General features: G+C 41.4%; 3 protein-coding genes across 6 annotated transcripts in view; 2 read left to right on the top strand and 1 right to left on the bottom strand.

The window, feature by feature from the left end:
* The window catches only part of LOC311065305 (cytoplasmic polyadenylation element-binding protein 4-like), a 13,091-nt gene extending 11,008 nt beyond the window's left edge, over positions 1–2,083 (top strand). For all 4 annotated transcript variants that reach the window (XM_084085564.1, XM_084085567.1, XM_084085566.1 and 1 more), the window contains one exon: positions 1,850–2,083. In XM_084085564.1, coding sequence (XP_083941690.1) covers positions 1,850–2,077 — 228 coding nt within the window. In that variant the 3' untranslated portion in view covers positions 2,078–2,083. The remainder of the gene's footprint in view (positions 1–1,849) is intronic.
* A 28,970-nt stretch (positions 2,084–31,053) lies between these two features.
* Positions 31,054–34,000, top strand: LOC311065549 (homeobox protein MSX-2-like). Its single transcript, XM_084085938.1, has 2 exons — positions 31,054–31,506; positions 32,373–34,000. The coding sequence occupies exons 1-2, from the start codon at positions 31,134–31,136 to the stop codon at positions 32,825–32,827; spliced, it is 828 nt and encodes a 275-aa protein (XP_083942064.1). The 5' UTR covers positions 31,054–31,133; the 3' UTR covers positions 32,828–34,000.
* A 22,944-nt stretch (positions 34,001–56,944) lies between these two features.
* Positions 56,945–59,709, bottom strand: drd1a (dopamine receptor D1a). The gene is made up of 2 exons (XM_084041175.1): positions 59,384–59,709; positions 56,945–58,539 (listed from the first exon to the last, which is right to left on the bottom strand). The coding sequence occupies exon 2, from the start codon at positions 58,204–58,206 to the stop codon at positions 57,097–57,099; it is 1,110 nt and encodes a 369-aa protein (XP_083897301.1). The 5' UTR covers positions 58,207–58,539; positions 59,384–59,709; the 3' UTR covers positions 56,945–57,096.
* Between the last annotated feature and the right edge of the window lie 12,380 nt (positions 59,710–72,089).

Raw genomic sequence — 72,089 nt, forward strand, 5'->3', positions numbered from 1 at the left:
CGTGTTATTTATTTAGTCAGTCATTTATTTGGGGTTGGGGTGACGTCATGCCATTAGAGGTAAACTTATGTCGTTACATGACGTGGGCTGCTTCTGTGGACATATTGGGTCTGACGGAGAAGTCCATTTCCTTGATGATATAAATAGTTGACTGTACAGAGTCTGAGACATTTCCATCGTCATAATCGTAATTTGTTAATGTCTGCTTCTCCGTCTCAATGTAGCTGCCCTTTCGTTGGCAATACTGCTAGCGATGCTATGCTAGCGTCACTTTTGATCTGTGTTAAATCTCTGTCGATAGTTTGACTTTGAGTTAATAATCTGAACTCCTTCGTTTGAATCTGCCAACCACTCCTGGATGTAATCCCTGAACAATAAACTTAAACTCACGCCACCAGGCTTCCCGCAGTAGCTGTGGAAAGCCTGTACTCAGATCCAGTCTAGAGCCCACCTACTGTATCCATTGATTACAAACACGCACGCACAGACTGTTTCCCTAGCCTCTCTAAGCCCGATGGGTAGCAAATTACAGACTGAGTGACCCATAGTCGTGAGCCATGAATAAATAAGCGAACTTCTAAACCTTTTAATTGAGATCCGAACCTTTGGACATTTGGGGTCAGCCCTAAATGGCCGGCACTTATTCATCCTCACCGGGACTCCATAAAAAACTGTTTTTTGCCTTTTACGTGTTGTGTGCCTGATGCGTGTTCTCATAGTGTCGCATTGGGTTGTCTTCTCAAACTAAGAAAAGCTAGCTAGGTTGCATAGACACTTCTAAACCAAAAACAAGTTTCATTCAAGTAACTGTAATAACTGATTCCGATGCTATCGGTATGATACTCGGACAGTGTGCTTGTCGATGCGCGAGGCCAACGGCTGCCCTGTGTGGCACTCGCTCGCTTAGCAGCTTGCTCACCTGGGGGCACGTCATGAGCCTCAAGGCCTCACTGTCGCCACGCCTGCCTTAATGTTCAGAAGCGTGCACTGCTACCTCCTGCTAAACGGGGTGGCAGTGGCTCAGGGGTAGAGTGGCCGGTAGAGCGGCCGGATGGCAACAGTTCGATCCCGGGCTCCCCCAGAGTTAGTATTGAAGTGTCCTTGACGCTGAACCCGCGTTGCTCCCGATGAGCAGGTTGGTGCCTTGCATGGTTTCCGCTGCCATCGGTGTATGAATGTGTGTGACTGGGTGAATGTAATGCACTGCACAATCTATGTAAAGCGCTTTGGATAAAAGCGCTCTATAAATGCAATATTTACCATAAACCACGTCCATCTGGGTAAACACAATTTATTTTTGTGAGACCCCTTACCCACCCCTACCGTTTTAACCACGTTCAACCTGGCATCCCTATTTTGGGCATGTGATGGGTGAAAATTCTGAAGAAGCCTAGGCCTATATGCTTAATTTATAGTCTTATTATCATACGCTGGTGTTGTGTGGTGGAAATGGCAGACCTACAAGCATCACGACTCGTTGTTGTGACCTTGTAGATTGCCTATTGCATCACTACGCGTTGTGACCTTGTAGGTTGCCTCTTTTCGCCAGGCAAACGCCATCGTATGACAACGTATAATTCAGACGTAAGGTTGTTACACACCGGGGCGACACGGCGAAAATAGCGAATATACGCAAAATTCGGACTCGTTCCGAATAATTAAAAGACGCTTATTCGCTTCGCTTTTTCGCTCCATGTACGGAGCCATTGACTTTATAAGGTTTAAAAAAAAAACGCATTATTCGCACGAAAAAATCGCCCCGGTGTGTAACAACCTTAAGGGGTCGATACTTCCTGTGTACCGCGCTATATCCTCTCATCTCTTCCTTGTCTTGGCCCCTCCCTCCCAGGTGGAAGTGAAGCCATATGTCCTGGACGACCAGCTCTGTGACGAATGCCAGGGCACCCGCTGTGGGGGGAAGTTTGCTCCGTTCTTCTGCGCCAACGTGACCTGCCTGCAGTACTACTGTGAATACTGCTGGGCCGCCATCCACTCCCGCGCCGGCCGTGAGTTCCACAAACCCCTGGTGAAAGAGGGAGGCGACCGGCCCAGACACATCTCCTTCCGCTGGAACTAAAGGAGAGAGGGGGAGGGGGATGGGAGGGAGAGAATGTGGGAAGGGGGGGTGGGGGTTACTTAGGATAGGGCTATGATATAGAAAATAAATGCACTTTTTCTTTTTGCTGGTTCCTTTAAGTTAAAAAAAAATCTTTAAAGCTTAATTTTATTTTTATTTAATTATTTTTAAATTGGGCCTTCTAAAGAAAAAAGTAAACGCTAAGAAAAATAGTGAAATCCCATTTATGTTTTGGATTTTTTAAGTTAAAGTATGCATGAATATATGGATGCATTAGATTTGGAATTAGATGTTTTCTGACTTGACTGTACTTTGTTTTCTTGCATTATTAGCTGGTAAAGCTGCTTACATTTGTTGTCAAGAGTAACATAAAATTTGAGTGAGGTTTGTCGTACCTGAACCAGTATAATGACTTAAGGAAGTTGCGTTAGGGAGGAAAAGAGTGCATTTTGTTGCTTTTCGCATGCAGGTTTAGAGAACAACTGTATCGCTAACCAAAGGTTGAGTGCAACTGGTTGAATTGATAGAGAGTGGGGAAACACTATTACAGATGGTTGGACATATTAAATTTTTCAGGCCGTTCAGAGTATATCATCACGCTGCGTGGCAAAACAAAATCTCTCCTCTGTCTGGCATGCGTTTATAGATTGCTGGCATGACTTTGTAGGTCTTGGTTTAAAACAAAATTGACACTTTGTAACCAGAAAGGGCAAAACCAAAGACTGGCCTAAAAAAAAAAGCAAGTGATCAAACGCAAATGTTGATCTGAGGGATGCCGGGATGATGGTGTGTCCTCTTGTCAGATGGAGGCGGAAGAATGGCTGGCGTTGTTTTTGAGTTTGGATTGTAGGTTTCAGATGATTTAAGGCATGGCCCTCAGGGCTCAGGTATTGGCAGTAGTATTTGCTCACTTTATAATGTCAGGGATATTAGCACTGGAAGCTAAAATGCTAATGTAGTACAAACGAATGGGAATGCACAGTCCAGTCGCCCTGAGCTGTCCTCATTTTGTACCACTGCACTCTTCTATGACTGGAGCGTCTGTCACAGGTGTGGTGTGGTTGGTGATGGTAGTAGCTGGACACTCTTTGAAGAATTTGCTGTCACAGAGATAAAGATATTATTTTATACATGGCCTGCTGATTTTTGTACAGTGTTTTATAGCTGATTATTTTGTCATGAACATATATACATTTATTATGCACTACTTTTCTAAATATTTTTTTCAATAGTCATTTTAGGCACATTTTTCACAGATGGGAGAACTCCTTTTGCAATACCTCATTTTTTTCACTTGGTGAAAAATAATTTTGTACCTTTGTTACTAAGAGATCTGCATTTATGGTAAACTTAATTTAAAAATAAAAATGAATGATATTAATATAATTTTCAATTTAGCTTTTATATATTTAAGTGCTGGTAAATCTCAATCTGTCCGGTTCATTGACGTGATTCTGTAGAAAAAAAAAGGAAAAAAGAAAAAAAAAGATTTAAAAAAAAAGGCTAGCGTTAGCCAGTCGTATACAGATTCTCTTCTGTCCTAATAAACATAATTGCAGGACCCTAAGGCATGACAAGACCTTTCTAAACTGATTTTGATAGTCTTGAAAATGTATTCTGATATTCCGCTTCTAGATGTAGTCAATAAGAATCTTATAGGGTAAATGTTTTGGCTTCGGTCCATTGTGGAATCTTCCCTTGTATCACCAGAATGAATGACAGCTGGTTAAATATTTAGATTCACTTTCTTCTGGGACTGCTAAGTTCTAGTTATTCTTGGCATGCATGATATATTACAAAATAACCTGGCTAGTGTTAATGCAGGACCTAATGTAATGCACTAGATCTCCTTTTTTCTTTTTCGACTTTTTTTTCTTTCAATTTCCTTCTCGTTAAGATCCACCTCTTTTGTACTGTAGCCTCTTTACATTATTGTCTGCCTTCCTCACATACGGTCATATTAATGTACAGGACACACTCAGTAGGACATCACTTGACCCCCCCCCCCCCTCTCCTTGTGATGTGGCATGCTTTGGGACATAGACCTGAATGTGATTAATGTTGCAAGTAACTTCGAGCCATTATGTGCAATACTTATTCTTTCCAGAAACGAGACTCTGCAGTGTAACTCATTTTAATCCATGAAAGAAGAAAAAAAAATCATACAATCATGTAAACATAGTTTGTTTTCCTATAATTCATGCTGGTGTCTGCAAGATAAAAACAACAGATCTTTCTACTAATTTATAACTGAATTTTATTTTTAAACATTAGTTTTGTGCTTAATTTACTTATTTTGCTACTACCATGCTACTGTGATTGAAAACATTGTAAATATTAGGTTGATAATTTAGCATTTGCTATATTTTCAATTGAAATATGTATAACTATCATTTTGATCAGATTTCTGTTATATTTTTGGGGTGATGTGTTAAACTTGTTGATGTGTCTAGTTTTTCTAATTGATGTATTGTGCTTCACATTTTCAGATGAAAAGAATATTGAATATGTCTGTTAGTATTACTTGATTGCAAAATTTCAATAGTTTTTAATTGTATGCTGGGAAGGTTGTATTTATTAACTTTTTTTTACCTATCATTTTGATTTTTATTAAGTCATTTCACATTTATAAGTTCAATTTCTTTTTATATTTTCTTCCTGATTTGAGTTACGCTATAATACAGACGTCAGTTTTTATAGTTGGTTTGTAGTATTGAAGTAAAACAAAGATCTAATGTCATATATTCATTTGCAGCCAACTATTTATAACTGTATGCATACATTTGAAGTATTTGTAATGTGAGATGTTGAACGAATAAAACAACTGTGAGGAAGAATTCATGGCCTAATGCACTTGAGCTTCATTGCTTGCGTGTTGATCACTGATACCCACCGCTGTCTCAAGGCTTTAACAAACTGTACATAGTCTTATATGTTATACTGTATTTTGCCGTGCATCATTAGTGTGAGAGGGTAGTACTTTTCTGATGCATGTAGGTGGTTAAAAATCAGGTCGGACGGGATAAAATAATTAACCGCTTTCAACCTTGAATCCCTATTTTTGGTAACATTTTCAAAAATAGGTGATCTGCAATCTGCATGTCTCATTACAATGCGCTAAAGTACATAAATGTTTAAGCCAGTTTATTTCAGTGCTAACTTCATTCATGAGATCTTTCTGAAGTAACCCTGTGCTTAAATCTCAATGTCTCAATACAAGGTGTTTAATTTTTTAATAGCTAGTCTCAGTTTGTTTATAATCAAGTCATTGGAGATTGTGCCTGTGATTAAGAACCTTACTGATCACTTGAAAATACTGTATAGTATTTTGTGAATCACTGACTTTTTATCTAATTCAATATTGAAGCCATGTTGGTGAATAGAGTAGCTTTTAAAGTTTATAGCAATTGTCTTTAGTGCCACCTGCTGGCTATAGGAATAATTATTTACCTTATTTATAAATATATACTATATATAACGCACACACTCAGATGGTGGTATAAGTACACTTTATTTAATGAAGCCTTCATAAGACACTTTTAAATACACTTATAACCAGTTTACAAAACAGAACAGCTCTGTTTTTCTCTAACACCAACCATTATCTTGTATACATATATCAGTCTTCAGAGATGCTTACTATTAAGAGATGTTTACTGAGAAGAGGTTGCCTGGGGACAGCTTCAATATATTCAAGGTGGTTAATACAGCAGAATTATAGGCAGTGAAATATTTATACTTCAAGCTTCTCAACAGTGCATCACAAAATTAGAAAAAATAAGCCATAATAAACAAAATACCCATACAAGTAAACGATAACAATCCTGTACATTATTATTTCACACTTGACAACATAAACATTCTAAATGGTTCCAAATTGATGAATATATCAGTACTGAGGAAATAACTTGGACCTAAGGCTAACCTAAACTGATCCCTAGCAATGGATCAAACGACGGTCGTCTGGATTAACTTCAACCTGGTGTTTGTTTTTTCTCCCTTTTTGGCCCGTACATCTACATAAACGTTCAGATTTCAAATATAAAGTGCTTACCCCATGGCCAAGGATGTTACAATTATGTACGGGTCCTCAAAAGTACCTGTATCTTTCGTATTGTTCAATAAAAAGCATTTTAATCCGATTGGTGGCCATTTTCTCATAGTTATGTCGTATCAGAGTGCAATACACCTCCCAACTGATAGGGTCGCGTAGTTGAAAGCATATGGAGAAAATGGCCACCAATTGGGTTAAAATGCTTTTAATTGAACAATACGGAAGATACGGGTACTTCTGTGGGCCCGTTCATAATTCTAACATAACATCCGTTGCCATGGTGTAAGCACTTTATATTTGAAATCTGAACGTTTATGTAGATGTACGGGCCAAAAAGGGGAAAAGTGCAAACACCAGGTTGAAGTTCATCCATGACTGGATATGACAGCGTGTCAGGACTAGCTGTTCCCTAGCGACGCAAGGTCACTAATCAGGTGTCATCGGTGTCAAACCACAAATCACTGCGCGCGTGGTTGTCCCTCTAGACGATGGGATCTGCCTTCTTTTGCATCTAACCAACTCAAGACGCAGGAGCAGGTGAATGAGAAAGAAGTAGCAGGTACTGAGATTGGAAACAAAACTAAAGGCCACCAGTGAAATAAAAGACCATCAGTACAACAACAACTGGAAGAAAAATGTCCAAACTCAAGCTCAGAGCTGTGTTTGTGCCACGGTTTGGGTCCCAGAGTTTCAATACACCTGTCAAAGAGTATGTCATCGAGCTGCCACCATCAACCAGTAATGGCAAGAAGGTCGCAGTGAGGGAGAAGGAGGTTCAGAGTGGTGGAAGTAAAGTTAAAAAAGGCTTGTCACTCAACTCAAACAAAAGGGTCAAAACGACACAACATAATAACCACCAGACACCGTCCAAGAAACGGAAAAATGACGACAAAAGCCACAATAAACAAACAAGTCCGGTGCTGGCAGTGACAACAAGGAAGAAGAGGTCTGTCTTTCCAGAAGGAGAGGGATTTCCGCCCATCTCACAGACCAGCTGCAGCCAGGGTGAGTGATGATGATTGATTGTACAAGTTTATGGCCTGGCAGTGGTGGAAAGTAATTAAGTACTCAGGTCTTAATGAAAATAACTAAGTACCAGTGGTGGAAAGTAACTAAGTTCCAGTGGTAGACAGTAACTAAGTACATATACTCAAGTACTGTACTTAAGTACACGTTTGAGGTATTTTTTTTTTTACTTTCAGTAATTTTACTTCTACTCCATTACATCTCAGAGGCAAATATTTTACTTTTTACTCCACTACAATTATTTGACAACTTTAGTTACTAGTTACTTTGGTAAACATGCATTAACCACTTCAGACCTATATAATATATATATTTTGATGCCTATACATTTGTACTTTTACTAAAGTACATTTGATAGTACAAAATGTGAGTACTTTTACCACCACTGCAGCCTGGTGTTCCACCAAAATTGATGACCTTTGGAGCTGCTATGTGTCTAACTGTTTGCAGAGGTCGCTGTTTGTTACCGTATAAATCTTCTCTTTGTTTCAGTCAATATGATATCAGTCATTCAATGATTAAAAAAAAAAACCGGGAGATTCATAATTTAATGTGACACATTAACACCATGTTAAAAACTGCATGTACTGTAGATGTAGTTGACCTCCCCACAAGAGCCTTTTATAACCTGGCCGAAATAGGAAAACATGCCCATTTCAGTCACAACCAGTGCCATAGGTAAATGTGACCAGCCCCTACTATAGATATATACTTATGTATTAAAGTCTATACTTCTGTTCTGGCTATAACTATAATAACATAATCACCTGCAGTCACATCATTTGATTGGTCACCAATTTTGCCTGGTGCTAAGCAAGCTAAAGGAGCTGTCATCAAACTTGTACCTAATTTGCCTAATTACGTTTATCAGGAAATTTAATTTTGGGTGATGCACTTAAAGTTGCCCATGAATGGCAATTGGTTTTGTAGCATATAGTGCGACATAAGCAAATATGTGAAAGAAATTGTGCAGTGTCAAGCCGGCAACAACATAAACAGAAATGAACATAAACATCGTCCTACAAGTAGGCCTACTCGTGATGGACACCTCCCTTTCCCTGCATTGAGGAGGAGTCACTGTTTGTCTTGACTGTTGAAGAGGGTAGGGATTGAACCTCCTGATGAAGAGGGTAGGGATTGAACCTCCTGATGAAGAGGGTAGGGATTGAACCTCCTGATGAAGAGGGTAGGGATTGAACCTCCTGCGGGCAGGGATTGAACATAGTCCTGATGACAGGGCAGGATTTGAAACTCCTGATGAAGAGGTTGGGTGCAGTCAAACCACCGGACTGCTATAGAGCATCGCAGTTGCGCAGAATCCGGGTGCCGGAAGTAAATACTCAATGCATTTTTCCCATTGACTTTTCCAAAAATATTTATATCAATGAATTTAAGCCTAGAATCAAGCCATCCAGGATTCTGGTGAATCATGACCATAAAACCTTTTTTTCTGTGATTTTTTACATTTTATATTTAATGATATGATATACTATGTTTAATAAATACCCTTTGTTTTGCCGTTTTCAAAAAAGTTTTTTCACAGAATCAAACGTTTTATGGTCATGATTCACCAGAATCCTGGATAGCTTGATTCTAGGCTTAAATTAATTTATATAAATATTTTCGGAAAAGTCAATGGGAAAAATGCATTGAGTATTTACTTCCGGCAACTGGAAGTGGGCGGGAACTGCGACGCTCTATACAGAACAGACAGGCTACTCTGCTGGACATTTGCTTCACTATTTTAGCTAGTGGTGCATTCTTGGATTTGACGTTTAGATCACCATACCGACCGATGAGAGAAAATTGAGAAATGTATTCTTTTTTAAAGACTTATTTCTGGCATTTCCATGCTTTAGTCAAATGGTTAACAGTGAGGGAAAGACAGGGAACAAGGAGAGAGAGATGGAGAAGTACATGCAGCAAAGAGCTTGGGTTGGAATCGAACCCAGTCTAGCTGTGCAAGAACTGAGCCTTAATATTATGCGATCTACTAGTGGAGCTACCAGGACACCTGATAAATTTGATTCTATGTAGGATTTGTAAAAGATGCGTTGAGTTTAAGGAATGAGTTTTTGCACCTCCAAATAATCAACCACAGGGCTATGACTTTATTCATCATGGAGGAGACTGACAAATGAGTCAACTGCAAACTTCAGGATATATCTGTTCTGACTCTGACAGTCATCTGGATACAGAATATAGAGGAGTTGTGAGAGAACACAACCCCTGGGGTGCACCTGCTGTCGAGCAGAAGACAGCTCACCAGACATGGCCTCGTTCACCCTCACCCTCTGGGTTCTGTTGAAAGGTGGTGTTGAAAGCTGATGAAAAATCAACAAACAACAGCATGATTTGTACTGCTCTTTAATGCAGGGTGGCAGTTGCACCCTGTACAGTACACCCTGCACGGAGTGAAACGCCATTAAGAAGGTGTTGAATCTTGTCCAGAAGTTATTGTTTTCTCAAAGGGACATGATGACAAGGGAGGTCAGGAAAACTGTCCTGTAGTCATTCTGGACCTTTGGGGTGTTCTTCTTGGAAGGAATCAGAGTTGACTATTTCTGTAATTTTGGAATCCTCTGGTGGCTGAGTGACGACATACATTTAAGATGAAATGAATGCCCTAAGGATTTGTACGACAAATAGCGAGAAGAGCCATGTAGATTGCTGTTTTTACAATTCTACAATTTTGAAAATGTGCCCAAAATAGTGCATGAGCAGGCCGGCTCCCGATGTTATCTGGGCCAGGGCTTGGCTTGTGTTTTGCACCACTTAAAGTGTCAATCACAGTACGTTCATCAAATGTAGAGAAATCGCTAACATCAAATCTGAGTTAAAACGTTTTGGGCTCAACATCTCAAAACGTTTTGTCTCAGATTTGATGTTAACGTGTCAGAGTTAAAACCATCTAATGCGCTCTTTTCCTACGTATTCTGCAGACCATAGTTTTCATCTCATCCCAGTTAGAGCCAAGATTATTGCTACCAAGAATGTCTCCTGTTTTGTCAATTTAGCTCTCCTCATTTCACGGTTGAAGTCTTTTATTTTTATTATTTAGTTTTTGTACTACTTATATGTTTTTTTTTTGTGAACTGACCCAGGGCTTAAATTTGAAATATTAAAAGAATTACACAATCACTTGTGGAAACGATAACCTGTGAACATTAGGTCTATATGGATTTATGATGTCTATAGACACTAAATATGAATGTATTTTGTCTGTTGGTGACCAGTTCAGATTTCATGGAGCAAACATTTTCATGTGGTGTAACTCTGTGACAGGTGAGCAGGTGTCACAGAAAATAATAATCATTCATAATGTATTACATAATTTAATAATTCATTAATTATAAGCTCCACAAAGGTAATAGGTTTTGTCTCTGGTGATGTTATGCCATCATGTAACTTGCAATAGCAGACTAAAATAGCAGCAATGTAACGTGGCCATGGTTGGGGGGCGTCCACTGATAGGGACACAAATGCAACATTGTCCAGATCTCTCTTCACCTTATTATCAGCCCAGGGCGCCAACACGTTTTGTCACAATCATGTCACATTTAGTTTTGAACTTGGGCTCGTACATTTTCCAACTCTGCGTTGCTGACCCAGTTCATCTGAAGCTCTGATGGTGTCAGATGGTATGAAAGGTGAAAATGCCAAAGAGGTGGAGCTGGCATGGGCCATCAGAACAGCTTTCTAAGGCTCTTGAGGCAGTTGACTAGGCTGGTCAGTCCTGTCTACTGCCTAATATGAGTTACCTCCACAAATTCATGTTCTAGTGTTGAAACCGCTTGTCATACAAGCGTCGCATCAATCCTCTTCTGTATTTCCAGGTTCCAGTTCGACCTCCTTGGTTGGAGATGTCTACACTTTCTCCCAGGGAAGCAGTGACACGCCATCAAACGATAAGGAAAAGGTACACATTAACACACACACACACACACACACACACACACACACACACACACACACACACACACACACACACACACACACACACACACACACACACACGCATGTGCACAATCATACATTATGTTTGCTTTATTGCTTGCTTTTGTTTTGTTGAAGGCCCTTTATGTAGTTTAGATGTTGAAATTCTGTGGTTCATTCTTATTTTTGAGCCGAAGGCAACCACTCCTATACGTGGCTTTGTCTGTGTGTCCGTATGTCTGTATGTCCGTGTGTCCACCAAGCTAACATTGGTCAAGCATCACGTGACACGTGACAATATGTTGAAAGGGTGTGCTTTGATTGGCTAGCGAGATGCATGACGAAATAGAGCCGTATAAATAGGTGTGTCACTTTGAAACATTGTTTAATGTTTCAAAGTGACATCAGTGCCATCAGCCAAACTAACATTGGACATGTTAGCTTGGCTGATTGAACATGTTAGCCAAGCTAAGCAAGGCACCACTCACTTCACACAGGGTGTGATTTTTATTTTACATTGCACTTTTTGCTCACATTGTCACATTTCTTTTTATGTAAAGCATCCTATCCTATTTTAAAATTGGCTTAACCCATTAAGACCGGTAACGCATGTCATTTTAAGATTTCTTTGGCTATTCAAAAATAGCAGATATACAAGCTCATAGCGTGGCACAGAATGCCGCGCTATGAGCTTGTAGATCTGCTATTTTTGAAAAATCTTGTTTTGTTTTTTTTTGCAAATCTTTGAATATATATATATTTTTAAAGCGTTGGGATTTAGAAAACATTTTTTGAATCGGCCTCAGGTCTTAATAGGTTAAGGGAGGACCGGCCGACGGCCGGGCGGGCGGGCGGACTTCTGACACTATGACTATGTGTCCTCGTGGCATCAGGCGCAAACAAACCAGTTAGCTCCATATATGGGCACAAAAGAGGGCATGCCCATATATGGGCATATACTGATGACATGAGCAATCTCTCCGTATATGGGCATAAAAGGGACAAGGACTGATAGATAAAGAGATCCGGTTGTCCAGAGCCACAAATTCCGACGTGTGCTCTGTAAATAAATCTTAATATAATAATTAATATTGCTCTTATTATATTTTGACTGATGACCTATGAATTCACCAACCGTACCTGTCTCTCTCCATCTCATGTCTTGGACAGGCCAAGCTTGACGTTCGTCAAACCATCTCTAAGATGCTACGGGAGAACAAGTGTATCAGGGCGCGACTGACCGCGCTGAAGCAGGCCAGTTGTAACCTGACTTAATAATGCCTGACTTTCTGGGATAACGTGTCCTCATTTCTACCTGTCCTTATGAGGATGAAGGAAGTTACTGAGTAGATTATTAAACATTAGTGCTTGGGTTAAGTTTATTCTTGTTTTGGTTTGCCCAGCACGCACAGCTTGGACCTCACAATAACTTGCTTGATTGAAGTAGGCTGTGTGTCTGTTCACTATAAATATGTTAACTACAGGAGAAAGAAAAGCAGTGATTGTTGTGATGTTGTTAGGACCAGAGCCCACATATATATTTTGGTTGTTCTTCAACATAGTCAATGTTATTAAATTGACGTGATGGCCAGAAATGAAGATTTGCAGTGTTTGTGTACTCTGGTAAAAAATAACCTCCCATCTTTGTCCATCAGAGGGCACCATCTCTTTTGTTATCCACACTTCCTGTGGTGATGGTTGACTTTTGGTTACACTCTAGATAGACTGTATTTCTTTCTAGCTAGATGATGACATCTTCTAGATAGATGGTCATGTCTCCTCTCTCTGCTTCTGTGACTACCTTAATGAAGAATCAGAATATTCTTTACTGCATATTAGGTACAGTATGTTTGCCTATGCATGGAATTTGTATTGGTGAGGTTGGTGCAGTACACTGAAGCAACAGTTTAGAAACATTTCAGTTATTTACAACCAGACTCGTTGAAAGAGAGAGTTAGGATATTTTGCGCATTCTTCATCAATACCCATTATGAGGATTCAATGTTTGGAACTCTAGAATAGAGTGTTTGGAACCCAATGGCAAGCATTACTTCCTCATTGTTCCTGTTCCTGTTCTTGTTGTTATGTTGAGCACACCGAAACCTTTCTGAATCAACTGTAAGTTGGGTCTGGCAATAAATGACTTTATAAATTCATATATTTGGTAACTCTCAATATTTCTGTTTACAACAATTCAATCAAAATGTAAAGCAAAAATGACTAGATAGTATAGATACAGTGTACACTATGGACTGTAGAGTCTGGAATAGCTGTATATGTAGGTAGATACATATTTATATATTCATTACTGCACACATTAGAAGTGTGCTGAGGGTAGTACCATAGTGTAAATAACACAATATTGCCATATAATGGAAGTAACTTCATTTAGCCAAAACTCAGTTCCAATGTGAAATACAGTATGTGTTGCCCACAGATAATCCTTGATGTGTCGAGGTCTCCTTAATCTACAGTATATTACATAGCAGTTATTTTCACGTTTAGATTTCATAGTAACAATAAAAAACTGGAACAAAACCAAGTTGAGAGGAATTAAGTTATTGCCTTTGGGCATTGTGCTAAAGATAAAATATGAACTTAAGATGCTAAAGACATATTAAAGTTAATATATATAAACATAATATAATGTGTGGCGGCCTAAAGGTTCACTAAGGTTCTCCAGAGGTTTGAAGCTTCCTGCTCTTATCAAGGTTTTTTTGTATTAGTAAATTAACTTGGGTACAACATGTGGCTATAGTTAATGTAACTGTAAAATAATTGCTGTTATACCATGGACAATTTAGTTTGTTAATTATTGTGCAGTTTCATGCTGTTTTGATTGATTGGCCTCATTGCCTTTGGTTTTGGAGGCCGGTTGCTTTACCCTTGATACCCTGTGTCTCACTGAACAAAACACAACTGTTGCTTAATCAGAGTTCTGTCTCAACCCTGACACAACGCACGCTGAGAACGTGCTTGCAGTGTTAAGGCTAGTCTAGTAGAAAGCCACACTAGACCCCATACAAGAATAGAAGATATTTATTTAACCACAAAATATGACTTGCCATATCCTTATGGGTATTGAGTGTTCTAACAGGTCAGCTCTATATGTTGAAAGCGGTGATGTTTTTGCCTTGCCCTAGCCTCGGTCAACTAGGTGATTATTTTCCTGATTAGGTGTGAGCCGCCTCACCTAGCACATACTAACATACCTATAATCATACCTGTTTCACCTGTACCTGCAGCCTGTCATTTTGGACAAGTTTGATGACAAGGTGCGCTCTCAAACTAATTGCTTTCTTAAGGTTCATGAACAACAGAAACTGCACAGCTGGGTTTTCCCAGCCTGTTGCTTTTAAAACATAAATTGGTCACCTTTCCCATTTTCTTTTATGTAAGAAATTGTATCTATGATGTACAATGAAATGAAATCATAGTCGGTCACATTACCACTACTGGATTCAGGTTGTTGTTGTCAAATAATATAAGTTACGGTTGGCCGTAGCTTCTTCGTTAGGCTGTCTGGTTTTGATTGATTGATTGATTTGATTGATTGATTGAATACTTTATTAATAGTTTGCAAAGACAAGCACAGGGAAGTACAATTTAATACAAGGTCTGTTAAGAGGATTTTAAACCCAAGAAAGCACAATGGCTTGTTTCCATTGGGGTCCTTTGTACTCAATTCATCGAAGTTTCATCTCAATTTATCGACCTTCTGGTAATCAGAAGGTCACCGGTTTGCTTCCCGACCCAGGTCTGTGTCTTTGAGCAAGACACTTAGGCCCCATTTAGACTGCAGTCACATCCAGCCAAATCAAATTTCTCAAATCTGATCTTTTGGCCCGACTGTTCAGACTGCATTTGCAAGTGACCAGATCTGATCTGTCACAGATCTAAGTGTTCAGACTGATTTAAACAACGTCAACCCAAAGCCTCCTTTGTAGAAACCTTGTATCTCCATATTTCAACTTGCAACTTGTCACAATGCAACATGTTGTGAACTTGTAGATCGGATATTTTCACCAATTTAAAATGTTATAAAAGTACGAATAAAAAAGGAACGGTTCTGGACATTTAAGGTTTCCGCCTGACAGCAACGATATATATTATTAGCGTTAGAATTTCAGCATTACTACAAATATTACAGGAGGAGAGGCAGAGGATGCGGTACAACGCAGGTCACCAGTCCTGTTAGGTCATTAGATCTGTACATGCGTTGAAGTACGTACAGAACAGTACTATCTGGCTCAGTCGCCATGACGCCCCAGTATATATAGTACAAAGTATATAATATTGTGAAATCCCACTGCCATGTTTTTTTTTAACCAGTAAACAGGCGGTTTAATGAGAGTTGTTTTTACAGTGTTGTAGATGAATGGCTCTTCAGGAGGTGATTAGCAGCTAAACAGGCCTTTTAATCAGAGCTGTGGTCTGAGAGGGAGCCTGGCAGACTGTGGCAGCTCTCTACCTCCCGAACCACACTGCCAAGCCTGTTGACCTGCGGTTCAATGCATTGTTTACACGGAGGGGCCCCAGGATATTGTGCATGGCGACACTTTCTGAAACAAGTCGGTTTTGCTTTATAGGGCTTGTTCTGAAAACGCTGTTGTCAGCAAAAAAAAATGAAAGAGGTATACGGCACAAGAGACTGGAAAGAACCCAAAACCGGCACAGATCTGATGTAAATCACTGTAAGATTAAGAAACATGGCGCTTCTGTGTAGGCACACTGTACAACATGCTTGCTTTTGACCACTTCTATGTAGGGGAAAGAAGACATGATTAAGTAGTATGGTCATTCTGTTGTTGCAACGAAATGGCATGCAGAATTACTGACGAGTCATGGTCTATTGTGGGCTACAAAGTGCCCTTGAATGATAAATACTCAGGCTTCATCAAGTATATTAACACTGGTTTTGCACTCCATTTCAATCAGTGCAAACAGGATGTGAATCAAAGCATACAGAAAATGCCCCAGTCACAGACTCACACAGTACTCAAATCCAATCATTACAATGCGATGTGACGCGTTGAGAGCTTGTAGATCAAGTTGTTTGTTTTGTTTTGTTTTGTTGTAAAGTGACTTTGGGTACTATGAAAAGCGCTATATAAATTTGATGTATTATTATTATTATTATTAATATTATAGATCAGCTTGAAACGTCAGGTTGAAATCCTCTGTTTTTCTAGATTTTCACACATTTTCAAAAACAGAAAAATTGAAAGTATAAAATGGGCTTGTGGTTAATATATGCCACTCCAAATTGCATTTGATTTCATGAATCATGATGTCAACATGTTAAAGAACGCGATATTCTTTAGTAATAATGAACACAAATCTGCATCCCAGAAATTGGCTCTTATAGCCTGAGGAATTCTTGATACTTTTTTAAATTTTTATTTCGAACTATCAGTATACCCTTAAATGAACCTATATTAGGTAGGCCAACTCGAATGCATATGTTGTGTGTGTTTGTGTGTTGATTACTGGACTGAGCTGGGTTGGGCTGTGTACAGTATACAGCATATATGTTTACATACAGTCAGGTACTACAATTACAACCCTAAAATGCTATACCTTGGTCCTACTCCTAACTGGAATTGATTGCTAGGTTAAAATTGCCCAAGTTGTGATTAAAATGCTGACATCTCTGGCAGTAGAATGCTGATGAATTATGATTAATGGCTCATTAAGCTTAAATGCCTGTGTATTGTTGTTGGAGTGGTGTGAAAAACAGGGCCTGCTTAGCATCTTGTGATCTCTGTGGGACAATTTGATGAACATTTGTGGGCTGTTTAGTGTGCACTCATGAATACTCCAGTAAACCAATTTTTAATTGAGCACAACAACAACCACCTGTTCGGTCAGAGCAGGAATGAGTGAGTTTTCAACTCTTCAACTGATTGAGTCATTAAAATTCAGTCATAATGAGAAGTGATATTTCATTGCGTGCACACACACGCGCACACCTCCATAGAGAACAGTCAGCTCTGAGGGTCCATATTCATCATGAGCAATGAGCATACAGGCCTTTTTTCCTCCAGTTTTCAGTTGCAGAAAGAAACTATGATCCAATGCACACAATAAAGCAGTATTATAAGGATAGCAGTCTCTTTGACTGTAGATTGTAAAAATCTTACAATCTTACAATAAATGCAGGGAATCGCTGTACGTCTGTAATCCACGTATCTCGAGAACCATTCGACCGTCCGATTTCAAATTCGCCACACACGTCGCAGACGACCCGAGGGAGTGCAGTGCCCGGCATCGAGTCGGTCGGATAAACTGCCGACCCCTCCCCATAACCCATATATACCCATACAGGGATCTCCATATATCATACTATAATTCTAGTAACCGTCTTGAGTAGGTAGGTGAGTAGGTGAAGCTACCCGGTTCTCCTCAGTGGCTGGACCAATTGCTCTGATTTTGCACACAGCCATTGACCATTACCATCTGAACTTAACTGTGAAGCCCGTTTTTCAATTTCATCAAATCTCAGCTTCTTATTAGCGTTTATGTGTCAAACAATGTCGCCTCCCGGGTTGCCAGATCATGTGCGCATATCCCCCCACGGATGCGTCGACCGGGTATGGTCTAGTTGGCATAAAAGGGATAAGGACGGACATATAGAGAGATCTCCATATATGGGCATAAAAGGGAAACAGGAAGGCAGATGTATACAGAGATCTTCATATATGGGCTCAAAAAAGACAGACAGACGGGTACTATGACAACGGGTATAACAGGTATTGCATAACAGGGTGGGGCATGCATTCCCTATTTTCATCGTTTCCAACTTGCAGCGACGGGCACAGGTCTAGTACAATAAATGCAGGGAATCTCTGTACGTATGTACGTATGTCTGTAATCCACGTATCTCAAGAACTGTTCAACCGACCGACTTCAAATTCGCCACACGTCGCAGGCGACCCGAGGGAGTGCAGTGACCGGGGTCGAGACGGTCGGATTGGCGGTTTTCCAGAACCACCAGAAAAGGCTATGCCACGGCCCAAATAAGCCAATTGACTGCCATGGCAACCTCAGCCTAAGCTTGATTTGGCAAATTCCCCACACCTGCCATTTGATTACGTTCCACAGTCAAAGTGAAAGTAATGCGTGGCATGGTGACGCATTGTGAGTTTGTAGTTCGGCTAAATGGCTGAAATTTATATAGGGCTGACGTGGTTAATGTATGTTTTGTAATTATAATCTAAATCTACAAAGTAACTAAAGTTTTCAAATAAAGTAAAGTAAAAGTACAATATTTGCCTCTGAGATGTAGTGGAGTAGAAGTGAAAGTACTGGAAATTGGAAATACTCCACTAAAGTAAAAAAAATACATCAGAATTGTACTTTAGTACAGTACTTGAATAAATGTACTTACCGGTAGTTACTTTACACCACTGTATAACAGGTATTGCATAACAGGGTGGGGCCTGCATTCCCTATTTGCATGGTTCCCGAGTAGGCCTAGTTATTTTTAAACAAAGAAGATCAGTGTGGTCAGGTGCTTGACCATCCATGACCATGGCTATCACTTTCTACTGCATTGTCTCCAGGTACTTGAAAAGGGGCTCTGAGCATTGCTATACAGTACAACTTTTTAGTTTCAAGTTTGATATGCATTGGGCCAGGGACCCCTATTTTTTATTCTCCAATCTACGTTGTAAAATGTAACTCTGAGAGTTTAAAAATGGAACCAAATGGATGCCCATAAGGGTAATCTTTGTTCCTATTTCCTAACTATCAATCATTTAGCTGGGGACCCCATGGAACCCCCTCAAGGACCGTTGGGGGGTCCACGGACCCTAGGTTGAGAACCAGGTTCTCAAAGTGGGGTCCAGCAAAATGAGTTAATATAGCGTCACAATCATTTTAAACACTTTAACCATATTCTATACTTTGGCTATTAAAAAATAGCAGATATACAAGCTCATAGCCCTATGAGCTTGTAGATCTGCTATTTTTGAAAAATCCCTGGCACACAATATTTTTGAGATGGGGGGTCTCAGCCAAATACATAAACGTTTGAGGTCCTTGACATGAAAAGGTTTGAGAACCACTGCCCTAGAGGTTCTTTGATTGTGTCTATCTACGTACAGCAGGGGTTGAGAGATGAAGCAAGGACTCCCGCTACATATTGTATGAAATTGTGTGGAAGATTTTTTTCTATCGCATACAGCTTCATAGACTTGTTTTACAGCACTGTTGTTTACACGGGTTTGTTTACACATTATCTTTTCTATTAATATGTCAACTCAAACCCTCAATACTTAGTAAACTTGACCTTTGGCTCCGTAATTGGCCTGCTCTTTTTTCCCACTACGCCAAACCTCTTCGCCAAGAATAGCAACGCATCGCAGTGTGACGCATTGTGAGCTTGTAGATCTGCTATTTTTGGCAAATGTTCCCCCCAGAATAGGGATGCTATAGGGTTATGTGGTTAATGTAAAAAAAGGAAACAATGTGGGGTTCCTCTCACAGAGATTTTTCGGCCCCTCTGTAGTAACTGTGAGGACCCCCTAGGGGTCCCGGACCCCCTGTTGAAGACCCATGGTCTATTATAGCAAGCTGTGTTTGGAATGTGTCATGGATTCAGATGAAGGTGAGGTAAAGTTTAAAGGGCCAGGGTCGTTTTACGTCTAATAAGCTTAACCCATTTGATACTAATCTGCTTATTGGAGTACACTGTTCCATTTCATATCACTGATTGACAGGGGGTTAATTTAGCTGAGAAACGTTAAAATGCGAAGAACACAATAAGAATTAAAGGGCCGTACCGGCTCTGGTGTGTGTAGTCCATTGACTATGACTCATTGGGCTAAAAACGGGACATTACTGCTGACTATTTTCCAGGGGTTTGTTAGATCAGGGGTTACCAAACTTTTCCATGCCCCCTATTGTGAAATGGCAAAAAAGAAAAGAAAGAAAGAAATAAAAGAAAATAGCCGATCTACAAGCTGACACTCCTCTTGTTTTCCCTTTCCCCCCCCTTTTTACATTTATGACGTCCGTAAAATAGGCATGCCAGGTTGAAAGTGGTTAGAGTGGCACAATAGTCTTATGAATTTAGTTTGTATTCATTTAGTTTTTAATAGGATTTTTCTTTTATGTTCCTCTCCTTTCCAATCGATCCCCTGTCGGCCCCCATTTTGAAAACCTGTGTGTTTAGAGTCTTCACTATCTTGTTTAATGTAACACAATGGACTTTGCCTTTTATATATTTAAATTGTATTCAGATAGTAGAATGTAGAGAGACAGGACATGGTAAATGGACTGCATTTATATAGCGTCTTTATCCAAAGCTCTTTACAATGTATTTCACATACACCCATTCACACATTGATGCCGGAGGAAACCATGCAAGGCACCACACAGGAGCAGTGTGGGGCTCAGTGCCTTGCTTGAGGACACTCGAACCGGGAACCTTCCGATTCCAAGATGGCTGTTAGACCTCCACTGCCATCCTTAAGTGCCTCCTGAAGGCAGACAGAGAGGGGAGACACGCAAGACATGATGCTGAGAGTTATATTTGAACCTGGGTCCTCACAAGGAGCATACTAACTGTTTGAGGTACCTGGCACCCTGTGCCTTTATTCTTTTGGTCAGTTATGTTATCCTTGTATTTAAATACATTTTAAAGTGCAGACTTATCGGTTTGTACAGGACTGTCCCGGTTTCAAGCTGGGTGTCCCGAGTTCCGACACATATCTGTTAAGCACTGAAATATCCCAGTTTTCAACATTCACTACCAAAATTTCCCGCTTTTCAACACAATTTAAATACTTGCTTTCAGCTCTTACATACAGTTGACTTTTATCATGTTCTGTTCTGTTGAAACATGCTGTCACAGGTGTGTATAAAGTGAAAATAATAGTCCCCCATCCTGTTGAAAATGCCTACAGTGTGGTGCCCAGTAAATGCATGAATGTGTGTGTACATGAATGTGCATGCATGATCGTGCACCTGCATTAACGTTCACATTCATTTAAGGGCCCTGGTTTGGGTGTTTGAAAATATGGTCACCCTGGACAGCACAAATTTACCAAATGATTTAAGTATTATGATTAGGTATGTTAGGTAATGTTTTAAAAATATTAACATGGGCCAAATAACTGTTTATGATATTTAGCAGAGGCTACGAATAGACAATGACATGTATTGATGGTGGTATTGCTACAACTTTCATAACATGTATATTAGATCATCCTCAGATACATTACATAGTTTTCATTTGTTGAACCATTGATGTTCTGATGTGATCTGGAAACACATGCTACTTCTCTGTTGGTTACGGTGACTAATAGTGTTCTTTTTAAGTACCACTATAATTATCAGTACTTAACCAGTATAAATGATCCAAGTTTCATAATGTCTGTTTAATAACGTGTCTAGTATTTAGTGAAGCCACAAGCAGGTCTATTAAAAACGAAGCACTTCATAAAAGTCTATCTTCAAAATGTCATGAACAAAACCACCGCCAACCTTGGAGTCCCCATTTTGGTCATTATAGGTGGAATTGTTCAAAAATATAGTTATAGTGGGGTTTTTTTAATTAAAAATAATATATATATTTGAAAATAATTTCCCAAAATTCCAATATAGTGAAAATATTGTGATGCGATCTACTGAGCTAGTAGATCGTATATTCTCACCACACAACACTGTCCTACAAGGAAGTATAAAAAAAGGTCTTAAGTGCTTAAGACACATTTCAAATGGAAGGAATTTTTTAATCACCAGACTGACTAATAGTAGTCATGATTCCACCAGCTGCTTACACACAATAATACTGTGCAGCCCCCTTCCTCATTATTGCTTATCCAAACACATCTGTATTTGTTTCCCCACCCTCTGAACCAGTGTCATTACATAAAGTGACATTAAGTAGGCTATACATAGTTGTGGCATTGTCTTGTGTCCTTGCTGGAACAAGCACGGTACTACGTTTCTTTTAGATCTCATTAAAATAATGTGGTTTGACAGAGCAACCTTTTACCCCTACATTTATTTTTTTCCATTAGAGAATTAGAGAGAGATATGAGAAATAGACAAGCACACTCTGGATCTCTTAACCGCAGCACAGTAATGACGCCTAGTGCGTGTTTGATAACGGTGCCAACTCCAAATGAGCCTGTAATTATTCTCACGGCCTGGCAGAGTTCAGGGTCTCCGGGGTGTTGAGACTTGCAGGAAAACAAATGCTGTCTCACACCTTCATTGGCCCTAATTGAGTCAATATAGGCAGCAATCCTTTCTCAAACCACAAGCAAACTGCTCCGAAGTGTTCGGCTAATCGGCCTCTCTCTTTACAAATGGTGTCAAGTGCACAAAAACACAGGAAATACAATGTGATGGTATGTCACGCTCTGGACTAGTTACTCAATTATAGACGCCCCTAAACGGTTTCACTTCAGTGAGACGTGAACTTGATTATTTTCATCAATATACGTGGGGTGTGTGTGTGTGTGTGTGTGTGTGTGTGTGTGTTGCAATAACCTTTAAGTAAACGTGATTTCTTCATATAGGCACCACATATTTTTGTATTTTATTTTCATTACAAATGGGCTCCATCACCATTGTACATATGTCATTCACATACATTTGTTTTAATTCAAACTTCAGCTTAATAAGACGGGTAATTATAATTTAGCATAATTACAGTTTTGTAGCTGAAATGCCCCTGAGCACAAATTATACATTTCTGTAAATCATTTTAAAATAGTGTATCCTCATTCATTTAACATGCCATAAAATGAACCTCAACTTTATTATGCCTATTTCAACTTCTTACATTAATCTTTTTCTTATTTGTTTTGATGAGTGGAGCTAGGAGAAGGGAGTGGCACTCCAGTGTGTGGCTGTAGACCTAAATAAAAACAAGTAAGAAAGTCAGCCATCCTGATAAACACAGCACGTCTCTCACCTGTGCCAATGTTAATTACTGTATGACCCTACTGGGTGGGTAACAATTTGACTAGGAAGTCCCCGGGCTTTCTGTCATTTGTCAACTCATCTCACATGACACATAAGGGGAGCGCGGATGGTGTTTTACCTCTGGTTCACCTGGATGCAGCTACGCTACAGTATAATCACCCTGCCTGGAGGAGCCGGCACAGCCGTGCGGAAGGCGCCGGTCTCACTCCGATGCAGATGGTGCTCGTGTTTGTGTGTCTGCGTGGGTGAAAGAGGGAGAGAGTGAGACAGAGAGAGAATGTAAAAGAGCGAGAGGCTTCTTTTTCTTTGGGAGAAGAAATCTTCTGTAAGGGTGAATGTTACTGTTGGCAATGTTTAAGATCATCTTATTCCACGTTTAGCATATTGGAATATTTGTTTGTTTGTGTTGTATGTTACTCTGTTTCTGTGTGCAAGCTGCTCGAAACTACAGTAATTGCCTAGTGGGATTATCTGAATTTGAAGTAGGCAGTAAGGTTATAGTTTACTTAGTGTCTGTTGCTTTAACGGACCACACGTTATAGCACGCTCATTTCCTGAGCAATAAGCGACAATAGTCTAGTCTTTAAACCGCTTTCACCCTGCTGGCATTCCTATTTTGGGCATGTTGTTATAGGCAAAATGTGTCAAAAATAGCCAATCTACAAGCTCACAACACACCATGTGACTTGTAGATCAGACATTTTTTTAAAGTCTTCAATAGGGCTAATCCTCAAGTTAAATGAGAGACGTATATCTGTAGACAAACTAGCCTGCATTTGTCTCCTCTATATGCTTTTATATTGATTGATTGACCTTTTTATTGACAAAAATGCATACTATGAACATATCTGTCAAAAGGATAAAACACAAAAAAGCTCTAGAGCTTATTTCCATTGTGGTCCTTTGAGTGCAAATATGTGTGTGTAAACTGATAGACAATAAATAGATAATAAGCTAAAGTGAAATACTAATTGTAATAATACTAATAACAAAGTTTGACTGTATGGTCGTTTATTTTTATCTGCGAGTGGGCGGATTTGTCCCGTTGTTGAATCACAAACCCTTTTCAGTTAGTGAAGAGCTCATTGGTGGAAACTTAGTCTCTATGGCTCTGTGAGTGAAAGATCTGACATGCCACCACAGCCAGACACATCACATGCACACTGCACAGCCACAAAACTGCAATTTGGTGCGGTGAGATGGGGATTTAACTGTAATGCTTTCATCAATCAAGGGATTTGTTTTGTTTGGGTTTTTAACATTATGAATTGACTCGGCGCGGCAAATAACAGCATGTGAAAATAAGTCAGAGCAGCGGGAAGATCCATTAACTAACCATGAATGCTGTGACCAAAGGGCCTGAAGGCCCAATAAAGAGAAAACAAATCTGAATTATACCTCCCGTCTTCCATGAGATAATTACCCTCTCACATTAAAGCTCGACTTCCTCTCAAGTTGCATTCAAAGCATTTTGTGGACCTAACATACGACCGGGTATGTTGATTTTATTTGTGTTGCATGGCCATTACCTAGATTCAGCGTTTCTGTTGAATGTCAGTTATTTTTGGTGAACGTTCCTCATCGTGCAAAGCTTTAACCCGACACAGTCATGAAGCCACTTGGATCACTCTCTGGTTTTCTTACTTTCAAGTCCTTTATTTGAGTTTTGGTCTGATTTGGTTGCAAGTGCTTATGCATGGCTATGGTTATACCCTCCTCCCAGCCCTGCGGTTCCATTTCCAGTATGGGAAAGGCTGGAAAATGCAAAAGCGTGATCTGTTCCCAAAACTCTGAATGGGACATTTACAGTACTAAACTTTGAATCAGCTTCAGGGGACATGAGGAACTGTGGCCAATGACCATGTTCTTTGATGCAGATGAGGGACTAATTATCTCTGAGAATACAGAGCATGTTAATATGTATGAGTAGTACTTTTGTGAAGAAAGTGCTTTCACCACATATTATGTGTTTAATGATTGTGGTCCAGCGAGCACATTGTCTGTTGGGAATCTTATAACAGAGACATCATCTGAGAAGAACACACATGGTGCCGAGCCCCACATTTAGACGTCTTGTTTCCCCAGCGAGCTTGGCCTTAAAGAAAGAGCTCTTTTCAGAACTTGTTTCACTTTTAGCTCTAATCCATGCTAGCCTATACTTAGAACAGCATTAAACATCGGTTATCTTGACGCTGTCGTCTGCTGTGCCTTTTTTTGGTTCGTTTATTTTGACTTCCTCCAATTTAAATATATCAAGTTGAAGCAGCTCTGTGTTGTTGATTGGTCCATTATAACCACATTGAAAAAGTTGTCTTGTGTGCAAGTGTGTGCGTGCGTGCATGTGTGTGCGCGTGTGCGTGACGTCCGTCTGCATGTGTACTTGTGTGTGCATGCGCGTGTGTGTTTATGCATAATGCCCACCCGTGTTGCCAGCAGAACTACTGCAACTGAAGCGAGGCGGAAACCAGAGCAGTGCTAATTGGTGTTTAGGGTAATCAACGTGGGCTGAGGATCTGTGCTCTCAGGTCTGTGGCGTCTGCTGCCTCTCCTCTCCTCTCCCCTCCGCCCCACGCTGGGATCCTGACACTGGAACCGCTGGTCGGAAGCTCAGGGCACCCCCAGAGCTGTCACCAATGTCTCCTGTGACTGTCAACATACTGACAGACAGACAGACAGACAGACTAGGCCTGTCAGCACAATTATTACATAGTTGCCTGCTCACAATTATTTGGGATACAATTATTTGGGACTATTTTTTGCAGAATCCTTGCGATCGTCATAATTTTAGTATTCAACAATGATTTGATTATTGGTACCAGTCATTGTCAGTCATTTATTTATACTCTGTTTAAGTTATTTGTCATATTTGCCTCGTGCAATTTTTGTTTACAAGGTCCTAAAAGGCAAACAGAAATATTTTTTTCATGTTCCAATGTCCAATGAAAAATGATGTTAATTGCAATTATTTGAATGACAATTAATCATAAAATAAAATGTCTTGATCGGGACAGCCCTAAGACAGACAGAGACAGGTGCACAGACAGACAGACAGACAGACAGACCCCGTGACCATTCCAGCAGGGCTACCTACAGCAGTGGTTTTCAAACGTTTTGTGGTCAAAATATTTATATATAAAAAATATGTTTTTAGGGTATAGAATTTGCCACTGTAATGCGAAATGAATGTGCTCAAAGTACTGATATTGTACATTAAAAACATAATAAATAACGTTTTGTATAGTGTATACAGTATTGCAATAATATTGTGTGGTTGTCACACCTGGGCATGTCTCGCGGCACACCGCTTGGGACCACCAGGCTAGAACAACTCTCTGCTTTCAGACCAGAGGACAGGACAAACCCAGAGCTAATTGGGCAGAGGTAAACCAGACAGACAGATTGCAGTGGTCCACTGTGCTCTTATTGCCCACTTTACTGGATCCTTCTGAGATTATTTCAATCTGTGGCTCAAGAGGTAGAGCGGCCATCTGGAAATCGGAGCGGTTCGATCCCGGCTCCTCCTGGCATTGCGTCACAGTTTCCAAAGCTGCCTCTGATGTCAATGTGTGAATGTGAGGCATATACTTTGTAAAGCACTTTGAGCTCTCAGAAGACTAGAAGTGCTGCAGTATATTATAATGCTGTCATTTACTGTACCATTTGGGTGACTGTTGTGAATTTAGTTGACCCTCCATGTGGTCCTAACCCTCCATGTGGAGTCTCCCTCTAACTAAGGGTGGCGAGTGATGGTTCAGTTGAGTGACGAGCTGTAGGAGAACAAGGTGACACCAGGCAGTTTCACATGAAGTGTATTACACACACTGACACACATAGATAATATATACAGTGTTGGACACATGACGTGACCGGAAGATATGAGAGATGGTATTAAGAACAGAATGAGTAGGAATAGAACATGCATCTGCTGTCATTGTGAACAGACGTCAGTCTATATGATAACCCATTCAATCCGGGAATCTGTGTCACTTTTGATTTCTTTGGCTATTCAAAAATAGCAGATCTACAAGCTCATACAAGCTTGTAGATCTGCTATATTTCAAAAATTGTTAATACATCTATACATTTTTAACTCAAATATTTGCTTCTGGGTGGGTCCCTGGAACAAAATATGTTAAGTTGGGGGGGTCCGCGGACACATACATATAATTATGGGGGTCCTTGACTTGAAAAAGGTTTGAGAACCGCTGATATTATAGCGACATAGGAGGATAGTTAGGATTTAGAAGACATTTGTAGAATCCCCAGAGAACGGAGAAGCAAAGATTTGAGTTAAAAATATTCGCTTTAAAAAACATATTCAAAGATTTGCTCAAATGTTCACGATTGTTCCAAAAACAATTTGCAGATCTGAGTGCTGCGCTATGAGCTTGTATATCTGCTATTTTTGAATAGCCCAAAGTATAAAATAATGGTTATAGCTAAAAATCTAAAATGACACTGTATGCGTTCCCTTAAATAATGGAAAAGGCTAGCTTTAAGAAGAGATCAACAAAGGAAGCAAACAACCCCCCCCCCCCCCCCACCCCCGTTCGTACACCCTCAGTCAGGAAAGAAAAAAAAACGGGAAAAGAAAGGAAGAAACGTTTGGAAAGATTTAGTTTTTTAAAACTTTTTTTTTTTTACCAAGGCCAGGTATGCTGAGCACGAATGCTCAAAATGATGATGATGTTGGTTTTCTGGATCAGAATGCTGCTGTAGTAAGTGATATGAATTGGTCATTAAAATTGCTTTTACTATTTGGATCAAAGTTTCTCCATTTTCAAGAACACTCTGTAAAACATGACTACATCACACAAATCGCCTTGAATTACTAAGTAATTATATTTGACACAAATTGATGGTATATTATATTTTAACCACACTGATATTGCAATACGATACTGTTTCCCTGCTATTAGCCTTACGACCCACCTTGAATCTCCTCATTGTGTTTAATTGCCTGAGTTATATTTTTGGCTAATTGGCTTCTTTTGTAGAAAAAAGAAAATGACAATTGGCTGTTATTACCCCCAGGTGGTGTATATGTTTCCACTGCAGCTTGATCCCATACCCCCCCCCCCCCCCCACACACACACACACACACACACACACACACACACACACACACACACACACACACACACACACACACACACACACACACACACACACACACACACACACACACACACACACACACTCCATAAACCTACTGCACTGTAACTGCGGGTGAACAGAGTGGGACAACAGAGAGGCCCCTTAATTGATTTGCGTGAATTTACAGCAGAATGGGATCATGCTGCGAACACATTGCTTCATGAGGAGCCTAATGATGCTGGGGGGGCCCAGGGGGGGCCGGGGGGCCAGGGGCCTGACACCACTGTACTGTAATCCTGCTGATTACAGAGCACAGACTGTCTCTCTGGGGCCATGATCATAGAGCTCTGGCCAACACAATCAGCAGTCACTTCACGGGGGATCCGTGTGCGTGTGTGCGTGCGTGTGTGCGTGTGTGCGTGAAAGACAGAGCGGGGAGAGGGTTCAGGCAGAGTCAGAGTAGCAGTGAGTAGCTGGGAGAAAAATTGTCTGTCTTTTCCTCTCCTGCTGCAGGATCACTGAGAACTCAGATTCAAACTATACATCAAAGCTGCAATCCGGAACTTATTTGAGTGAATAATAATGTTATGTCCACTCATCTGTATGGTAGAAAATGTTAATATACTAGTACATCTGCAGTGGTTGGAAGTGTCTCCCTTATATTCCACTGAGAAATGTAGCCTGGTAGGTTACATTTCTCATGTACAATGTACATGTCAACCTATACTTGTTGACATGTACTTATAGTACTGCCTGAAGCCTACTGGTTGACATGTGCTTCTAGTGCTTAGTGCTGCCTCAAGCTTACTGGTTGACATGTACTTAAAGTACTGCCTCAAGCCTACTGGTTGACATGCACTTACAGTACTGCCTGAAGCGCATAAGCGCAACACCTCCCCTGGACAAGTGGGGATGTCTTCTTGGATGAGCAGTCTTCCACGTGGGAGAACCAAGTTCGAATCCCAGGGCGGGTAGGATATGAAACTCATATCTTCCAAAAAGGATTGCAGCTTTAACACTGCTGAAGTTTTTTTGTTGTTGTTTTTTTACCCATTAAAACTGGGAAAGCATCTGTGCCATTTTAGATTTTTGCGTTGGCTATTCAAAAATCGCAGATCTACAATCAACCAGTAGGCTTGTACATTTGCTATTTTTGAACATTTTTTTAAAATCTTGAAAGTGTGCGAACATCAATGCATCCAATGCACACTCTTGATACATTGCCTGCCTCTCTGGTGAGTGAGTGAATGAGGCGGTTTGGAGAAGGGGCAGTCAGTGTTTGGGCAGATACGGCGTATATAGCAACCCCTGTTGTATTTCTCTCACAATAATGTCTCCTAATACTGCGAAGCCCTACAGGTATGAGCTTCAAACAGGCACGAGACGGCTCCGTCTCCACCGAGAGAGAGCATAGACTGGGGCTAATCATAGCGGGCGCCACACACCTCAGGAAGGTAGCAATTTACCGTCATTACCGTTAAATCCTGCTTAAAAGAACCGGATTCCACAGACCTAATTACAAGGTGTTAATAATAACAATGTAATGACAGTCATTTTAAAGCCTGCCCAAAACCATAATCCATCTCCCAACTGCCTCTCACGTTGGGGAGTGCGTGGTTGATGCACAACTTTAAAAAGCACCATAATTCTTATTGATTACCATTGTGATAACTCCTAAGTGGTGTGTCAGGTCCCTGCGAGTTAGGGCATGAGTTAGGAGCATTGTCAGCTTGTGTGTTTGCCGTTGACTCCTAATGGTGTGTAACCCGCCGGAGAGACAGATGTCACGGTGAGTTGATGATGTCCTCCTCACACAGCCATGATCGTTCCAACCGCATAGATTGTGCTACATTTTTTATTGAATAACAGATTGAATATATTTTAAATATAAAAGTAAAATGAACATGTAAGTTAACACAGACAATTTTAGAATCAAGACAGTGTAGACAAAACATCCCTTTCACTCGTGGTTTGGGTTATTTCATAATTGTGACCAATAGAAAGAGAGAGTTTTTTTTTGTGCTGACAATATGCATCATGCGTGATTAAAAAGTTGTAAGCGATTTTTAAGAAACACTTCTTTCCGCACTCCTTGGTTAATTAGCGGTAAATGAGGCTGATGTTTATACCTGACATGGTGTTTATGTGGGGGTTTTGTTTGGCCCCCGGGGGCCTCTTTAACCTCAGGAGCCCATCCCAGGCGCCCCCAAACTAAACACACACTGTCTGGTCTAGCCTATCACAAGTCTCCTCACGATCCTGTAGTCAGGGCACGTCATTGGCTAGCCCTGATGACTGTCATATCATGACAGTCATGGATGAACTTCAACCTAGTGTTTGCACTTTCTCCATTTACGGCCGTACATCTACATACAAGTTCAAATTTCAAATATAAAGCGCTTACCCCATGGCCACAGATGTTACAATGATGTACGGGCCCTCAAAAGTACCTGTATATTCCGTATTGTTCAAAACAAAGCATTTTAATCCGATCAGTGGCCATTTTCTCCGTATGTTCTCTACGCTTTCAACTACGTGGCCCTATCGGTTGGGAGGTGTATTGCACTCTGATACATTATAACTCTATGAAAAAAAGGCCACTAATAGGATTAAAATACTTTTTATTGAACAATACGGAACATACGGGTACGTTTGAGGGCCCGTACACAATTGTAACATCCGTGGACATAGGGTAAGCACTTTATATAAAAAATAAGAACGTTTATGTAGATGTACGGGCCAAAAAGGGAGAAGGTGCAAACACCAGGTTGAAGTTTATCCATGGCGGTAGTGACAGACGAGCGTCGTGTGATCCATGGCTAGTCATTGGCTGAAAGTCCCAGACCAGAACCTCCCAAAGTTTTCTCATCATGAAGTTTTGCACTCCTGTGACAACAAGTTGTTGCCCCTTCAAGTTCTCTCCGTGGACGTTGCGTGTTATTTGGTCTCCGCGTGGACAGATGTTATTGTTGGTTCCCGTTGTAACCCATTTCCAAAGCCATGACTTCGCCTGTAGACTCGAGAGACGGCTTTTCAACGGACGAGGAGGTTCAGGTTCACTCGCCGCAGCTGAAGAAGACGCAGGTGTGCTTCTTACCTTTCAGCGTGGAGGCGCTCATGTCTGACCAGAAGAAGAAGAGGCCACCGGCCGTTGGAACGATCCTCATGTCTGACCAGACGAAGAGGCCACCGGCCGCTGGAGAAAGGGGAAATGATCCGTTGAATGGTAACGGACGGACGCACATGAGTCCAGATGATGCGCTGTCGCAACGCATCGTAGGTCTACCTGGCGCACCAGTGAAGTCAGAGTCCTCGGACCGAGCAGGAGACTGTGCGTCCTGGATGTCAAGAGTCCAGCTGTCCACACCGCCCCGTAAGTTAACAGTGGAAAAGTACAAAAGTGCTATTATAAATTATAATAACCCTCCCCCCTTTTTACGTTTGTAACCTTTTTAAAAAAAACGTTTTTAAAATTATAATTTATAATATATTGCATATATATGCAATATATAGGCCTATTGCATAATATAGCTAATAGGCTACAATATGTCATAGTTATTGCTTTGTATAAGGCACTACAAAAATGTTCTAGGACGATAAAAAGACACTTGTTGCCTTTGGAACCACATGGCCTTACTAAATACAGCCAAGAGACAGTTTTTATTTATTTATTGTTTAAAGCAGGGGAGATTCCCTGCACCTTCCAGGGGGGGTCACCAGTAAATTTATTGATGGTTAAACTTAACAATTATTATTTTAAAGTAAATACAATTAGTTACTATATATAATAATGGCTATTTTGTACAGTGTCCTTTCTACTAACATTAGACATTATACAATTATGCTTCTGAATCAAATCATATCTAACAATAAATATATTATTGTATTGGGGTCCCCCTAGACAAAATCTTATGAAATGGGAGTCCATGGCCTAATGCATATCAATTTGACACAAAAACTTTTGGGAACCCCTGGTTTAAAGGGCATAAAAGCCTCAGCCTTATTGTTTTTTAGGGAAAGCACCATGTGTCATTTTAGAGTTTTTGCGTTGGCTATTAAAAAATAGCAAATCTACAAGCTCACAGTCAGCACTGCAAGCTTGCACATGTGCTATTTTTGACTTTTTAAAAAAGATCTTGAAAGTGTGAGAACTACTGATTTAGAAGGCATTTGAAAGAATCGGCCTCAGGTCCTAATGGTTTTTAACGTTTGGTTTTCTCTCCCGTCTCTCCTGTGCAGAGCAGCTGAGTCCGACGGTCGTCTGCCCTCTGAGGAAGCACAAGACCAACCGGAAGCCTCGCACGCCCTTCACCACCTCCCAGCTGCTGGCCCTGGAGAGGAAGTTCCACCAGAAGCAGTACCTGTCCATCGCCGAGCGCGCCGAGTTCTCCTCCTCGCTGTCGCTGTCCGAGACCCAGGTGAAGATCTGGTTCCAGAACCGGCGGGCGAAGGCCAAGAGGCTCCAGGAGGCGGAGGTGGACAAACTGAAAATGGCCGCCAGCGTCGTGGGAGCCAAGCCCGTGTTCCACCCGGGCTTCTCGTCGCTGCCGTTCCCCCTCGGCATTAACCTGCAGGCCGGCTCGTCCGCGCTCTACGGACACGTCTACCCGTACGGCCGCAGCCCCATGCTGCCCGCCGCACATCTGGCCATGTACGCCTCCCCGGCCGCCTACAGCCTGTTCCACCTCTCCTGAAAGGACCTCGTAGGCTTCAGACTGACAGCCCCAAATCAGATTGTGTGTATCCAGATTGGAATCAGATTAGTCAAGTCTGAACAGCCAAAAAAAACACACATTGGAAACCGATTTCTGGCTAATCAGATATGAACCACATTCCTAGGTGGTTTGAAAAATGCGATTCAAATCTAAAGATTTGACTCTGTCTGGACACTCGGACACTGAAGCCTGTTGCCTGCTGAAAATAGCAGATCTACAAGCTCACAATGCATTGACTATAGATCTACTATTATCAGCGACCGACACCACCGTACGACAGAGTTTAAGTCAAACATTACTGATTACTCACCTAAGGTGTTATGCCATCACCACCGCAACCAATGCAGATAGGTCGATGTCTGAATTCACAGATCTGATCCGATCACTTAATAACAGTGTGGACAGTCAGTCCTAAAGATCAGATTTTGAGAAACTAATCGGATTTGTCTGCAGTCTGAACAAAGCCTAACAGGCAGTATGCCAGAGCCTTAGGGAATGCACTGTATGTGTAAGTAGGGAAGGGAGGACATTAGCGATATCATAAACTAATGCACCTTATGACTTGTGTAATAATTCCTTATCTGGAAAGGACCTAAAGTGGCTTTTAGCTTTGAGGAAAATGGGTAAATCTTTTTTTTTAACATTGTGTATTGTACTACTGTGCAGTACATACGCGCGACACAACTCCACGGCATGCATGACGTACATTCAGGTGTCCCAGGATCTCTTAACAGAGGTTAAGTGGAATATATTGAATTTGATTACCTTCATGAATGCCAGATCACATTCATGACAGGCGAAGGGCCGTAGGCCTATTGATTGGCTTCCTCTTAGGGAGTTCCTCATTGAATGCCAAATGTGCCATGCTTTTCGTTTTTCGTTTTTTCCCCTGGGAACCTTGAATAAGAAGAAATATGTTGTGAGGTATTCTGCTCACACCAGTAAGAGCTATGAATCAAACAACAGCAATTAATTTTGGACCTCTAAATTAGTGAATGCTTACGTGTGGAAGGTGTATCATTCATAGGTGAGATGTATTTATTTTTTAAATGTAATATTTTATATAATAGTAGTATATACATACTGTATATATAATGGAACATTTATATTTGTATATATGCCATTCGTCTTGACCTGCAATTAAAGCTCTTGGTTAACCTTGCACAGTATGTTTTGTTATCTTCTGATTTGAGGCATGAAAATACATGCAGAAATGACACTATACTACTGAATATTTGTCGTCTTTTATCATTTTCAAAACCATTTCACCTTCTTTCAGTCACTCATTTACAAGTTACGAACGTGTTGCCCAGCATGCATACGCATTATTAGGCCATATCATAACTTTACTCAGCCCTCATGCTTTAATGTGTTAAGTTGGCGTTGGCGTTCGTTAATCTCGGGAGGCTTTGAAGAATGGAGGCCATGGTTTCTCCATCCAGACTGGTGGTCCAGGCAGAAATTAATTAAACGATGCATTACACGACGATCCGTAACATATTAGTCAAACTGCTGAGCTATTTAGCTTCCTAATCCGCTTTAGAGCTTTACTCTGAAGAATGTCTGAAAGTATGGGGTCATACTTTAGGACTGGCAGCATTTTACTGCAGTACGAATGGAAGCAGGGCTGTATGTGTACGTATATGTATGCATGGGATCTTCTGGGTGGTCAAGTGAGGAGGTGTTGTGCCATTTAACGGATATTTACCAAGCCAAATTTACCCTTGAAAAAACATAGAAGGAGGGGGAAAAAGTGTAATTTTTGCCTACAACACACCTCATATTGACTTAATTGCAAGCATGTGTTTCTATATTGTGTATCAGCGAGGCTGAGCTTTATTCCCTGCTGGGCTGTGTAAACTGTAGACTCTAAATGAACTCTTTCACTCTCTTTGAACTCTGTGATACAGCAGAATGTCGGGCCCAACGTCAAACAGTCCCCAGCTTAATTGCGCTTGTCCATAGATTCTAACTCCAAAACTGTGAAATTATGTGTGTGTACTTAGTGCTAACAAAATTGAGGCATTATATGAGCTCTCTCTCTCTCTCTCTCTCTCTCTCTCTCTCTCTCTCTCTCTCTCTCTCTCTCTCTCTCTCTCTCTCTCTCTCTCTCTCTCTCTCTCTCTCTCTCTCTCTCTCTCTCCCCCCTATCTCTAACCTTGAGGGAGCCTTGTTACCATTAGCACATATTTCACAGTCCATTTGCGCTCCTCCATTTTGAAATTAAACCAGCATTAGGCTGATACTGAGGTCTTTTGATGGCTTAGATTGCCCATGAACCCCAGCCTCCTGTGGAGACAAATACATTCTCACAGGCTTGTTCTTAATTTATAGTCCATCGTACAATGGTGTCTCTACGAGTCTACAAGCTCCTGTTTATTTTAGTGTGTATAAATCTGGCTTAAGTTGGCTCTTATTCCAGGCTAACCAGAAAATAAAATAGTAAAAAATAAAAAATACAGCGCTGTATTGTAAAAATAAAATAAAATAAACATATACCATAAAATAATTTGGCCTGTCAACATCCGACTGTGAGAATCGAGGAGTTTTTTTGTGTGTGTGTGTGTGTGTGTGTGTGTGTGTGTGTGTGTGTGTGTGTGTGTGTGTGTGTGTGTGTGTGTGTGTGTGTGTGTGTGTGTGTGTTCACCTGTGTTCTGGTGAATTTTGTGAGTTTGATACTTTTATCAGGCTTGCTTTACTAGCATTAGGAAAAAGTTGCCGTACAGATTTGATGACTGAAGCTATGTAAGACCCATCTTTAATAATAACCATTCATTACTTAAAAGTAAATATCTCTGTATGATTGAATGCACTGTGTGGGAGTCCTCCCCATAATCTTTTTAACATAGTAGATGTAATTTCACCAAATCAAGGAAAAGTTATTTATTATATATGACATAATAAATACTTTTTAGAAGAGGGTTTGCCATATGACACCTGTCAAAACAAGGAATATTGATACTACTACACACAGTAACCATGTTAAAAGGAATGTATTACAAATGACAAACCACACAGTTTTGAAAAATCATTTCATAAGACAGTGTTTAATATGTTTTTAAATACAAACATTACTAACTGAGCTCCTCAGAGCTCAGTCAAGCCATTTCGTAATTAAGGGGCCTGGAGCAGTGGTTCTCAAAGTGAGGTCCGGGGTCCCCCAGGGGTCCTTGGGGGGATACTAGGGGGTCCCTAGAAAAATCAGTTAATATAGCATCACTATCATTTTAACCACCATATCCATTTATATGTTGGCTATTAAAAAATAGCAGATCTACAAGCTCACAGCGTGTGCCGTGCTGAGAGCTTGTACATCTGTTGTTGTTTTTTTGCACAAATCTTCTCTTCTGGGGGTCCCTGTCACGAAACATTTTCAGATGGGGGTCGGCGGCCAAATACATATCAATTTGGGGGTCCAAGTGGTTTAAGAACCACTGGTCTGGAGGACAAAGACTGGCCACCTTTATATTTGAGTCTCTCTGCAAAATAGTGAAACAAACTGTCTCCAGGTCCTTGGCTTTGTTTGGTCTCATACAATTAAAAACATCTGGCCTTTGTATTAATTTCAACTCTGTTGCAAAAGCTGACAAAGTACAGATTATTATTATTTCCATCCTGGCTAACTGGGAAACCTCATATGTACATTTTGAATTGATTCTCTGATTACCATGTTCTAAAGAGAGATTTAAGTCTCTTTTTTTGTGATCAACTGTATAAAATAAAAAGAATAACAAAACAAAACAGAGACAATACATATAAAACTGGAACGAAAACAAAAACATGCATAATGTGATTGATTTGAGCGTCAGCTGTCATGATTATTATAGTTATGCACCTTGCAGTACTACACAAAATCCACTAGATGTAGCAGCTTCCCATAATGTTACTGTTCAGGGTTCACTAAGTACAGTCTGGCTTTACAGTTGATACAGATGCACTATTATACCTACAGTATGTCTTTCAGTGGTGGAAAAAGTACTCACATTTTTTACTCACAAGTAAAAGTATCAATACTGGTTGTATTGATACAGCTGGTTGTATCAAATGGATGGGTGTGTCCTTGACATTTTATGGTACAGTGTGGGCCACCTATAGGTAACCGAATACCGTCTAAGGTCTTAGATATGGGGTGGCAGTGGCTCAGGAGGTAGAGCGGCCACATCTGCTCTACCTCCACCCCCCCCCCCCCCCCCCCCCCCCCCCCACACACACACACACACACACACACACACACACACACACACACACACACACACACACACACACATTTCTACATGACCTCTGGACATGTAGAAATGTCCTTCTACACTAACTCAGTGTCCACCGTTGGTGTCTGAATGGATGAATGTCACCCACGTTGTAAAATGCTTTGGGTAACGGCGCTATATATATATATATATGTGTGTGTATATATATACACACTGTATATATATATTTTATATGGATTTAAATTATTTACATGATTTACATGAGTGGCTCTTAGATAATATCTTTGTTAATTTGCCATGAGTGTTGCAGTGATTAAAAGATGAGACTGTATTATGTATGGTAATGGTTCCATTGTGTCCATGCTAAATGGCACACATTAGTCAAGGAGAGAAGTGCCTCTCTCCTTGACTCATGTTCAGAACCGATTCAATCAAATGCAGTAGTTCATGTCCTCTCCTGTAGAAACATCTCCAAACACTCCTGTAGAAAAATCCCAAACCTCCTCTCCTCTCCTCTCCTCTCCTCTCCTCTCCTGCTTTTCGGCCTGCCTATAGACACTGTAGCCTGGCAATTGATTGATTGATTGAACATTTATTTAGAAGTTTGCAGAAAAAAAGCACATGAAAGTACAGTTCAAATACAAGGTCAACTAAATGGGATTGAAAAAAACCCAAAAGCCTATGGCTTGTTTCAATTCCGGTCCTTTGTACTCAATTCATAGTGAATACTTTATTAGACAGAAATGCAGCACGAGTACAGTCATAAGGATAACACAAAAAAGTCCCGATAACTTGTTTCGTTGTGGTCCTATGTATTCAATTCATCAACATAGCATATAGCATATAAAAAGAACACCAAAATACAACATCATCAACAAATATAAAACACTATTATGTATACAGAGTAGAAAAAGGGGGGTAAAAAAGAGGGGGGGGGGTTGAAGGCAGTTAAACGCCATCACCTTTCTATGGTAAAAAGCGTGATTTACCTCCCCCCTTCGACCACACTCACATGTTCCTTGATACCGTGGTGGAGGAACATGTGAGTTGAATCCAACGTCATCAGTCTGGCAATGCCAGGCTATATAGACTCTGAGGAATTCAGAGGAGCAGGTCATGACCTCAGCAGCACTCAAGGGCAAAGCCGGAAATGCACACTTCATTGGACAAGAGAAAAAATACACAACCCCCCCACACCAACAAAGATCGCGGCTCACAATGGCAGCACACACACACAACGCCATTGTACATCCCATCGTGTAATGAGAAACATGACATTAAAGGAAATGGCGGTGAGAGTACTTTTCCCTTGTAGGCCTGAGGATTGTGTTGTTCCAAGTGCTATAATTAGGGGAGCTGCTTTCATCTCACCTTCAAAGCCGTGGAACAGGTGTGTCCCAATCCCTGTTCTGTACGTCCTTCATCTGAGCTCTTCATGATTTACTGGAGGTTCTTTGTATCTAAGCATCTCCCTCGGCCCTTTCTCTCTCTTTCTTAACCCCCCCCCCCCCCCATGATGCCTATTATGTTATTGATCTATACTCTCATGTGCTGTTGTTTCAATGTCATGTACGTGACCTGATCACCAATTAGCATTTCACCTGCCGTGAAAACTGCACTGGCCACTTAGTAGGTCCTCACTGAGAAAGTCTCATTTTTAATTGACTTGCACACACAAAACAGGCCTTCTGTGCTCATACTATCATGTAAATCATTCCAACTGATATTATCAAACATTCCAACTGATATTATCTTCGAAAGGAGAGTATCCAGAGATAGGCGAGACACACGAGACAAGACCCGGAAATCGGATTCGAACTCAGGACCTCGCAGCTCACGGCGAGCACATGGTTAATGCACTCACAGACACCCCACCATGTTTCCGTTTCTCACTGTGGTGGGTAATAGTTGTTTTTGATGTAGCGTTTTTCCTCTCCAAACAACCTGACCCGTTTGTTCGGTGAGACACGCCCTGATGGCCTCGTTCTGCTATCGGGGTTAGGTCAGCGTGAAAGGGGTCGTCTCTGGAGACACGATGGGTGAAAAGGTTAGGTTGAAGATGTAGCTCACTGATAAACGCAGTCCATTTGAACACTCAGGGTTAAAGGAGGTGTAAGTGATATATATTTTTAAAGTTAAAGCTCAATATTTTAATTGTAATCATTGCTATAGTGATTTTGTTCCGTAACAGGGGTCTCACCATCTCTCCTGCTCTTTAGTTAACAGAAAATACCTTTTCAGGTGGGGATGCCAATTTTATCCAATCAGGAGAGAACCCCTCAAAGATAATTTATCAGCTTAAATTCTATTGCGTTCCAGTTCCAAATTTGTCTGCTAATCTTTGTGTTTGTTTAATCACTTCCAATTTCACTTGTTTATACTGTATGAGTTCTCTTTCGTGATTGGATAATATTGGTATCCCGACCTGAACATTTACAGTTTACTTGAGTGCTGGAGAGACGGGGAGTCCCCTATTACTGAACAAATACTCCATAACAATGATTGCTCAGATCAGAATATAGAGGGTTTTTTGTAACTCTTGTTTTAACAAAGAAAATATCATTTACACCCCCCTCAACACACAGGATTTTGCAGTGTAACATAGGAGGAGGCATCATATAGCTTACAATCTTCCTCATCTGTTCCAATTCTCCATAGCTTGAAAGCACCTCTCTCTCTTGCCACCCTCCGGCTCTCCGTTGCTTGCTTCATGTGGATTGTTCATGTTTCAGAGAATCAACAATAGGAAACCGTTCTCCCCTCCTGTGAGGCAGCAGTCCAGCTCTGTGTGCACAGCACTGATTGTGTATCTACCCCTACAGAGCCCTTAAAGCGTAATTTGTACTTTGTCGCATAGCTGTGTGGAAAATAGCCGATCTACAAGCTCGCAACGCGTTGCAAGCTTGCAGATCTGCTATTGTCGGTGAAAGACACCGCCGTACAGCGGAGCATAGATCAAGCTTTGATGCAGGATGGGGAGTAATAAGGCCTGCTTTCAGACACACTGTTGACCTCTAACCTCATCCTTACAACCCGCTGTGTTTTATTTTTCCATAGGGATTTGTGTGGGCGTAATTACTGCAAGGAACCCCTCTTTTCTTTTTCTCTCTCACTGTCTCTCTCTGAAAGTGATTCTGCCCGGGAGGGAAGGAAGCACCGATGCCAACTGAATTAGTGTCAAGCGGTGACATCCATACATTGCCCTGTAGGAGGGCTCGGTGAACCACTGTCAGCGCCATCTGTAGCTCTTTCTGTTTCCCAGTGAGCTCCTCAAAGACATGCAGCACACACGCTGCGTCTCCCATAAGACTCTGTGAGCGTCGCCATCGGTGGCCCCCGTGGCCCATACGGAGGGTGACCTAACTCCCTGACACGTCCTTCTCGTTATGTAGGAGAATCACATACACACACGACATGCTGCACATAAAGATAATATGCATGTGGCGTGCAATACGCACTGATGATCCTGACTTTTTATGGGGTGGCTCTGCAGGAGGCTAATCATCTAAGACAGTGGTTCTCAAACTTTTTCATGTCAAGGACCCCCAAAATATTTGGCTGCGGACCCACCATTTCAAAAATATTTTGTGCCAGGGATTTTTCAAAAATAGCACATCTAGATATGCTATTTTTTAATATAGCAAAAGAATAAAATATGGTTAAGGTGGTTAAAATGATTGTGACACTTTATTAACTAATTTAGCTGGGGACCCACTGGTACCCCCCATTCAACTTCAGTTTTTACGGTCAATGGGGCTTGGATCGCTCTATAACCTTGGGGTCTGGGGACCCCCAGGGGTCCTTGGGGCGGTTACAAGCTCACATCTTGCAATCTGCTATTTTTGAGTTTTAAATTAAAAATATATATAATTGTAAAAGTTTGAGAACCACTGTCCTAGATGGTTAGGCTCCTGCAGAGCCACACCATAAAAAGTCATGATCATCACTGCGTCCACATTGAACCCACCACCCCGCTCCCATTTGGATCCTGAGATCCTGAGATGAATCCATTTTCATATATTTCACAGCAAACCGTTACTGTGGACAATTCTCCAATATAAAACCTTCAGTTTAAAAGAAGTGTGAAATAACCCAAAAATATAGACCTATATGATTTTCTGAAAATTGGCTTTAAAAAAAAACCTAGAACAAGCAACAAAAGAAAGAAATGTCTCTGTTCTGGTCTGTCTGGCAAACTAGAAATTCAATGAGAAAAATGCAAATTGAAGTCCAACGCTATTAATCACATATCTCTCTCTCTCTCTCTCTCTCTCTCTCTCTCTCTTTCTCTCACACACGCACGCACGCACGCACGCACACATGCAAGCACGCAAGCACAGCATCTATAACAAAGGCTGGTCACTGAGCTACAGTAAGGTGAGAGTGTGTCTCAGACGACTGTCAGGGGAAGTAATGGGAAACGCCATGGCTTAATCAAACTCTTTAAGTGGTTGCTTTATTCACCCTTTGATCACATTTTCTCATTCCAGTAATTCTCATTACACAGGGGCTCCAACATTAACAGCTACTTCCAAGTGGCTCAAAAAGGAGGAGAAAAAAAGCTCTCACAAGAGGAATAGGCATGACCTTTTCAGTAATTCCATGTATGTGTATGCAGCTGCTGCTGTGGATGGTCCTGTCAGGCATAGGGTTGAACAAACCAGGCCACGCCTCCTGTTCAATTTCTCAATAACCTGCTGAATAATGGAAAGCAGGCTAAGCAGGAGAATAAGCTCACAGATGAAGTAAATATAGAAGATAAACGTAACCTCAAATCCCCCCTACACACACAGGCGCGCATGCACTTGCGAGCGAGGGTGCACGCACACACGCTCTCTCTCTCTCTCTCTCTCTCTCTCTCTCTCTCTCTCTCTCTCTCTCTCTCTCTCTCTCTCTCTCTCTCTCTCTCTCTCTCTCTCAAACTGAGTCCCATGAAGCAGAACTTCCCATGAACCCTTGTAGCCTACATACCAGCGCATGCTTATAGGGTTGGGACTTAAGATGGATTGTGTATGTGCGCGCTTGCATCCTGGGATTCAAATTGCTTTGTGAGCACTCTTAAGTTCGTATCGGAAGCACTAATTGTTCTTTAAAGCGGTTTATCCACTACATTACAGAGCATGATTATCAACTGGTAGTCTAAAAGATCCTCACGCATTGCCATTGTGGATTAAAACAAAACAACCGTCTTCAGAAAAGTAACCATAGCTTAAACTCACCTCCTTGTGTTATCATCATGACAAATCCTGTATATATACTGTATATAAAAATAAATCATACATCTCTGCCAGTGTGTAGTGCAGCACACGTACATATAGGCTACTGTAGGTAGACCCACCAGGACACGCCATGCTCCTCTATGGGTTAAATGGACATTGTAACTGGAGAGCTTATCACTGTCCACTCATTAGTGACACTGCTCTCTCTCCTGTGAGGTCGGCTTGACCGGGGTCTCCCGGGGTTCCATACTTGGCCCCTCCCTTTTCCACCTCAACACCAAATACGTCACATTGCGATCCATTGTGTGCTTGTAGATCTGCTGTTCTCGCAAAGAATTTTAGCCCCCCCCAGACTAGGGAGGTTAGGGTTCATGTGGTCAAAAGATTATTTTGCCAGTGGTGTCGATACACAGGCCTGGTGTATCGACAAAACAAAACAACGCAAATACAGACATCAGCTGTATGACCCCCCCTCCCCCCCTTAATGAGATCCCTGGAGGAGGTGAAGGAATCAGATGATTCAGTTGGTTGCGTGCGTGGGAGAGATAGATGTGGTCCACTGTTTGTTTAGTTTTGTTGCATTTCCTCTATAATGACTCAGAACCGAGCACCGAGTTCCCACACTCTCACAGCTGTGTCTCTGTGAGTTCTGTGCCTAGATCTTGGCTGGGGTGTGCGTGTGGGGCGTTCTGTGCGCGCACGCGTCTACCCCGTGGCGTGCCCACGTGTGTCCCCGTGGGTCGCATCTGAACCCAACAGTCCTCCGGAGGGTTCCGGACTCCTGTTGAGCCCAAAAGGTTTGACAAGAGCCTTTCCTAGAATAGACCCTGAATCACGTCCGCTGTCTGCTTCTCTCCTATGGAATCCAGGGCCACACAACCATCTACCCCCGGCAATAATAATGAATGTTTGAGGTTGTTTCTATTCCTGGCCCGGTTTGAGTGAAGCCGTGTCTCTCCGCGTCCTGACTCCTGACACCCCCACACACACGCCCACCCTCTTCTCATGTCCTCTCGTTCTGCTCAGTGTGCTTCACATATAGTGCGCATGCTGTACTGTACATCGTTCAAAAAACCTGCTAACTTTCATGTTGGCGATTTTAATTTGGGTTCAACTTGAATTCACCCCTCAGATCTCTCTGTCTGTCTGTCTGTCTGTTTGTCTGTCTCTCTCTCACTCTCTCTCTCTCTGAAGCTTCCTCATTTTCTGTCTCTCTGCAGGATATGTTTTTTCAGCTTGTCATTGTGCGGTCACTATAGTGTGTGTGTGTGTGTGTGTGTGTGTGTGTGTGTGTGTGTGTGTGTGTGTGTGTGTGTGTGTGTGTGTGTGTGTGTGTGTGTGTGTGTGTGTGTGTGTGTGTGTGTGTGTGTGTGTGTGTGTGTGTGTGTGTGTGTTGTGGAGTGGTCTTTCAGATGCTGAACAACTGATTAGAATCTTAAGTATTAAAAACATGACCGGCCTTCTGGGTTTCCTCGGCTGTGGTCCTAGCTTATATCTCTGCCACTCTGTCTCTCAGATAATATGCCTGATCTCAAATTATCAGGCGTTATCTAGGGAGGGGGGGGGCAGAGTGGCAGAGGTCATTGATCATTCTAATCTTTGATTTACAGTGATAGACGTTGTCGTTATAATGCAAGCTGCCATAGGAAGTAGAAATTCCACCGTGACCTGCTGTCTTTCTTTTATTTATTTTTAAATCAAATTTATAGACAAATCATGAAATCTAATTTCATAATGAAGAACAAGACGGCGAACACAGACAAAACTAAAACAAATAAACACTATCAAATAAATGAAAAATAAAATACAAATTCCATCCATCATGTATCACCATCACACGTCACTCTGCTACTGCTAATGCACAACAATAAGACAGCAACACGTATAGGAAGAAGTACAACCAGTGCTATACATAATGCTAATTGTCTCCGCCAGGCCGAAAGGCATGGCGAGAGAGTATGTTTTACCCCCTGTCCGTGTGTCCGTCCGTCCGTCCGTCCGTCCGTCCTTCTGTCTGTGACCAGCTAATCTCCACCAACGTTGGCCCGTTCGCTGTGAAACTGCGCACACACACTCCCTGGATGCCACAGCAGAACCTCTGCCCCACATTTTTCAGATCAGCCTGTCATAGCGCCACCATGAGGCCGACTTTGGTAAAACAATTTTTTTTATATTACTCCTACAGATTTTGTCCAAAAAACACGCTAATCGGTACACAGTATCTCTATGGTCATGTGATCAACACGGATCTGTCCGATTTTCCATATTCCATCCTGATTGTCTAAGATTGGCTTCCAAACTTTGCAGGATTGGTTCGTTTTGAACAAAATGCGTCAAAGCATGAACACAGCATGCGATTTCCGTGAAGTTTTCCACGTAGATTCCCACTTGGCCCAGGAAGACATTCCACTTGAAAAAGATCAAATCAACCTCATGGTGGCGCTATAACAGGCCGATTTGCGTTTTTACCTATAACTGCACCGATCTGCGTGAAACTTTGCACGCACACTCCCTAGAGGCCAAGGAAAAACCTTTGCCCTGCATTTTTCAGATATGCCTTTTAGAGCGCCACCAGGAGGCTGACTTTTGGAAAACACATTTTTTGCTCTTACTCCTTCAGATTCTGTCCAAAAATCACGCAAATCAGTACACAGTATCTCTAGTCATGTGATCAAGATGGATGTGTCCGATATTTCATATTCCATCCTACTTGGCTAACATTGGCTTCCAAAGCTTGCTGGATAGGTCCGTTTTGAACAAATTTCCTCAAATCATGAACGCAGTATACGATTTCCGTGAAATTTGGCACACACATTCCCACTAGGCCGAGGAAGAAATGCCACCCATTTCACATTGGCCTGTTATAGTGCCACCAGCAGGTCTAATTTAGCAAACCACATTTTTGGAACAAAATGCAAAAAAAGAAATTGCCGTGAAAGGCCTAAGAATAAATGGCACCCTTTTCAGATTTCCCTATTATAGCACCACCAGGAGGCCATAATAACCTACCTGACCTGGCGGAGACTTGCGCTCCGAGGAGCACTTTTTCTAGTTATCCCTCATTCCCACAAAGGGTGGACTGCTCAAAATAGGACGGACAATAATACCAATTCATCAGGTTTCCGACTCACACTAAACAAGACCCCAACCCTGTGTCTGTAAGTAAGAAGGTGTAGGCCTACTCAACTTTCAGTTCTGTAAAATAAGCCACCTGGCCAAAAGAGTATCATAACGCACACACTGACCTGCTTCAACATAAAGTAGGTCAGGTACTTAACTAGTTTTTGTTGTGAATTCCGTAATATTTGTGTCTGTTTAACTCTGTACAATGTTGCAGTAAGCACATTGCAATGAAGATTCATGCAACAAAGGGCCATGAATCATCTGCTCGCATAAGCTCTTTTTACAGCTTTTTCTCTGTGAAAATAAAAATACTTAACTGTGAGTTTTTCTTTCTGACTAAAGAGGGACTCAACATCCCGGAATTCAGAGGAGTTTTCCCCACACAATTGCAACTTTATGTCTGAGAATCTGAGAATATAATTTTTGTTCTTGCAAATCTCACATTTGTGAGAAATCAACTCAAGACATTACATGTCACAGTTGCAAGAATAAAACTCACACTGCTGAGAACACAGGGAAGCTGTCAGAACCTTCACTAAAACATCCGGGACAACGCTCCACACGTCCCAGACTCTTCTCCCTTCTGGCTCCCAAACTAACTCCCCATTGCAATTAGAACTGCAGACTCATTCCCAATCTTCCGCTGTAATCTGAAGACTCACCTCTTCAGACTCCACCTTAGCCCATAACACTTGCCGTAGCACCTGCCCTACGGAAGGCTAAAATGTAACTTATATAGCATGTTATGTAGACAGATGCCAGGTCATTGTTTACCTGGCATCCTATAGTGTGTATAGTTTCAATATACAGATTATTTTTGATGTTCTACGGTTAGACTGACGATAGGTTCTTGGTTTAAGTATTAGTTTATTAGTAGATTACTATTTCTATGCGTTTGATTTATTACCTTGTGTTGTCCTTGCTTACTGTAAATCGCTCTGGATTAAGCGCATCTGCTAAATGCCTAAATTGTATTTGTAAATTGAGATATAATGTCAGAATTGTGAGGAAGATTCAGAGGCAGAAATTGGCTTTCTTGTCCGCATAGAATTGTCCCTAGACTCCCTACCAATCACACTGAATGTCCCTTCGACGGTCCTCCATCACAATGACGTTTTTTTATCTGTATCTAAGTGTATATCATCATTATGTCGTAGTTTCACTGCGAGGCTCTATTCAGTCCATAAAAGATTTTTAAGTTCAGACGTTTTGTACCGCCTGACAACTTTGAGATTTTGGCAGCGGGTCAGAACGATGCATCTCTCAGCAGATGGTTTGACACCCCAGGGTCACCTTATCGCCCATCCCTCTAACTCACTCTCTCCCACTTTGTTCCCTCGCACTCTGACAACTGCTGAGGGGCCAGGTGTGCGGATTAAACGCTAAATGTCCCTCTGTCAGTGCCTGATGCTGATGTGATGGGGCTTAAGTAGAGGGGACCCATTTGTCTCTGCCCCTTGGGCTGGCTGAATATCATTTGCATTCTCACAATTCACCCGTGGGGCGTCCTGTCAGCAATAACGTTTACATTAGCATGATATCCACTCAGAGCTGTCTCTGCCAGACTGGTTTTCTGTACAGCGGTCGTGCTGAGCAGGTCTGGAGTTGACGTAGCCCCTGCTGAAGAGACTCTTCTCATCTGCTCAACTCATTTGCACCGCCTTGTTATTCATTGGATGATATCATTCATATTCACTGACTTGGCATGGTATTAGTTTAACAGGCTTCAATGGTTGCTATCAACACCGCTTTAATGACATGCTTTGATAGCGAGAGGAGCCTGTATTAACAATTACATATGTCATGATCAATAATACATCAAATCTGTTTTCTACAGTATTTACCCATGGTTATTATGTTTGACCCAGATCAAATTAATTTCCATTTTAGACCACTTTCCAGCAGAGGTCACATTTTTGAGCGGTGCAACCACTCCTATAAGAGGGTTTAGGACCCATCCGTGGTGAAAGTTTTTCTTTCCGTCGTGAAAATGTGTCTTTCGCTGTGACGCCATGCTGTGGAAAACACGCCCATAGGCTAAGCTTTGCAGGACGTGTTGTGTTAGGCTAGCGAGACACATGATGAAATTAACTTCAAACTTCGCGGACACACTGTGATTGGCTAGCGAGACGCATGATGAAATTAATAATAATGTAAAAAATGTGTGAATTGATCCATGCCGTGACGCCACGACATGGTGTCACTTCGCAGGATGTGCTGTGATTGGCTACCGAGATGCATGATGAAATTAACTTCAAACTTCGCAGACGCGCTGTGATTGGCTAGCGAATAGCACTGCTCACTTCACACTGGGTGTGATTTTTTGACACTAAGTACCAATACCACCAAAGTCCTCAATAGTATGTACAAAACCCCAACCGCTGCCCACATGTTCGCCAGTACCTGCTCCAGAGAGTCAGAGACCACATCACACCAAGTCATCCAAGACTTTCACAAACACATAATATGTTTTAAAATACCCCTCGCCACATACAACGCCCTCAACGATCTAGCTGCTCCCCTCCACCTCTCTGACCTCCTCCTCCATAATGTCACCTCCCACTCCCTCAGGTCTGGTGATGCTAACCTCCTGAGAAACCCCCAGGTTACCAAGCGAGCACCACTTTCTTATCTTGGGTGACAGGGCTTTCTCAGTTACCACCCCCTTTCTGTGGAACTCACTCCCAGCCCACATCCAAGCAGCCCCCACCCTCTCTTCGTTTAAAACCACCCTCAAAAACCACCTCTTCAGACTTGCCTTCCCCATCTAAAATATGACTTTTTCTGGTTTCTATAAAACCGTTTTTAGTCACTTTTTTCATCATTTATTTCATTTATTTCTTGTGCTTTAAATAGTTATTTGTTTTGTTTATATAGCATGTGTATTATTATTATTATTATTATTATTTATTAAATTATATTATTAAAGTCCTAGAGGATTCCAAATATTTGTGACTGAATGTCATACTGCCTTATAAGTATTCATTAACTATATTGGTCTGCACAGGCACTTACAGTTGGCAAGTACAGAGACTGGAAGTGGATATCAGAAGATATTTAGAAAGGGAAACATCATGCGACTGAGTGCAGAGCCTGTGAATAGGGAGTTGAGATGAGTGGATTAATGATGTCTGCTTGAGGGTTGCTCTCCCTGGGACTGTCTGTCTCTCTTTCCCACAACGCCGGGCCAGCTACTGTAGCAGTGGCCATACAGTGCCAAATCCATGACAAATATGGACGTTTGCCACAGCGCCTCCACAAATAGGCTCTATGCACAGCAGCCATATTGTGAAGACATTCACAGGTGTTGCCAATGATACTAATGAAGGCTCTGTTCCATTCTGGACAAACAGAGTCATAGTGCTGATAGTGTCAGTGTGCATGTTGGCTCACAGGAAACAATCTGCTACACCAGTGGGTCTAAAATTGGGGGTTCTAAATTGCCCCTTACGGGCCCCTTACGGGTGTGTAACTCTGAGAGTGTACAAGTGGAACCAAATGGACCCGTAAGGGTTCATTTGGTTCCATTTGTACACTCTCAGAGTTATGGGGGTCGTGGAAATTAAAAAGTCTGGGAACCACTGTGCCACACTAAATGGAACAGAGCCTTCATTAGTATCATTGGTAAAACCTGTGAAGGAAATGATAATATGGCTGCTGTGCAAAGACCAATTATTTGTTTACTAACATTGAGCCTGGACGCACAGGTGATTGTTTCACGCAATCAATTCCCAACCTGTTTCGGGGTGCACTGGTTTCAGCACACCCCAACCCCCTCTTGTGTGTGTTGGCTAGTGAGACGCGTCCTAACGAGACCTGATATAATGGGTTTCGTTGCGCGCATACTGGCTGCACGCAGCCAGTATGACGTCGTCTGTTAAGGGGTCTATAGAGCCTATTGGCGGTGCTATGCAGCGAAGGCACATAATTGTGCTTGTTCCTCTATCTTTCTCTCATTTAAAAAAATGCATGGTATTGACATTTTGGCCGATAACCGATGGATTGCATGGTCGATACCGATACCAATATCGTTTCCAGTAGGGTTTACCTGTTATCTGTATATAAGTGCAATATTAGCTGATTTATTAGGCCTACTGAAACAACCTATTTTCACACCCAGGTCGACTAAACACTACAATCTGTCTGTCTGCTTTAAACACTGAAGGAGATGAGCACAAAATTAGCTCAAACAACTTCAAAGATCTTTAAAGAACTTCTCCCTATTGTCATTGAACAATAAAGTTTATAGTTAAACTGTAAAGTATAGTCCAGTGATATTCAACTGGCGGCCCGCGGGCCAAATCCGGCCCCAGCGGAGCTGTCTTGTGGCCCTTGGAACATATTCCATGTTCCAATGTAAAAAGAAAGTTACTAAATAGTTGATTGCTCATGGGACGGCCTAACACGCCGTGCAACAACCTTTTTGAACAGGAGCACGCGCACGCACATGCATAGATTTAAAACAACTTTAAATTTACACCTCGACAAAGTTAACAAAGGCTGCCGACCGCCGGTTGTCACACCAGCATGAATTAACATAGGATTAACATAGGAATGAGCCTAGATGCATATCAATTGTTCATCGTCTGACCTGTAGTGGAGGTGTTAAGCGATGTGTGCGTTGCGTCATTAAAATAGAGTGCAACCACTTTCCAATTCCAATAGTGACTCACTCAGGGTCCCAAATTAACACATACAGTACCAGTACTGCATTTGCAGTCAAGACACTGCTTCAGGAACCCAAATGCGGTAAATGTAATCTTTGGTGCGTAAGTCACCCAAAAGAAAATCACTTGGGTCAAAGTGTTAAAGTAGCTCACCTCATAATATGAACTTAAGAAAAGCATCTGGTGTTAAAATATGTATTAAGTATCAAGTAAAAGTATAAAGACCTTTTCGTAGTATAAAGAAACAAAACAGCCAGATATGTTGTCTACTTCTACTTCCCTACTTCTAACTACTTTCAGAATAATGTAGCTTTCAAGTAGTTCAGCATTTTTTTGCGGTGCCAACCGCTCTATATCTGACTTTGTCTGTGTGTCCGTATGTCCGTCCGTCCGTCCGCAAGTGATGTCACGAGTATGCCTATTTACTCATGCAGAAGAAACCTAACCACAACCGGACAAATATTTATGAACAAATATTGATGACATCAATACGGGGCTCATCAAAGGCACCGCTTCCTTCACACAGGGTGTGATTTTTTTTTCACCATGTAGCCGGGTAGCAGATCTAGCTTGGCAAAAGCTACATCAGTGGCACATCAACATGAATGAGCACAACAGGGGTTTTGAGTGCAGTTCATACATCATGGACCATCCATTTGTAACTATTTCTGAGTTTTGAGTGGATGTTGTTAATTACACCAAAGACATTATTCTCCTTATGCATCCATTAGCTTGTATGTGTTAGTTTTGTGTGGATTTTGTCCATCTTCCTGCTTCTCCATCTTCCTCCACTTCAAACACACCATCAGAGCTTGTGCTCTTATCTCCCGGGTGCTCAAAACTAAAGTAAACCTTACATTCATACTAACATTTAAACACTTCACCTTGCCAGCCTGCCTCCAATACTCTTCACACAAAGACGCTTCCATGCACAGAACACACTGAAATATCTACTTCCTATTTTCTTAAAATCTAAATCTAAGCCTGTTCACAAAGGACAAACATCAAAATGCATGGATGCAGTATGAAGCAGGCCGTAATAAGTTACCATAATGGACATAATGTGTCCATTATCGTGTCCTATCGGACACAAAGGTTTTGTTGTCACAGTCTTGTGGCCCCCAAAGTCATTTTACAATTGTGGCCCGATACCTAATCTAGTTATCCTGATATAGTCCCTCTGTTACACATCTTTGCCACAATGTATTTTCATAACCATATTTGAGGGATCATTACAAAAAAATCTGTATATATATGAATATTTTTACTCCCTAATATTCGTATCTGCTTCGGCCCCAAACATCCAGTATCGGTGGGGTTTTCCTACAAATATTCTGTTAGAGATCATAATATCTAGAGCCGTTACAGTAGTTCATTCAGTTATTTAATCTATTCCACATGTGGAATAGATTAGATCCCATATCTAAAGACCATGGGTGAAATTGCACCACCGCAGATTAATTCAGTAGTGTGTTGTGTGCCTTCCCCCCTCGATTTGTCCGTTGTCTCTGGCCTGGCAGTTGATTGAAGATGAATATGAAGAGGCTCTACTTCTCATTATGGACACGAGGCGCGTTTAAACAGAATAGCAGCATTTCTCAGAGTGCAGATTGCACTCACGTGTCTGTCAGCATGCAGCTGTGTGAACACACTTCAAGTCTCTCAGTTATCCTGATCTTCCTGTCATGCGAGGTATTAAAAATGCATTAGGGCTCCAATGCAATTATGATAGCTCTACCAGTTGTGAATAATACATACTTAATGGAGAGTAACACCGGTTATTGCAAATGTTTTAAGTGCATTTTAATTACTCAGAATCTTGATTAAGGAGAGAGGGTGAAAGGGAAATAATTAACTGCATAAACGAGGCTCTTTACCACATAATGTGGACACATTTACCTGTTTATCCAGAATCCTTTGATTTGACAAACTCCTCACTGAATGGTGAATGGCAAAAAATGAACTGCAGAGAGAGAGAGAGAGAGAGAGAGAGAGAGAGAGAGAGAGAGAGAGAGAGAGAGAGAGAGAGAGAGAGAGAGAGAGAGAGAGAGAGAGAGAGAGAGAGAGAGAGAGAGAGAGAGAGAGAGAGAGAGAGAGAGAGAGAGAGAGAGAGAGAGAGAGAGAGAGAGAGAGAGAGAGAGAGAGAGAGAGAGAGAGAGAGAGGTTGGGGAATGATTTCAGAATTCACTTGGTAAAAGGTTTCTGGTTTAGGAGGTGGAGCAGGTGGTCGTGGTGGAGCAGGTGTTCATGATGGGGCAGGTTGTGGACCAGGTGTTCATGATGGGGCAGGTTGTGGAGCAGGTGTTCATGATGGGGCAGGTTGTGGACCAGGTGTTCATGATGGGGCAGGTTGTGGAGCAGGTGTTCATGATGGGGCAGGTTGTGGAGCAGGTGTTCATGATGGGGCAGGTTGTGGAGCAGGGCAGGGGATCTTGGTGGAGCAGATGATCGTGGTAGAGCTCCAGATGTCAGTGAAGTGACAATTTAAGGACTTTTAAGACCTTTTTAATACCTAAAAAAAAGAAAAGAAAAGGACCATTACTGCATCAAAAGTAATCAACCAACTGTACTATAACAACTGGTAAAACATTGGCCAAAATGTCAAATAATATAAGAAAGAGGCAAACATTTTGAAAATCAATCTATAAACTCACAACGCCTCGCAACGCTATACAAGCTAAACATCCTAAACATCCACAGATAAACATTTATCTGTGCAACCGAGTCAAACTAAATTGAATGCCTCAACTCCTACATTCCATGTGCTTGTCAGGGTGGGGGGTCCCTAGTTCAAATATGATTATTTTGGTGGAGCAGATGATTGTGGTTGAAAGAGCAGGTGGTTGTGGTGGAACAGGTGGCGGAGCTGTCTCTCCCGCTCTCTCTCTCTCTCTCTCTTTTTTCCCCCCCTCTCTCTCTCACTCACTCACACACACACACACACACACACACACACACACACACACACACACACACACACACACACACACACACACACACACACACACACACACACACACACACACACACACACACACACACACACACCCCAGCCATCACTCTGAATTCCCATCCTGCAGCATGCTTGCAGTCCTATTCATGCAGTCCTATTCTGCATGAAAAACAAGAAAACAACAACAATGTAATCCAATCCAATACAAGTGATTTTTAAAAAGTTATTTAAAGACAGGCAAGGTTGGGGCCATCCTAACATGAAGTGGAAGATCGTTCCACTGTTTGGGACCTACAGCAGAGAACGATCGATCTCAACCTGTTCTTCAGCCTTGTTTTTGGGATCTTAAAAGGAAAGGACAACTGTGCGTGCGTGCGTGCGTGCGTGTGTGTGTGTGTGTGTGTGTGTGTGTGTAAATCTAAGCTGGGCTTAGATTTAATTCAATCAAATCAATAACATTTCTAGTTTCCAAGACAGACTAAAATGTTTCTTTTTTTGTCAATCTTTTTTTAAACAGGAAATCAAGCTACAGTATTGTATTGGAGCAATCTTTCCAGTTCTATGAGATGTAAAAAGTAATCTAACCCCATTACAATGTGTCTGTTTGTGCTTTTTGATTCTGACTACAATTCCCATAAAACACTTGCCTATGCCTTTCTAAAATTGGAATATGTCATGAGTCCCACTGAATCTCACCGAGCATTCCATCACACTTGATTCTGTCGGCATTCCACTCTTGGAGTTCCCCAAAAGAGGAACTCTCCCTGGGACCCATTAATTGTGAATTCATCTCTCTCAATTATAGGGCATCGCGACGAGTCGTGTTTTTTTAAATCGTCCATTTTGGCTATTTTGAAAATTTGTAGGGACAAAATTGTATTTAAAAACTTTGCCGACAATGACATGCTCAAAATAGGGCCAGGGTGTTACAAAAAAGCGTGTAGAATTTGCCTATGCATTGGGAAATAAGTGCGCACGAAGTATTGACATAGTAGATTAAAAATAATTCATATCACACACACACACACACACACACACACACACACACACACACACACACACACACACACACACACACACACACACACACACACACACACACACTCACACACACACACTGTGGGTGTGAGGCACAGCTGGTCTAGTTAGCTTTTAAGCTTTGTTGTACTGATATTATGATCTTAAGAGATCTTGATGTTCATGTGGATTAGAGGGCTTGAGTCTGCAAGCTGTTTTAAAATGAACTTTCATGAACAACTGTGGAATAAAATAAAGTGTGAAACACAGCAGGTCTCTCTTTCAATACACAGCCCTTTTAATCTAATTTATGTTCATTATGAATGCAAAATATTGAGATTATTTCCACCTCACTCCCTCTCCTTCACGCACACGCACACGCACACACACACACACACACACACACACACACACACACACACACACACACACACACACACACACACACACACACACACACACACAGAGAGAGAGAGAGTTGTCCTTTCCTTTTAAGTCTGTTTTCTTTGGCCATAGGGACTGTCCCCGCCTCCTCTAACCTCCAGCACAGAATGAGGAAAAATCATGAAAATGAACAAACACACATTTATTCAACAGGACTGAAGCAGAGTTAGCAGACACAGCAACAATGTATCAATTGGTGCGCTGCTATACTGTATAAATACACATGTACATGTATCCATTTGTCAAACTTGACATTCACTGCAACATTAGAGGAATAGACTTATCTACACATTGTCTTTGTATCAAGACTATTTCCTAGGAAAGGAGTTGCACCCTAGCATCCCTATTCTGGGCATGTCATAATAAGCAAACATGTCTGCAAAAATAGGCGAACATTCTGCCACAATAGGAAAAAAGGAGGTGACCAAGTACGGTCCCTGAACTCGGTCAACAAAGTATATAGGGTTTAAGTGGTTATATAAATATCAGATTTGGAAGTTAATACCTTTCAGAGAACAGATCATATGTGTGCATACAGTGTTATATCAAACGTATAATTCCAGTTACAAATGCAGATTTACTGTCCTTTAGCAACCATACAGTGTCTCTGTCTGTCCTTGTCTGTCTGAAAACCAAGGAGACATTTTTCTGCAGGTCGTCTCACTTCCATAGACAGGCCATCTGTTAATGTTTTGGCACAGTCGCAGGAGACCGTGTAAGCTGAGATCCTGATTCATAAAATTCATTTTGAATGCACTTTACTGTATAAAGGGATATTTCTCACAAGATGTATTCACCTGCCATGTACATTTCGCTCTGGATTCGTTAACATTTGGATTGAACGTTACAAAATAACGATGACCATAAACAGGTATAAATAATAAAGACACTCACTGGATTAGCTATAGCAGCTGAAATAAGAGGACAAAGTACAATCGTTTTACTTCTACCCGTATAGCCATCTTTACTTTCACAAGAAATGTTCACATTTTCATGAGTGTTCTCCTTCCAGAGCCCTCTTTTGAATTGACATTAAAAGACTCGGACAGATTTAAGATTAAGATAATCAATTCAGTTGTCATGGCAGCAAAAGCAGGTATTATGAAACACAGGAGAGGTACAGGTACAAATCAAACCACTCAAGAACCAAACCAAAATAAATAAGAATAAAACTTCAAACACAAAGAAAGATCAAAATAAAATGCTAGCCCTAGATATCCGCACTGGGTCTCTGAAGGAATGAATGATTGAATGTGTAGTTCATCAATAAATATACATGTACAGTGAATACATGAATGAATATACATCTATCACTATACATCTATCACCAGTGAGTATACGAATGAATATATGTACAGTCGACAATGAGTATACGGGTGGATGTACAGTAATATAAAATAGGTCAAATCTATTGCCATTCTAGTTTTAACCCATTCAATCCGGGAACGCATTTGTGTCATTTTAGATTTGAGCTGTAACCATTATTTTATATACTTTGGCAATTAAAAAAAAGAAGATCTAGCTTGTAGATCTGCTATTTTTGAAAAAACGTGAAACTTTGTGCAAATCTTTGAATATATATTTTTTTAAAGCGAACATTTGTAAAATATTTTTTTCCAGGGACCCCCAGAAGCAAAGGTTTGAGTTGCAAATGTTCGCTTTAAAAATATATATTCAAAGATTTGCACACATTTGTCAAGATCTTTAAAAAAAAAAAGTATATCTGCTATTTTTGAATAGCCAAAGAAATCTAAAATGACACAGGTGCTTTCCCCGGTCTTAATGGGTTAATATTAAACCATGTTTTGGATTTACTTCTCCTACATGTTTAGTCTCAGAGAAATATATAGATAATCTTTGTAGAATATGTGATCACTGAATTAGATACGTAACCTGACAACTCATATATATATGTGAGCATGTTGTTCGCTACAGGTACTTTTATGGGGGGGGGGGGGGGGGGTGTCATGATCTGACAGTATTTGGGTGCATGTGTGCGTGCATGTGTGTGATGGTATTGCTGAGAACAGTGTCTGACTAGTGTGTTGTGCTGGCTGGCCCTGGTGACAGGATTATCTCTCCCGGGGGCCCGTAACTACTGCTGCTCTTCTCACCCTGGCATGACAGGGGAGACATGTCTAAGACCCCAAATCTCCTCTCCTCTCCACTCCTCTCCTCTCTTCCTCTCCACCCCCACCCCCTTCTCCTCACCTCGCCTGTCCTCCACCCTCCTCTCCACTCCCCTTTTCCTCTCCTCCACTCTCCTCTCCTCTTCCTCTGAGTGTCTCCCAGATGTATCCATTGTAGTGACCCAACCCGGGAATAAAACACACACACACACACACACACACACACACACACACACACACACACACACACACACACACACACACACACACACACACACACACACACACACACACACACACACTGTAACAACGAGCACACAAACAGGCAGTCCATTGGCCGTGCATTTGCTTTGCAGACATGTTACGCCGTGGTCGGTGGCCACTGCATCCTGCAAGAACACTGCAGTGTATTCATTAGACGTAAATGAGCCACGACGGGAACGGTGGACTCAGCACTGAGGATGAGTCAGTGCTGCGAGAGCCACAAGTCACTTTTTGTTCAGGGTAACCTTCTCAATGCCGTGGCCTCCTGGACACAGTCTGTGGCAACCCAGCAGGATGGAGAAGGCCTTGCGGAAATCCTCGTTGAAGGCGTAGATGATGGGGTTCAGGGAGGAATTGGCCCAGCCGAACCACACGAACACGTCGAAGGTGGTGGGGCTGATGCAGGGGAGCGCTTCCCCTCCACTCGACCGCTCACAGAAGGGCACCATGCAGTTGAGGATGAAGAACGGAAGCCAGCAGCAAACAAACACCCCCATGATCACTGACAACGTCTTCAGGACCTTGGTCTCTCTCTTGAAGGTCATCTTAAAGGAGCTCTCAGACTCTGCAGTGCTGTAGCCGTCGCCCACGCTGTCGTGTCTGTTCTTGGCGTTCTCGGCCGCCCGCTCCAGGGCAGAGATCCTCCTGATCTGCCAGTGCGCAATGCGATAGATCTGGGTGTAGGTGGCCAACATGATGGCCACTGGGATGTAGAAACTTATGAGGGAGGTGGAGATGGCGTAGGTCCTGTTCAGACTCGAGTCACAGTTCTCTGCAGCTGTGCCGTTGGATCCCGGAGAGCCAGAGGAGCCTGTGAACGAGGCAGATGTTTCAGTCTGGGCCTTGTGCCAGTTGAGCTGAACGGGGATAAAGGAGATTAGGACGGACAGGGTCCAAGCAATGCTGATCATCGAATAGGCAACTCTGGGAGTCATCTTTCTCTGATAGCGAAAAGGGCTGGAAATGGCCCAGTAACGGTCCACGCTTATCACACACAGGTTCAAAATGGACGCCGTGGAACACATGATGTCAAAGGCCACCCAAGTGTCACAGAACGAGCCAAAGGGCCAAAACCCTACGATCTCCGTCACGGCCTTCCATGGCATCACCAAGATGGCCACCAGGAGGTCAGACACGGCCAGCGAGATCACAAAGAAGTTGGTGACTTTGGAGCGCAGGTGTCGGAACTTGGTGACAGCAGCACAGACGAGAGTGTTCCCCAGCAACGTGGTGAGGATGAGCAGCGAGAGGAAACAGCCGGTCAGGACTCGACTCGACGGCGCCTCCTCCAACAAGCCACTGTCAAGGACGGTGGTAAAGTTAATCAGATCCATCGGTCGGATTGCTCAAGTCATACCGGCGGCAAGAATATTTGCTACATCAAAGCCATAGAATTATGTAGAATTATGTCTTTGACGCTTCATAACAGCCGCTGGTATCGTGGGTCCGTGTTTCATTTGGTAGAACGATAAAGCCTGAGTCGTTTGGGCTTCTGGCCAGGGTAGTTTCTCCCTTGACTTTGTAAGTCAGACTTGACATCCTTTGAGCTGCAGTGATGGAGGTCCTTACTCCCTAGGAAATGATGACTACTGCTACTTTTACCAGCAAAGGTCCCTTTTGTTGTACAGCAACCCTCTTTTTTTTGGCCACCAAATTCGTCAGCAGCACTGGGGATTGAAAAAAGAAATATATTACACTGACTGTGTTTTAGATCATATTGTATACATCATTTCTTTCTCACAACAAATAGCCTATAAATGTTCAATTATTTTCTTAATCCAGGACTTCTCTGTTTTTTTAAATGATATACATCCTTGCATTTATAATTGCCTTATACCATATCTGATTTAAAAAACATGATCCACAATTTCTAAGCTCTATAAGCCAGTTTGCTTATAAGTGCGCCCAAAGTAACATTGCACAGCCTTATGGACTGCATTTTAAAGATATAAATAATGAAACGTCCCAGCTTTTCCACCAACATATTTTTCACCCTGTGTTTTACTATTTTTAGTTCACAAACAATTAGGTCTGTCACAATTATTACATAATCGCCTATTAAATCGCAATTATTTGAGATAATCGCAATTATGCAATTATTTTTGCATAATCTCATAATCGTCATAATCCTTTCCATGTTGAAAAATGTTCATACATTTCCCAAAATTAGCAGAAATAGTAGATCTACAAGCTTACAACACGTCACTTTGTGTAATGTAAGCTTGTAGATCAGCTATTTCCGCTATTTATTTATTTTTGAAAGTATAACATTATTAAATATGTAAGTAGCCTAATTTATTTGTATATTTAAGTCATTTATCATAATCTGCCCTGTGCAAATTGTGATTATGAAGCCTAAAAACCAAAACCTAAATTAAAATTGTGTTCATTATGTTCCAATGTTTGATGCCAAAAACATTTAAATCATTAATCGCAATTATGTGTGTGACAATTAATAGTTTAGGCCTACTTAAAATATTTAATTGCGACAGCCCTGCAAACAATACTCACTTTGTCCTGCTCAGACAGTCCTGTCTCTCCTGTTTTTGGATAAAAGCCCCATAACTTATAGTGGCGCTATAGTCCATCCACCCATGTAGCCTAGTACCTACACATCAGTCTCTCCATCACCCCCCAAAAAATAATCCTTTTAGCCCAAATCCTTTCGGCGGACAAGACGGCAGCACAAAATGTTGCAAATAAAAATACACAGCATCATAGATGTTGTTTTGTTTAACGCCATGTAGTTTTTCTTTGCGCAAAGCTTGATTGCGCGTCCATTCGTCTCCAAACCGCGGAGTCCTGTTTCGCACTCACTGCCTCTGCTCTCACGTCGTTGTCCCGTTGAAGAGCCAGCGGTGGAGTGTGGGTCAGTGATGATGTATGACGGTGCGTCCGTGCGCGTTTCTCCTGTTCAACTTGACATTACACACCTGGCTGCGCGTAGGCTAGAGCTGTTCCCTGATGTTGTATTATGACCAAATGGGAATAACCTAGCCTGGCATCGAGACTAATACTATCATAGATGTATTTTTTTGATCGAGTCTGACTTTTACTTTCGTATCTACGAAAGCCTTGGCTAGCACCCCGCAGTGCGTCCTGCACTTTCACCAGTAGCCTAAAAAGCCCGTATTTCGCACGTACAAACATGTACAAATGCAAAATATAAGGTGCTTATTCGGTTGCCCCAAATGTTAACTCGCCTTTCGGAGTAATTTGTGCAATGTATTAGTCCGTATTTTCCAATAAAGAAGTGTTTTAATCCCGTCTGTGTCGGATTCTGTCGGAAGTTCCCTGTATTCCACAATGGGCGATAGTGACGGGCGCATCCAGTGAAAGCCGGTATTACACTCAATGTAAACAGGAAGTAAACGAGGGGGTATACAAATGGCGTTCGGCCACAGACGGGAGTAAAACACTTCTTTATTAGAAAAATATGGACTAATACATTGCACAAAGACGTCGAATGCTGACTTAACATTTGGTGAAACCGGGTAAGAACCTTGTATATATTTATTGTACATGTACGGAAATGTACGGGCTTTACTGGTGAAAGTACAGGACGTACTGTGGGGTGCTAGCCGAGACTAGATACGTAGATACGAAAGTAAAAGTCAGACTCGATAAAATACATCTGTGATAGTCTCTTGAGCCAAGGCTGCGGACTACTTAATCTTATGTCATTATAGGGGCAGAAAAAAAAACATATAATAGACTACATTAATAGGCTACATCAAAGAGACAGAAAAGGAGATTGCTTGCTTCCTATGGAATTACCATTATATTGGTTGTATTGGGCAGTGGGTTACTGAGGCCACCTAATGGAGGAAGACATCAGTTGCTTACACAGGGATAAACTGAGGTGCACTGCACAAGCATAAGCCTCACGTGAATTAATGAATGAGAAAGAGATTCTGTGTGAAGGGCATATACATTTATAGCCTATATACATTCTGCCCAGAGTTTCATACGGACTAATTATCTTCAGTCAGAGGACCTCATCTGTCAGTTGTTTTAAAATGTCACCAGGAGAAAGGATTACAAGCTCAATATCTGCAATATCAGAAGACGAGTAAGCTTAAACTGGCACAACACTAAAGCTAGTATTTCTCTAGAACTTCTAATAGGCTACTCTCCTTTCATCAGAAGGACACTTGTTTTTTTTAATGGCAGCCTACAGTATATGTAGCCTGTAATGCTCCTCTGACTGACATGAGAGCAACCTTAGAAGGTCCATGGCAATATTTGTCATCATATCCCAAATGGCTTTATTCACAGTAAGATCCTGTGACCCAGTTTGTTTGAGCAGAGGGACACTGGTGGTGGGGCACAACCAGAGCCTCACGGTGCGTTTTAACAGCGGGCAACTCTGGGCGATGCCGGGCGATATCGCCCAAAAAGATAAAGAAAATCCATCTTTTGGACGATATCGCCCGGCTTCGCCCGATCGCCGGCTCTCATAGACGTTCTTTATATTTTGGGCAATATCGCCCGAGAATCGCCCAGTATTGCCCGCTGTTAAAACGCAGGGTGAGACAAATGCAAGTTGAATTCGTTTTGACAGAGGGAATAAACAGCGTTCGCTGTGTTTCCCCCTGACAGACATCAAAGTCACTGCACATTGGGTCGACCTCTGCACTAAAGCTTTGCATTCTCTCTCAAATAATATCCATGTTGAGATTGTGCGTGCGTGTGTGGTTTAGTTTAACACTGGGCCAAAGATTATATTTGAGGAAGACTCACTCACTCACTCATCAAGAGTATTCTGTGTTTCTCCTTCATTTACCGGTTCCCATCTCTCACTGTCAAAAAACGAAACTGAATACCTGTGAATACCTGTTCCAAAACCCCTGTTGTGCAAGGAGCTGTTCAGGGCAAAGGCCCACAGCATCATGGGGAATATTACCCATATCCTTCACCTCCAATACCAGATGCCCTGCCTATAACTCCCCAAGGTGCTCTACTAACCAGCAGAGCATCATTCATTCCTATATGCCAGGTGTTCTACCAACCCATGTTCATCGGTCAATGTTCATCGTTTATTCCAGTGCCAGGTGCTCTATATACTAACCAGCACAGAGCATGGTTCATTCTGGAAGCCATCCGCTTGCTGAACAAAGAACTAAATTCTGTGATCTGGAGCATGGCACATGAAATACTTAAAGGTATTGTAGGGAACATTAAGCCTAAATTTAACATATATATATATATATATATATATATATATATTGAATTTTTTCCCCTCTATCAGCCACTATGTAATGATGCTGGGGTGTTTTCTTCCATTGAAACACAGTCCTCCTTCTGAAATCCGTATTTTCCCTAATGTTTATGTGTTCTATGTTTATGTCCGGGACGTAAATTAACGCACGCATGTGCGCGTCCGTGCGCGTCCGTGTCCGTATGAACGTTTACTTTCGGTTTTAAAACGCTCTCAAACTTCGTTTTTGAGGCACAGAATTTACTTTTAAGATAGCGTGTGGATAGAATAGATTTAAAAATAAAAATTCAGAGAACCAGCAGGGCGGGAATTTCCGCATATTGTATCCCAATAAAGCAACCTGTTTTCGGGCACCATCCCTTCAAAAAGTACCTCGCTATGGAACTCCCTCCTGCGTCACCCCCTGGTGGTCGGGGAAAAGTACTGCTGGTGTTTATTTACCTCTGAACTCCCGCGTATACCTTTAAATTCTTATCTGCCTTGTGGACTATTTCCTTATTTATCTTTATTTATTTATCTTATTATTAAAAAAAATCAGTTCCACTATCTGCCCAACTTCGCTTGTAACCGTCTGTCTGTAGCCTGGGATCCAGCCTGCTTCGCTACGTTCGGCGGACTTTTTTTTTCTCTCTTCGAGAAAAAAAAGTCCGCCCGAAGCAGGCTGGATCCCAGGCTAGTCTGTCTGTGCTGTATGTCTGTTTACTCTGTATTTTACTTATGCCCCAAATGAAATTGCCTTTGTTGATTACAGTTATACATTAATATTGAATTGAATCGAAAAATATTAGTCAGTGTAAACGAAATGAGGTTAATCACATTATTATTTAAAGTTTAAAATCTGAATTTCAGTATTTTCTTAAAAGCATAATTTCCCTAAGAATGTGAGAAGAAATCTCTAAATATTTTTATAATATCTGTTTCAAAGTCTTGTTTGTTCTCAAAGCAGTCATTTATTGATCAGGTTGTTTGAAAAAAGAGTTGTTTGATCTCAGTGTGACCGACTCTTTACTTAAAATTTAAATCAAATTAGATGAATAGTAAAATAAAAAGTAGCCTATACCATTATGTGAGAGCTGTTCCTAATGATCAATCTAATAGCTATCAACCCACACATCTTCATCCTGATCTGAACAGATGGTATGTGTCTCGTAAGAAGTTCTCAGATTTTGGACTTACGTAGGTAAAAGTACCACTTCTACAAAATACTCTGTTACAAGTAAAAGTCCTGCATTCAAAATCTTAACTTTATAAAGCATCAGAACCATCTGAGCAACCATCAACTGGGTGAAGCTGATAACTGAATTCCCCCCAGTGGGATTAACCAGGTCTCCCCTTTACCCCTTTCCTTTCCCTTTTGTAAATGTACTTAGTTATTTCACATCACTGCTCATTATGTAACCTGGCTAGCTTCCCCCTGCAACATGTGACTAAACTAAACCGCTGAGTGGGGCTTGCTGCCAGAGCATTAAAGGCAGGCCCAGCAGCCGGGCATGGAGTCAGGAGTTCAGGGGTCACACTGGGTAAAGCTGTGATGCCGACATGTACAGGTACTGTAAGCTCACTTCAGAGAATGTCTCTCCAGCTGCCTCCTGACCAAAAGGAGAAGGCTGGTGTTTCTATGTTCAAAGGCGCAGCTGTCACCTCTCTCACCACCTCTCACCACCTCTGACGGGTCTGTCTGTCTGTCTGTCTGTCTGTCTGTCTTGTATCCACATCCACAACATAAAGGCTAATTGAGTAGCCAGTCATTGTGATTTAGAATATAAGGGTTCTGTACAAAACATAACAGGGGCTCTGTTAGGGATAGAACTTTTAATTTTGGCCCCTCTCCTTAAACTGTTTTGTTGCCCCCATGTCCTGGGACAATGTTCTGCATGGAAACCGTCAAATCGGTAACAATAGTCACTGAACGCTAACAATAACTAGAAAATGTGGCAAAATTAAACAAAGTAGCCTACCACATCAATGTAAAACAAACAAACAAAAACTGCAGCATGCCAAAAACCAATGATGTAAGACTGTTGGCTCAGATGCACATTTCTTTATTTCCACCACAGGCTAACGTGTTTCGGCAGAAGCCTTATAAGAGCATAGTGCCTTATGAAGGCTCCTGCCACAACACGTTGAGGTAGCAATAAAAAATGTGCTTCGGTAACAATAGTCACTATAGCAGTGTTGCATTTTTTGGAGTGCCACTAATTCCACCTGGGTGTTTATTATTTAATTTTTTAAAGTTGTATTGACTAGGGTGGGTGGCCATAGCTTACTGGGTAGAGCGGCCCGTGGTAACCAGAAGGTTGCCGGTTTACATGTCATAGTGTCCCTGAGCAAGACACCTTAGCAAGACACTTAACCCCTAACTGCTCCCCCTAAGCACTCATCATAACCATCTGAGCAGCCCTCAGCTGGGTGAAGGTCAAAACTGAATTTCCCCTGTGGGGTTATTGGGCTAATCATAATCTTCATTTTTTAAAGAAAGAATGCTGAGCACCCATGGCCAAGGCGGAGAGGAAGCGGACCTCTTCCACATCGAGACATAATTACAGCATAAATATCTTGTATGTGGTGAGAATTGGAGCAGCATGTGTACCTCAGGGCTACTTACACAGTTTTTCTCATTCATTGCATTTAGGAAGTTGATGTACTGTTTCTTCATAGCGTGATTTGCAGACATTTTTCTCAGAAAGACAGAAAGGAAGACGGTGCACTGAGTTTTACAGTTTGCACATCAGCCACAAAGTTGTGGCTGGTTGACAGCCAGGCTGATGGTGTGAGATTCAAGAGATTCAAAGTATTAGGTGCACATCAGAACATGCAGATGTTCTGATGTTTTGAGAGAGTTTTGACATTTGTCGTCCCGATGATCTCTCTCCAGACTTGTCTTATACAGTTCTTTTACAAAAAAGCTTCAGGTTCTTGGCAAAGGTACTGCTGCAGTGACACTATGGGACAAATGACAGGGCCCGTTGCAGTTTTGCAAAGTAAAACAAATAAAATCAACCAGATTACTTACTATTCTCTCGTTTTGTTATTTGGCACTTGAATGATCAGTGCCTGTAGAAATATAGATAATAACATTTATTATTATTAATCCACTGGATGGTCATGACAAGATTATAATGATTACATTCACATGTATGCAGAAAACATAAAATAAAAGAAACTGTATGACAATACAAGCGCTACATTAACACTGATTCTCTTTCAGCACAAGACCCTGTCACAGTGCCAGTAAAACCCTGTGGGTACAAATTAACAAGAGATGTTAGAACCCCTAAATTAAATTTCCACAGATCCCCCATTTCCAATGATTCTGTCCTGAAGTTCAACTTCATTCTGTTCTATGGACTGTTCTTTGGACTTTGATTTAAATTGAATTGAATTAAATGGTCATAATTTTACTTGAGAAAGTGATGGCATAGTGATGATATTTTAAAAATAATTCACATTATTCACTATAGGCCTACATACATACTTATAATATATTTATCACCGGAGCCCCACTTTACCATCAAAAGAGTGATTATAAAAATATTTGTCCACAATGCTACTTTTCTATTTCTTACAGTTGGTGATCTCCTTCCTGGCAGTCTGGGCCTCCTCGTCATCAGCCTTCCTGCCACACACTGCCTTGGCACCAGGCTTGCATTGATGCAACATTAAAACTACAATTACTACTTTGTACGTCATATTCAATCACTTTCTCTTCTATCTCTTTCTGTTGTGCAATCACACCAATCACTTTCTCTTCTATCTCTTTCTGTTTTTGCAGTCTTACGTATGTGGGTGAAATGAAGGTGATTCAGCACAGCTGTTTTACGTCTGCATGCCTGCCCTACAGTATGTTGAAATTGAATTGAATCAATGTCTGTATGTCTGTAGGTCTATGTCAATGTCTGTAAACTGTATACAGTTTATAAGAAACTAGCTCATACACCATGGCTCATCAGTTAAGTTGACAGCTGTTTCACAGTAAAATAAAATAATTAATTTAACTGCGTACATCCTCAGAGTTACATTGATACTCTGTCTACAGTCTCTGAAGAGTTAATTTAACACTCAACACTGTCAGAGTTATTTTTACACTATCTACACTCGTCTTAAATTCCTGTAAGACTCCAGCTTCTGCTGTGAAGTGAGATGTGAGTTAAAGTACATATAAAAGTAACTATTATTAGAGCACTCTGAGAAAGAGCACATGTGACTAACTTGATCTGCTGACACTTTTCACACGTTGACAATCCTCTGTTCATCAAGAACTGGCTTTGATGCAATATCTGATAACACAGGGCAGCGGGGTCATGAAACTGCCTGTGCCGTATATATCTGCCTGTGCTCCAAATACGCAGCCTCACCTTGTCAGGAGAATAGGAGAGACTTTAAAAAGAGTGGGATGGGTGTTGAAGAAAGACAGGCAGCATTTGGGCCTAGACATGCCCAATTCTCTGCATCTTTTGAAATTGAAAGGGTGAAAGTTGGGTGGAAACCAAACCTCATATGTCCAAAACTGTTCCTTTTCAGGATTAAAAATGTAAAATTGCAAAAGTAGCAGATTTACAAGCTCGAAACGCGTCTCGATGCTCAAAATGCGTCACTTCGCGCCACGCTTCGAGCTTGCAGATCTGCTACTTTTGGTACTTTTGTGTGACACTGTTGTACGATTAAGTAGGGCGTTCATTTACACAAAAAAAACACAAAAAGGTAAAACTTTGATATAAGAGGTTTCTGCCCGACAGCAACAATATACTACATTCCACACACACACATGCACTAAAATATATGTGCAGTACATTCACATACATAACATGTATATTACTTCATGTATTCTTATGTGCAGTATATATGTGTATATTCATCTGTAGAATATAGCACTCAACACTGTCAGAGTTAATTTAACGCTATACTCTTTAGAGTTAAGTTACTGTAAGACTCCAGCTTCTGATGTGTAGTGAGATAGGAGTCTAAGCACAGAAAGGAAATAGTAACTATTATTAGAGCTATCTGAGAATGGTGATGTCGTATCAGCAGATCTGATCGAGTAGTTTGTTCGGCAGACACTTTTCACTCGTTTTCACTCTGTTCATCTTTAAGAACTGGCTTTCATGTGGCTTTACAATCTCACTCTTATCATGTAATTGTATCAAGTCTGTTGAACTTTTCCTCTGATGTGGAATGACAGTCACCCGCAAAACACAACACTGCAAGGGATTCCAAGTCTTCTTCTTTCGTGTGTGTGTGTGTGTGTGTGTGTGTGTGTGTGTGTGTGTGTGTGTGTGTGTGTGTGTGTGTGTGTGTGTGTGTGTGTGTGTGTGTGTGTGTGTGTGTGTGTGTGTGTGTGTGTGTGTGTGTGCGCGCGTGTCAGTCATAATAGTAAAGGCATGTATATTTGTGCCAGTGCAAAGTGTTTGCATGTACGTACATTTGTTTGTTCAGGCATGCAAACATATCGCAACTCTCCAGGTGTGTTGAACAGATCTCTCTTACACATTTACACATGCACAGTGCACACGTTTACATAGGCACAGGTATACATATGCAAATTCAAAAACAACAAAAGTAACAGATCTACAAGCTCGAAACGCATCTCTTTGTTTCGAGCTCAGGGATCTGCTACTTTTCATGCTTTTGTGTGATGCTGTATAGGATGATCAAGTAGGGCGTTAATTTACAAAAAAACACAAAAAGTTAGAATATGGAGATAAGAGGTTTCTGGCCGACAGTAACGATTTTCTTTTCCGGGTCAGTTTCTCATAGCTTTAATTGATTGGTTCAGCAGCAGATTTGAACTGGAACACATGAAGGTGTCGTGTGTTTCCAGTTCACATCCAGTTCAGAATTTCAAGATGAGTGGTACACTGTCACTAACTTGAAAAGAAATGCATTAGAATGATATGAATATTTCACACGGCATTCAAACACCTTGTTTTTATTTCATTACTGTATGTGTCATGTGATGAGATTGCATTGAGTACTGTGTATGTCTTTGTTGTGGTGTATAACAAACAAACAGTCACTGTTGTTTACAAGTTTCATGGTGCATTTGCAAAATCACACAAAATTTAAATATGAACAAAGACGTTTTATTTTAGTTGTTTCTGCGCAGAAATAAAATGTATATAACTGATATTACTTACTCTACAATATTCAACAATCATAAATAAATTAAATAAATAAATAGATATCCAGCTGAAATAAATAGATAAAACAATAAACAAATCCCAATCTAGTTAGAACATTTACTAATATATATAATATATACTTATAGGTATACAAAGATAAATATATAACATATATCCAGTATAGTATAGACATACATTCATGTGTCTTGTCCTCCATTTCATCTCATTAAGTAAAAATGTGGAAACAGGGTCTCCATCAGGGATCACAGGTGCCAGAACTTCTTCTTTTTGGCCTCCCTCCTTAAAGTGTCTTGGTAACCCCCATGTCCTGGGACAATGCTCTGAATGAAACACAATGTTCAAATGAGTAACAATAACCACTGAACACTACAAATAGATGAAAACTAAAAGCTACTTAACTAGAAAATGTGTCATAAATGACCACAATTATAGTACCACACAAATATTGTCTTGTATGTGTAAGTGGTGAGAGTACGCGCAGCATGTGTACGCCAGGGCTACTTACGCATTCTTTCTCATTCATTTCCTGAAGGAAGACCGTGTACTCATGTATTGCAGACTTCAATGATATGACTTTCTGACTTGACTTGCACACTTTCTTGTCCTTAAAAAAAAAGGGAGTTAACTTAGAGTTATGTTTTTTGGATACAGTTTGCACACCAGCCACAAAGTTGTGGCTGGTTGACGGTGTGAGATAAGAGATTCAAATTAATTCCGAATTTGAATCTCTTGGGAAAAAGGAAAAATAAAGGAAAAAGAAAGAAGAAGAAAATGCATCACTAACCAAGCGATGATGTTTAGAGAGAGTTCCAGCTCTAGATACCAGGTTCTCTAAAATGACACTGTCCTTTAGACTCGTCTTATTCATTTCATGTACCAAATGCTTCAGGTCCTTGGCAAAGGTACCGCTGCAGTGACACTATGAAACAAATGAAATGACAAAGCCAGGTAAGGGTACTGCAGTTGTGTCGATTAAAACAAATAAAATGGGTCTTGAACAGAACAAGAAGAACATAAAATGCCTGCATGGATCATTCTGAGGTCTCGATAATCAACTCATAGATTACTTACTGCTTCTTTTCTCATTTTGTTTGTTGGCACTTTAAAGTGCATTGCCTGTAGAAAAGAATATTTTATTATTATTAATCCACCGGATCGTGATGACAAGATTATAATGATCATATTCAAATGTACAGTATGCAGACACTAACACTGATTCTCTTCAGTGCATGATCTGTGACCGGGTCTTGCACTGAAGAGAATCAGTGTTAGTGTAGAGTAGGGCTGTCACGATCATGACATTTTACTTGTCAATTAACAGAACAGGCTGTCGACAAACATTGCACAACGCAAGATATGACAAATAACTTTAATATACAAAGAAATTACTTTAATAACTTTATACCTTCAAGCAAATGTAAATATAGCCGATATAGCCGCTCTAGCCGCTCTACAAGCTTACACTGTGTTGCAATGCGATTTGAAAATGTATGAGCATTTTTTCAACTTGGATATGATTAGGACAATTATGCAAAATAATTGTGATTATCTCAAATAATTGTGATTGGGCGATTATGTATTTACGTATAAATCCTATGTACATCGAATAACTTTATAATTATAAATTAAACTACTTATTTGGTGGAGCCCCAATTTGAAAACCACTGTGCTAGAGCATTACATGAGTGATCATAAAATAAATTCCACAATTCTACTTACTAAGTTTAATTTCTCCTTTTGTAGTGTCTTCAGGAAATGGATGAGCTCTTCGATGGCGGTTCGGGCCTCCAAAATTGCCTTGTAACCAGCCTCCTTGGCACCCACTGCCTTGGCATCAGCCTTGCAGAGATGCAACAGGACAACAACTATCACCATGTACTTCATTTTCAAATACTTTATCTTCTCTCTCTTCTTCTGTTTGCTTTTGCAGTCTCAGGTGTGTGAAGTGATGGTGAATGCGATCTGAAACTGCCTTTTTATGGCCCAAAGAAGGGGAAGTCGTGGCGCCAGTTTGTTTGGCACTTTTCATTCATTGATAATCCTCTGTTCATCTTAAGACCTGGCTTTCATGTGGCTTTACAATATCACTCTTATGATGTAATTGTGTCAAGTCTGTTTGAACAGTTCCTTTTATGTGGAATAACAGTCACCTGACCACAGACCACCAGTCTGTCTGTCTGTCTGTCTCTATCTCTCTATCTGTGTGTGTGGACCTCTGGGAAAGCTAAAAGCTCAGGGGACCACAGACGGCATCCACACACAGTTCCGGCTGTACGGCATTATCTTCAACATCCGGCGCCTCCATGCCTTCACCAAAACCACAAAACTTCTCTGCAACGTGCACTTAACGTGGTCTCATCCATATACAGTGCCTTAGGACTCAAGGTCAATATATAAAAAAATATAAAAAAACACTCTGCGCAACACTCTACCCAACAGTCAGAAGTGCCTGTCTTCAACATGGATGGCCAGCAGCTCACCATCGTTCCACACTTCACCTACCTCGGAAGTGTCCTGTCCCCCACCTGTAACATCGACAATGACATCCAGGTCCGTGTTGGTTTAGCCTCTGCCAGGGTCTAAGTAGAAACCTGACAGTTTCCACCAAGGCAGCTGTATACAGAGCAGTTTGTCTGTCCACACTGCTATATAGCTCAGAAGCTGGATCAAAGGCACGTCAGAATCCTGGAGTTGGATCCAGGGAATCTGGTCTGACCTGGGAGGACAGGGTCCCATATGTGGACATCTATGACCGGACCCAAACACCCAGCATCCAAGTGTTCCTTGCGCAAAGACATCTGCGCTGGGTGGGGCATGTAATCCGCATGCCCACCCAGAGGCTCCCCCGACAGATCCTCTACGGCCAACTCCAGGAAGGTTGTAGGTCTCCTGGGGGACAGCGGAAACGCTACAAGGACCACATAAAAACCCTGCTGAAGCGCTGTGCTATCCAACCCTCTGCACTGGAAGACCTGGCTGCTGATCGCCATACCTGGCGCACCATCAGTCACGAGGGCATCGCACACCTCCCGGAGCAGACCACAGAGAGGAGAAAGCAGCAACGTGTGCAGCGACACCAGCGTGCTGCAGGGGTCCTCCTCTCCTGTGTGGACTTCATCTGCCCCACGTGTAGTGGCAGACTCTCCAGGTGTGTTGAACAGATCTCTCTATCACATTTACACATGCACAGTGCACACGTTTACATAGGCAGATGTATACATACATATGCACAGTCACTTTCCCAACATTGAAAGCAGCTTTGTTGCTGATCACTCAAGCCCTATTTTATACTTCATTGTACGATGGTGTCGTGAAGCGAAAATAGAGTACCGAAGTCTGGCGTAAAAAAACACCGGCACCTAGACCGCGGAAGTGTTTCCCCCATTCAAAATACTGTAGACTTGTTTTTTTTTTTTATCCCGTAAGTGATAGCCCCAAAACTTCCCTGTCTACCAAAACAGTGAAAACACCAACATAGAGCGAGAGGGCAGTGTGTTTCTGCAGGTTAACACCCCCACCATACTCCAGTGGCTGATGACTGCTGGTATAGGGAAATGATGGGTAAAAACATGATATTGTTTTCTTATGTAAACACCGGTCAAAGTTACATTACATTGCCTTTAAACCTAGTTTAAAAATAATCAGGTTTTCATTTAAACCATACTTTTAAGGTTTTCACAGTAAACCTGCCTTAATCGGCTCTGTGCATAACTGTATTTTCCCTTTAGAACCAGTATGCGTGCAACCAGTATGCGCTCAATGAAACCCATTCTTCCGTCAGGTCTCGCTAGGACGCGCTGGGGTGTGGGATGTGCTGAAACCAGCGCACCCCAAAACAACAGGTTGAGAATTGACC

This window comes from Gymnoscopelus microlampas (assembly GCF_963454915.1).
Source record: "Gymnoscopelus microlampas genome assembly, chromosome: 18".
Classification (NCBI taxonomy): Eukaryota; Metazoa; Chordata; class Actinopteri; order Myctophiformes; family Myctophidae; genus Gymnoscopelus; species Gymnoscopelus microlampas.

Coding starts and splice junctions, on each gene's coding strand:
- LOC311065549 (XM_084085938.1), top strand. CDS start 31,134: ATGACTTCGCCTGTAGACTCGAGAGACGGCTTTTCAACGGACGAGGAG. Junction 31,507..32,372: donor CCAGCTGTCCACACCGCCCC/GTAAGTTAACAG, acceptor TCTCCTGTGCAG/AGCAGCTGAGTCCGACGGTC.
- drd1a (XM_084041175.1), bottom strand. CDS start 58,206: ATGGATCTGATTAACTTTACCACCGTCCTTGACAGTGGCTTGTTGGAG.